General features: G+C 40.3%; 4 protein-coding genes across 17 annotated transcripts; 2 read left to right on the top strand and 2 right to left on the bottom strand.

Moving 5' to 3' along the window:
• Window positions 1-2295: 2295 nt before the first annotated feature.
• On the bottom strand, window positions 2296-3816 carry LOC133717160 (GATA transcription factor 4-like). The gene is made up of 2 exons (XM_062143820.1): window positions 3342-3816; window positions 2296-3243 (listed from the first exon to the last, which is right to left on the bottom strand). The coding sequence occupies exons 1-2, from the start codon at window positions 3579-3581 to the stop codon at window positions 2782-2784; spliced, it is 702 nt and encodes a 233-aa protein (XP_061999804.1). The 5' UTR covers window positions 3582-3816; the 3' UTR covers window positions 2296-2781.
• A 24961-nt stretch (window positions 3817-28777) lies between these two features.
• Window positions 28778-34577, top strand: LOC133717775 (probable plastid-lipid-associated protein 11, chloroplastic). Of its 14 annotated transcripts, XR_009849934.1 has the most exons (7): window positions 28778-29372; window positions 29621-29686; window positions 30996-31141; window positions 31222-31409; window positions 32357-32507; window positions 33423-33519; window positions 34275-34577. XR_009849934.1 is itself a non-coding variant. In XM_062144505.1 (4 exons), exons 1-3 carry the CDS (start codon window positions 28828-28830, stop codon window positions 31093-31095), a joined length of 711 nt encoding a protein of 236 aa, XP_062000489.1. In that variant the 5' UTR covers window positions 28780-28827; the 3' UTR covers window positions 31096-31141; window positions 32357-32781. The 14 variants fall into 14 exon arrangements, 3 of the variants coding, with proteins under 3 accessions (XP_062000489.1, XP_062000490.1, XP_062000492.1); XR_009849935.1 differs by lacking the exons at window positions 30996-31141; window positions 31222-31409 and adding an exon at window positions 33214-33236 and having other exon boundaries at window positions 28780-29372; window positions 33435-33519; XR_009849931.1 differs by lacking the exons at window positions 30996-31141; window positions 31222-31409 and adding an exon at window positions 33214-33236 and having other exon boundaries at window positions 28780-29372.
• A 14539-nt stretch (window positions 34578-49116) lies between these two features.
• LOC133715824 (uncharacterized) lies at window positions 49117-50961 on the top strand. The gene is made up of 3 exons (XM_062142487.1): window positions 49117-49427; window positions 49908-50180; window positions 50620-50961. The coding sequence occupies exons 1-3, from the start codon at window positions 49327-49329 to the stop codon at window positions 50672-50674; spliced, it is 429 nt and encodes a 142-aa protein (XP_061998471.1). The 5' UTR covers window positions 49117-49326; the 3' UTR covers window positions 50675-50961.
• Window positions 50962-60415: 9454 nt separating this feature from the next.
• On the bottom strand, window positions 60416-62682 carry LOC133718899 (protein WUSCHEL-like). The gene is made up of 2 exons (XM_062145775.1): window positions 61684-62682; window positions 60416-61594 (listed from the first exon to the last, which is right to left on the bottom strand). Exons 1-2 carry the CDS (start codon window positions 62270-62272, stop codon window positions 61377-61379), a joined length of 807 nt encoding a protein of 268 aa, XP_062001759.1. The 5' UTR covers window positions 62273-62682; the 3' UTR covers window positions 60416-61376.
• Between the last annotated feature and the right edge of the window lie 9407 nt (window positions 62683-72089).

Raw genomic sequence — 72089 nt, 5'->3', positions numbered from 1 at the left:
TTGCTTAATCAGATGTGAGAGGTTTTGAATCTCCTTTAGTTTAGGTGATATGTTTATATCTTTTTTTGGTTTTGTGTAGCAGTCATGATGACATACCTAAATCCCCAAACTCAATTATATCGTGATTTTTATCTAAGCCCTAAACTTTGTCACACTAATTGCAGAACTTTTGACAGATTGCATTTCGTCCTGCCCATCAGTTTTTTTTTTTCTAATCAGCAATGACATTCACGAGAAAAAATTGGTTTATTATATAATAATGTTTAATTCATGATTGACTTGCCAAATAGAAAAAAGAAAAAGAAACATAATTACAAGAGAGGGTAGTTAGGGTAATTTGTAAAAAAAAATTATATTAAAGTAATGAAAAAATAGAGGGGGTGTGTGAATAGAGAAAATAAGTGTGCGAATAGCACCACCCTAAAAAAAGGGTAACCAAAACAATTGTAAAAGATTCTAAAAATAAAATAAATTCTATGCCTTTTTTCATTCACCTGAAATAATTATCTATTTACATCACATATATTTCAATTTTACAATAAATAAATTAATAAAAATTTCAATAAACAATAACTGACCGGTCAAGAAAAAGAACGGGTGGAAACACATGTCCAGTGGCACTGACTTGACCCAGTGACTCAGTGACCTTGACATTTTCACCCAACGGGTGAACTTGCTCTGATGTAGGAAACTGCAAACCTCACACTAGCTATGGAGTCATTCAAATTCAAAAACCAGATTACCCAATACTTCCCCCAACAAATGAAATGAAATGCGGGAAGGGAATGTGTAACTCAAATCCATTGCAACTCAAACCCAACCCACACCGTCTTCACTATATTGTGACTTTAGGTTGATATCCTTATACTTACCAACAAAAAGCCACATGTGGCAGAAGGGATCCCGTCCACTAAAGACCTAGAACTCCATAAAATTTAGCATTGTTGCCCCAATATAGGAGATTCCTGATAAAGTAATATGGGGTTCACATCCAAAATCAATTAGCAATGGATGGAGTGGCCCAAAACCTTATAAACCTGTAAGCAAAGTTATAATTTTTCAATGTGGGATTTATATTTTTTCACATTCTCATCACGCCTCCGCACGTGTGGTGATTTCTCAAGCCATACGAGTGGACAAGTTATATTGGGTGGCGGTGAGCACGTGTGGCTATCGTTGAAAGTTGAAACCATACACGTGGGTAACCCGCTCTGATACCATGATAAAGTAATTTGGAGTTCACATCTAAAACCAATTGACAATGGATCGAGTTAGGGGTGTAAATGAGCCGAGTCAGAGCGAATACCAAAGTGATCATGTTCAGCTCATTTACTTTTTATCGAGCTCGAGCCGGGCTAAAGCTTTAATTTTTTTTCCATGCTCAAGCTCGGCTTATCTTAATACAACTTTATTTTGTGGATTGTTTGCAATATCTCCCTTCAATGAGTATGGAGCTATGTTTGAGATTGCTTATGTAAAAGTGTTTTTGTTACGGTGGCGATTTTGTTAAGAGCACAAAGTTTTTTATTATTATTATTAAAAAAACTTAAGTGTTTTTGTAAAAGTACCTAAAGTGTTTCTTGAAAAAATGACAAAAAAAAAAATGCTTTTATATTTCCGAAAGCACTTCTAATTTTTTTTTTATGGCAAACACTACCGAAAACACTTTTGATAGTCCAAAAGTGCTTTTGTCAACTCTAAAAGCAATCTCAAACGGAGCTAAAATTACGTTCAAAAATAAATACACAACAAAGAGTGTAAATTAACTTTTATGATGTGCTGTGCAATTTTATCTAACACAAGATAATTTTTGTCAAGTAGAAAGATGAGTACAAAATTGTTATATATTAACACTCCATTTTAAGTACATTTTTCACACTCGGACTTTCATATTATGTAGTTTTTATGAGTGTGAAGTGCGGTGAATGAGTTTTAAGTCACTCCTCATTCCAATTTTCACCATACATGGAACCTTGTTCTCCAAGAAACCAATACCTTGACATATTGTTATGGGCTAGGCCTTTACTTTCAAAAGACACGATCCAAATCTGTCATATTGACATATCTGTTTGGTGAATCATGGTTTAATGGTTTATAAGCATCAACATTCACTAACAGAGCATTTTCATTCACCCAGAAATTGACCCCAAAGAGATTTTGGACCCCAAAGAGCCCAATTTGTGCTCTAATCCATGATCAACCCTCAAATTTGCCTCATCTTCGCTCCATTGATCAATCCCCAAAACCAGTCAAAAGCTTCCATCCATCTATCTCATCCAAAAATCCTAATTCCATAACACTTTCATTCTTAATAAAAGTTGTAACACCCCAATTTACCACTCTTTAAAACGGTTATGTTACAGTGCCGCTAACCATTACATCGGGGTGATACAACTTACAAGAACAACGTGAACTTTGGCAAACGTTAAAAAAAAAAAGAGAGAATAATGTGTCAGCCTAATCTGGCACTTTATCACGTGCGATTCCACCCCCATCACGCCCGCTCTGGTTTTCAATATAATAAAAAGGAGCGCATTGGTAGTTGAAAATCTGAACCCCATTGAATCCCTCCACCGGCCCACCCCATATTCATTTATTATTTTCCCATGCATATTAATTTTTTTTTTTTTAAATGGCCCAAGCATTTATTTATTTATCCGCAAAAATAATAAAACCTGGAAAATAAATTAAAAACCTTTCGAAATTTTGATAAAATAAGCACAAAGGTGTCGGAAACCACATTACTATCCCAAATTTCACATTTCACCACACGCCGACACGTCAGCACACTCGAAACCCATTCGGGTGAAGATAGAATCGCCTCTGCTGCTCCTCCTCCTCCTCCGACTCCTGCTGCGACGACACCTCCTTCTGCCGACGGAGCTCCATCACCTTCCGGTGCGAGTTCGAATGCTGAGTCAGCACGAACGTCGGGCTCGCCGCGGGCCGGTACTCGGGCACGAGCCGACCCGACTTGTACCGCACGCCGCAGGCATTGCACAGCGTCTTCGGGCCCAATGGGCCCGTCCGCCACTGCGGCGTCTTCTCCGAGGCGCAGTGGGTGCACCTCCGGATGGACCCGGAGCCTTCCGCTTGGCGAATGGGCTTGGCGTGGCCGCGGTTGGAGAACGACTTGTCGTTGGGGAGGGACATGGATCCTGAGAGCTCCGGCGGCCCCGGGAAGTCGGTGAAGGAGTCGTCCACGAAGCGCGACAGCCACTCCAGCTCCGCCACATCCTCGCTCTGTTCATAAACATAAAAATGTTAGACAATCAAGTTCGAAAAAAATTTAGTTGAAAAATGCATGGAGAATGAAATAAAGGGGAATGTAGGGGGAGTACCGGGAGGCAGAGGGCGTTGGTGAAGTCGGTGGTGGAGGGGGGGTGGAAGACAGCTGGGGGAGGAGGAGGAGGTGGAGTGTAGTGGTGGTGGTGGTTGGGGTGGGAGTCGGTGGAGGAAGTAGTGGAGGAGGAGTTGGAGAAGATTTCGTCGTTGGATAAATCGAGGAGGTCGTCGATGGGGAAGTAGTCATGGGGTTGGGCTGATGATGATGAGGAGGGGAGACCGTACATGTCCTCCATTGTTTATTTCTGATCGAGTTACAGAGAAGTGGGTCTCTCTCTCTCTCTCTGGCGGCTCTGTATCACAGTAAGCGAAGAGCTCCCTCAGAGAGAGCGAGGGAGAGAGAGAGAGAGTGAGGGAAGGGGAAGTGGGGAGTGATATATTGATGGGGAAGGGGAGCAGAGGAACGTGCAGAGAGAGAGAGAAAGGGGCTTGCTCTGCTCTACTGCAACACACTAGTGCTGCTACTGCTACTGCTACAGTCCAAACAGGAGGAGAGTGTGGATAATATATCAAGGTTCGAAAAAACGCTAGGCGCTAGTCAGGCGGTGGATAGGGGACTAGCGCCCACACGCCTAGGCGGGTGCCTAGGCGGCGCCTAGGCGGTTTTGTATTATTTTTATTTTTATTTATTTTTATAATATATATACATAAAGAAAAATAAAATAAGAAGAGGAAAAATATATATTTAGTTAAATTATTAAATTTTTGTTTAACATAAACATTTGTTTAATTGAATATTTGTTTAATTAAATAAGGAAAACACATCAGTATTTAAAAGATTATACAACATTTAATTTCAAATTTCTCGAAATTATTTTGGTTGTTGCTCGTAATTAATTACATATTGATATTAATTATATTGTACCTTTTTTTTTTTTTTTTGAGTAAAATGATCGGTGGAATGTTTAACAATAAAACCTATAAAACTATTTGTACTTCTTGAAAAAAGAAAATTGAAAACTGGTTCATCGAGATGATTGAAGAGCAAAGGACGATGCATGGGATTTCCCTCAAATGAAGCTGGACACATAATTCTAAGCTTATTCTCATTTCCTTATATTGATGCATGATGCGATGAATGATCAATCTTGGTAATGCAAAACCCTATCACGTTTTAATAAAATGATAATTTCTTCTTGCAATGAGCATTAATATTGAGGATCCCAAACTTACATGTAATAAGAGTCCACGCTTGTTCATAAATTATACATATAGTGTGCATTCACTAGTAACATGTCTAGGTCAACTTTTGAATTTATTCTATGTTTTTCATGAGCCTTGTTTACTCCAATATAATTCCGGGTTTATTATCAAATCAAATCAAGTGATTGAATTTTCTAATACGACGTGGTATACATATATGACTTGCCCCAAACTTTTTTTGTACCAAAAGTATACTAAAGTATTCTCTGAGATTTTGGGATTGGTAGTAGTAAGTATTCTAAGTTCTAATCCCCCAATCCAATGAATTGATGATGATTCTATATATTAATTTTTCCGCAAGCATTTCATAATATTTGTTAGGCAAATTATCTTAGGGATTATATTTAGATTGCTTTTCAATTACTTAGACAAGTAATGAGTTATATTTGATTACGGGGGTTCGAAATCTAACAAAATAGAGGCCTACTAATTGATATATATATATATATGATGTGCTTTATATAGATTTTTTCAGATGTAATTATATTTCTCAAATACATAGCCTGCAGTACAAGTCGCTCAAAAATTTGTTATAAAATATTCGTAATATCAAATGTATGTAGTATATTACTATATTTCATATTTTATAGAGGAGGTGAGTTGCATGTCAATTAATCACATATTTCACTCTTTAAACATGATCAAATAACAGATAGTATGTAGTTTATAAATTAATAAACACATGCATGCGAATGCTGTTACGTACCCTCTTTTCTTTGTGAATGTTGGACAAAGAAAAGAGGGTAACGCTTTCCCACTCATTCTTATTTAACGTCACACTTGAGCTATTAACCCATGGTGAATAGCTATCAATTAGGTCATTAAACTTTACGATCAATTACAGAAACCTAGCCCTACCAATTAACTTGAAGAAGAAGGAGAACCAGTCTACCAGATGGTACCATCTAACTTTTGAGCACGTGAGATAGATGCTAAAAGAACTGGTTCCCAAGTAGGAACGTAGACCAGACTTCGATAATAACACCAAGAGAAAGGATAGGTGACAGTAATAAGTGATCGATCACGTGGAAACCAAACTGGCAAAGAAGGATATCATGAGCACATAAATGTGAAGATGGACACTGAATGGCGTAGAATGTGAAAGAAAGAAGAGTATTTAATTGACTTCAAAAGTATTATAATATAATAATGTTCAGAATATCAAAAATTCAGAGTTTAAGATTAGTCGTTGTTTACTGTGTGTCATACGTAATAAATTAATTTAAATTTTTTAATACACTCAATTCTTAAATATTAATACTCAAAAACATCATAGAATACTTCATTAGCTTCGAAGCTAAACATAGATAATGGTCATGGCCTCGTCTGCTTGGAGTCTGAATCGTGAGATTAATTATTATTCGATGTATATCACACATAATAAACTAACTCGATACACCTGATTCCGATATATCAATCCTTTCTTCTTCTGACGCCATCCCACTAGTCCCTTGTTAATTTGTCTCTGGTATAGTCATATGCTCGCTATTACTTCACCACCTTGGACGTTAATTACCACCGACAGCTACTCCAGGTCTCCAGCTGTCCAAACAGTTTTTCTATTCTGAAAAGCATACAATGCATGCAACCAGCTGGAAATAACTAAGATAAACATGCATCGATCTTAAATGCGAAATGTAATTTGGTTCGACGATGAAGGACCACAATGATTTTCTCATCTAATAATTAGTCATGCAATAGAGGATGCTTAATTTATAGCCCCAACAACATGATCAATTATGATTATGAGCATGATCTCATAGATCGATTTCATCCAAGTAAGTATCAGAATTATTCATATACTATAGTATGTACGTGTCGTTTACATGCACGAATAATTCGTTAGTTATGAAAATTTTGTTCGATAGACTGCAATCGATCACATGATTTGACTCTTAGCTCAGACAACGTTCTAGGCATTTAAATGTAAAATTTAACGCTTGTAAATTTAACTAAAATTTTGCAAAGATAACATAATGAACTGTACATATTGTCAAACTAAATGAAATGGTTCTTCGAGATTCTTCTCTTCAAAACGGGGGTATCTAATCCATCACTATTTTTCCATAATATCGAACTAGTCCATCACTGCATTAATGAATTAACATTTATAACTTCCATCCGTGAATGAATTTTCCACAATATAAAGGAAAACGATGTGCTGCATATGAAGCGGCACGTGTAGGGAGCAGAAGGTGGCGGTGGTAGTGGCCCATTTGGATTGTTATCAAATTTTTAGGTATTATACTATGGGAAAAATTCACCAACGGTGTCTGGACACTTAGGGGACTTTCAGAATGATACCTGAACTTACAAAGTTATCAATGTGATACCTGGACTCATTTTTTCGTATCAATGTGATACCTACGACCAATTTCCGTCACGGAGCCGTTACGGAAATTGGTCATAGGTACGATGTTGATACGAAAAAATGAGTCCAGGTATCACATTGATAACTTTGTAAGTTCAGGTATCATTCTGAAAGTCCCCTAAGTGTCTAGATACCGTTGGTGAATTTTTCCCTTATACTATTATTATTGTACTGTACGTGCTTGGGTGCATTGCACAAAAGGTTAGCTCAGCTAGGGGAGAGTACCAGGCCGTACGCTGCGCCACCTGGTCATGCACGAAGAAAGTATAATGTACCTCTCTGCCTTTTCAGATTTTTGTTTTGTTTTCGTTCTGTGATTATGATTTGACGATCCTTGATTTTGATACATGCATGCATATCTGACCAGAGGAAAATTATGCCTTTGGATTTCATGTACGTCTTGCTTGATTACACGTTTGTTTGTTTAGTCACACTCATGCATTTGTGTCGAACAAATAAAGGATTTTGGTAACTCTTTAAGATGAGATGAATCGTATGTTGTTGATGAGTCGTCATATTTTGTTGGGTATTTAATTGAATTATATATGAATATTAGGAGAAAAGAAACACAAACGGGCTTTGATTACTTGTTGGTATTTTTGCCGAGTACGTACTATAGTGAGTTCGACTCGTGAAACAACCTGTTGTTGTATTTCTCAATTATTGATGTAATAAAAGAAATAACTAATTTGTGTTTCTTGGAGTCTTAGCAATGACTTCTTGTAATGTCCACCCTCTTTGATCTTTAGCTTTAGATTGACTTATTTTATTGTCAACCGTCTCATTATCCAGTGCGACTTCAAAACAAAATCGTTAGGTTCATAAGCAATTAAGCATCATGGATTTTTCATTACCAAAAAAAAAAAAAAAGCATCATGGATTGTTTCTCCCAGAAGTGTTAAAATTAGGCCTATCTAGTGGATGGCTTGTTTTCTCCTTCACCAACCTGATTGACTACTTATGGTCTCTTCTTCTTCGAATTTCAATCAAATGCGTTCATCTGATTTTCTTATTTAAAACAGAAGAAAATATTTCGTGATGCACGACTTTAAACTAATTAAGATTTATAATTAGAGGAAAAATGTGTTCTCTCACGTACAAGAAATTAATGAGACAATAAAATGTGCACGGTAATAACTTTTTAGGTCAAGATGATTAGTAGTTTTTCATGTCAATAACTCAATACGTCTTTGTTCGGGTCAATAAATTTTGGACTTCTAGAATGAAGCAATGCGGCATCGATATTTCTATAGCGAGGTTACATTCTCGTAAATAATGTCATTTTCAACATTTGGTCACATACTTATGAAGATCGGCCAATAAAAAATAAAAAAGAAAAAAGAAAATACTTGTAAGAGAAATTGTTATATATTACTTAATCATCACTAGCCTCCTTTGCTAATGACTCATGTATCATTTAATAGTTAGCTAGTTGCAAACTTGCTAATGGCCAAAGAGAATACAGATAACAGACTCATGAAAACTCAAAATTTAATATGCATATCAAATCCTCGTTTCCCTTCTATCTTTTTTATTCCATGAACGGATGAACCTTTGTCGAGTGATACCTCGAGGCACGTGACATGACAGAAAAATGGTGGTGATCCCCAGGTTACACTATACAGTGCATCATCACGTGCTCGTTAAACATGATCAACTAAAAAGATGAACCAATCAAATTGGGCAAATTGATCATTTAATATAATTATACCATGAACTGATTCTGATTCTCTGAAGTTCGAAATGGAATCATGCATAGTTTACATGGGCTATGTCGGTAGGGGATCTGGGTGCAAAGAACTATTTGACAATTTGAAGACTCTTTTAAGTGGTTCTGTTTTTAATATATATTTGTTTAATTTGTTGAAGGATATCAGGATTATGTGTGTCTCTTACTAAACTATGGTTACTTTCTACAATTGTAATAGCAAAAAATGTTCTAAATTCCTAGTTCTGTTTAGAATATGATTATCTGTACTAAAAGATTATGTACTTATACTCCCTATATATAGGGACTCCTATTATCTATGAAAGAAACAATTATCCTCCTAATTCTCTCTATAATTCTTTTTTCCTTAAACACGTTATCAGCACGAGCCCTAATCCTGAATCAGAAGCCAAAAATCATTCTTTCTTCTTCTCTAAACTGTGAAACCCTAGAACCCTACCTTAGGATTACCTAGTGCGCCACCCATGCCTACATGTGCACCTCTTGCACGCCTATGCAAAACTGGATCAACCTTGCATACTTGCATCAACACGCGCAGCCTTGCTAAGCAAGATTAGGTAACAAGAAAACACCATGTAAGTTTTTATAAAAGTTCTTGCTTCTTTTAATTTTTGTTTTCTTGTACTCGGGGATTTCCAAAATCTTTTATCCTACATCCCACCTTTCTTGTAACGTGGGTTCGATTCATAAAAGCGGAACCGTGGGGAGTTCACACTAAACTACGAACTAAGAGCGTTTGTGAGCATCGAAAATTGACCATTTAAACAGCATTGTTTCGATCTAATCCAAATTTCTTGGAAAAACGATTTCTTGGTAGCTAAGAGGCTCATAAATCCTTAATTAGTTGTCGTGGAAGTATTAGACTCCGAAACTAATTTATTCTCCTTCATTTTTGAATGTCGAATGCAAACCTACAAAAACTCGATTTCACTAAACTAGATTCGAACAACATTGGTTATCACTGATGGGTGAATAACGTCAAGAATCACCTCACTACTAATGTGATTCTGTGGAGTAGAGCTCACAGAACATGAATTAATTGTGAAAAACTCTCTCAACCTTCCCTGTTTCAGCATTAATGGTTGCAAAGCAATATAGGCTTGAGTGCAATGCTAGACGGATCACAAAGTTTCATCAGCTTACCATTACTATGTCAGTTGTTGAGAAACATGACAATATACTCGTGAAAAACTATAATTTAAGGCCCGTTGGAACTAAGAGCGTTCACGAGGCAAATTATAATAGCGCACCTAAAGGATGGCGCAAGGAGCGGAACCCTAAAGTTAAGGGACAACAAAATAAACGTGTGGGTCCATACAACCACCCTACAAAGGAAGGAAAACCGCCAGATTAATGCGCGGACACGTGGCAACGTTGGCTAGCGTGGGAGACGCAAAACCGGCGCAGCCTACCTTAGTGGTACGGTGCCGCCACCAATGTCCCTAGGGGACATTTAAATGCATAAGGTGCGTCTCAATTAATGGGTGAGGTATGCTATAAGATGTGGATCTTCAATGCATTGGTTTAAGTGATGTAGTGCGAGTGAAAAACAAGCTGCACAATACAATGTGTATAAAGATATGAGAGAGCATGCATGAGGCTCATCTTGCAGCTGAAGGAGATGACAATGACATTAATCTCACTATTGCAGACTTCAAATCTGGCGAGGGAAATAACAATGTTGATGCCCCAGATTTTGATTAAATAGTCTTCTTTTTCCAAGAATATATGTAATGGCAATTTGCCTAAGACATTATCAATAAATGTCAATAGTTCTAACTCTTTCTCAACTAGACTCATCCAATTAATTGTGATGTCTAGGAAATGTTTGATTTGAGAGAACGATTTTACAAGTGAGCAATGCTCCACCAAAATCTCGCCTTACCTTACATGGTCACGATCAAATTGGAGTTACCAAAAGAATTGAGTAACTACTATTTGTCTACATTTGATTATAGTTATTTTGGATTAGATTTTGGTCAGAAACTTTGATGTAATCGTTAGCTATTATTAATAAAGTGTCAATTCTTTCAATTCGAACTTTATTATTTTAAAGATATTAGAGCCAATGGTTTTCATGTGTAAACACATAGTAAGAATGGACATAAGTTCCTTTGCATTGCCTCTAATGACTACGGATGAAAACGAGTATTAGTGAAGCTTATGTGTTACTTTAGTGAGTTATATGTACCAACAACATCATAAGAAATGACCTTTGGGATTCCGACACATATAGGCTTTGGCATGACCGTTTCGGACACCCAGGTCGTGACATGATGATTCGTATATTAAAGACTTCACACGGACAACCTTTCTTCAGAACGAAGAGAAGTACGAATCAGAGATCGATTCAAGGAGAGAAACGGACCGCCGCCGTGCTTCACATCACAGCCACCGTCCACCACCAGCCGGCTAACGCCGGCATCCCCCTACGGCGTAAAGATGACATTGACACCATACATGTTGATTTGTCTCCTCTCTCCACTTCTCAAGTCAATTATGACTTTGTGGCTCAATCAAAATCCTCATTGGTTGCTTCTAAGGCCCATCTTTTGTTTTGCAAAGCTTATTTTTCAGCTAAATTAGGATCGAGACCATCCTATGGAAAGGACACATGCGTTCCCATAGAATTCAAGGGGATTGTGTGGACCGATTCAACCAACTTGCAGACCATTTAGATGTTTGATGGTGTTGGTTGACGCGTAGACACGCTGGTCATATGTCGTGCTATCGTCAACTCATAATGCTGCTTATGATAAACTCTTGGCCCAGATCATATGGCTATATGCTCACTACCCGGATCATCCCATTCAGTCAGTTTGACTTGATAATGTTGGAGAGTTTTACATCAAAGACTTTCGATGACTATTGCATATCATTGAGGATTGATGTTGGGCATCGTATTCCTATGTACACACCCAAATGGTCTCGCGGAAAGCCACCATTAAACGACTACGATGGTAGCCCGGATATTGGTAATGCACACCAATATTTTCGCTTGAGGTTATGCAATATCGCATGCAGCCATGACTAATTCGTCTACGACTCACCGCCACTCACCTTTCTTTGCATTACAGCTAGTGATTGTGTGTGAGACTGGTATCCCGTACTTACGCATATTTGAGTGCGCGGTTTATGTCCCAATCGCACCGCCACAGAGCATCAAAATGGGTCATTAGCAACGAATGCATACATATTTGTGTTAGATATAAATCTCCAACTATAACTCTGCTATGTAGAACCCTTGACAAGCGATATTTTTACCTCTAGATTTACGGATTGTCATTTTGATGAGACAACCTTCTCGTCGTTAGGAGGAGACTAGAATGTCAACGTTCAATAGGAACGACAGAAATTGTCGTGGTCTCACTACAAGAAAAGTAATCATTTACGACGCGAGATTTACGGCGTGCATTAAATACGCGCCGTGAATGAGTATTATTTACGACGAATAATAAAAGAACGCTATGAATGATAGTTTTTGACTGACATTTTTTTCGACGTGCAGTATATGCACGCCATTAAAGTTATAATTTTGTTTTCATTAAAGGCGTGCTCCGGTGGTGTGCCATGATTGTGCGAAATGCGCCAAAAAATTCAGCGAAATATACTGCCCTCTCGAATGGAAAAAAATAAAAAAATAGAAAGAGATATAAAGGCTGGTCAAAATCTCCTCACTCTCTCTCTTTCCCTCTCAAAATCTGCTCACTCTCTCCCTCTCCCTCTCAAAAACTCAGCGACAGTCTGAACTAGTGAACCCTAACCATGGCCGCTGCTCCTCCTCCGCCGCCAACCTTCCATCCTCGTCTTCTCCGACGGGACTGCCTTCAACGGCGTCGTCGAGGAGCTCAAGAATTTCACCACTCGCTTCACTCACGTGCTTCTCGTTTCTGACGACGAAGGAACCACCGCCTAGATTGACCGCTCCTCGGTAATTTCTAGTGTTTCATTTCAAAATTGAATATGTTTCCGTTTGGAGATTATTGTTTATAGGTGTTTATTGTGGATTAGGTGGTCCGGCTTGAGGTTGGCCGATAAAAGCACCTCCGAGGCAGTTGCCGTCCGGCAATTGCTTGGTCATTGTTTACCACTTGATGCACGGCAAGCCAGATCTGAATGGTGAAACTTTGTTGTTGTATTAGGAATCATGTTATTTAGGGATTGCATTTGAAATTATGAGCATATTGAGGTTTTTGTGAAGTGTGATGGAAATGTATGGTTGGTTAACTTGGTTTCTTGTCTACTTTGATTTACAATAATGGTTTCTGATTCTGGAATAAAGGTGAAATATTTTGATTAGATAATTGGCTAAATTGTATTTTTCTATTTTGATATGGAATATTTATACATGTTATTGGGAAATAGTATTCTGCATTATTGTTTTCACTTTTCCCAAAAATGTAAGGTAAGGCGAGATTTTGGTGGAGCAATGCTCGCTTGTAAAACCATTCTCTCAAATCAAACGTTTCCTAGACATAGCAATTAATTGGATGGGCCTAATTGTGAAAGAGTTATAACTATTGTCATTTATTGATTTAAGGCACAATGCCATTGCATTGGAAAAAGAAGACAATTTAATCAAAATATGGGGCATCAACATTGTTGTTTCCCTCGACAGATTTGAAGTCTGCAATAATGAAATTGACGTCATTGTCATCTCCATCTTCTCCTTAGCTACAAGATAAGCCTCATGCTCTCTCATATATTTATACACCTTGTATTGTGAAGCTTGTTTTTCACTTGCATTACAGCGCTTAAACCACTGCTCTGAAGATCCACATCTTATAGCATAACTCACCCATTAATTAAGATGCACTCTGTGCATTTGGATGTCCCTTAGGGACATTGGTGGTGGCACCACCACGGCCGGCGGCGCCGACTTTGCCTCTCCCACTCTGGCCAACATTGCCACATGTCCGCGCATCAATCTAGAAATTTCCTTCCTTTGTAGGTCAGTTGTATGGACCCACACGTTCATTTTGTTGTCCCTTAATTTTAGGGTTCCGCTCCTTGCGCCCTCCTTTAGGTGCGCTATTATAATTCACCTCGTGAACGCTATTAGTTCCAACATGCCTTGAATTATAGTTTTTCACGAGTATATTGTCATGTTTCTCAGCAATTGACATAGCAGTGATAAACTGATGAAACCTCGTGATCCGTCTAGCATTGCAGTTAAGTCTGTATTGATTTGCAACCATTAATGCTAAAACGAGGAAGGTTGAGAGGGTTTTCTTAATTAATTCCGATTATGTGAGCTCTACTCCACAGAATTCCATTAGTAGTGAGGTGATTCTTGAGTTATTCACCCATCGGTGATAACCAATGTCATTTGAATCTAGTTTAGTGAAGTCAAGTTTTTGCAGGTTTGCATTCGATGTTCAAAAACGAAGGAGAATAAATTAGTTTCGGAGTATAATACTTCCACGACAACTAATTAAGGATTTCTGAGCCTCTTTGCTACCAAGAAATCGTTTTTCCAAGAAATTTGGATTAGACCGAAACAATGATGTTTGAATGGTCAATTTTTTATGCTTACGAACGCTCTTAGTTCGTAGTTTACGAATACTCTTAGTTGGTAGTTTAGCGTGAACTCCCACGGTTCCGCTTTTATAATTCGAAATCACATTACAAGAAAGGTGGGATGTAGGAGAAGAGATTTTGGAAGTCCCCGAGTACAAGAAAACAAAAATTCAAGGAAAGCAAGAACTTTTATAAAAACTTACTTGGTGTTTTCTTGTTACCTGATCTTGTCTAGCAAGGCTGACGCACGCGCGTGTTGATGCAGGCATGCGAGGCTGATCCGATTTTGTGTAAGCGTGCAAGAGGTGCGCAAGTAGGCACGGGCGGCGGGGCAGGGAGGCGCACTAAGTAATCCTAGGGTAGGGTTCTAGGGTTTCACAACTTAGAGAAGAAGAAACAATGATAATTTGACTTCTGATTCAGGGTTAGGGCTCGTGCTGATAACATGTTTAAGGAAAAGAGAATTGTAGAGAAAATTGGGAGAATAGTTGTGTCTTTCATTGATCATAGGAGCCCCTATATATAGGAATACAAGTACATAATCTTTGAGTACAGGGAATTCTATTCTAATTAGAACTAGGAATCTAGAACATTCTCTCCTATTACAACTATAGAAAGTACTCTTAGTTTGATAAGGCACACAAAAGTCAAATATCCTTCAACAGTTTGGTGAATTTTATACCAAAGAGGAAATGAAAAAATTAAGAAATTAAGACGAGATTAATTGAGATTAATTTTATTTCTTGATACGTAGTAACGACATTTGAGATTTTTTTCAGAAAATTCTATTGAAGTGAATCTTCAATTTATTGACTCGAGAAGTATGCGTCACAACAATCCGTGGTAATTTCCGTGAAATCTTTCGGATGTCAAATCGATTTATTACGAATTTCGGACGTCAGGGAATTAAGAAATTTATTTTGAATTAAAGAAATAATTGTGGTGCAATCTTGATCGTTTGTTTCATCACTGCTCCACCTTGGCCGCTGATCTGGCCCTTTAAGTACCTTAGGATCTGATCAAATGGTCCAGAAGATCCCATAAGAGTTTAGATCACGCGACCCGTTTCGTAGCACAGACCTGCCCCGGTCGTAACTCCTGACTTCGACCCAAGGTTGAAAAAAACGCTAGGCGCTAGTCGGGCGGTGGGCAGGGGACTAGCGCCCAGGCGGCGCCTAGGCAGTTTTGTATTATTTTAATTTTATTTTGATAGCATATAATTATATAAATAAGAAACTATAAAGAATTGCAAGAGTAATAAAATAAAAATATACCATTTTCACACAAACTAAATAATAAAAGTTAAAACAAAATAAAAAAAATAAAAAGCTAGCTAGGCAGAGGCGCAGAGCCCATTATCTAGCTACTGTCCAAACAAAAGAAATAAAAAAAAGTAGAGCACGTCATCCCCATTTTGAAATCCAATCTTTATCCTCATAAAAAAAATTCCCAATCTCTATCTTCTTCTCTATATCTTTGCGTGGATATACTGAACCCACCATGTTCCTCTTCTCCTCTTCTCGTTCTTCTTCTTCTTCTTAATCAACCCCAAACCCATCTATCTCTCTCACATTTCTTTCCGTTTAAGACCCAAAAAGCTCTGGCCATTGAAACAAGAAAGCTCCCATCTTTGAAACCCCTCAAACCTCTTAAAAGCTGTTATGCCATCCACCCTCCTCTCATAGATACCCATCTCAGCATCTTCACTCCCAAACCTCCTCTCTGCTCGTGTATCCATATCTGACCTCTTGGGTCTACCCGGAATCCGACCACCGCACCCTAAACCCAACCACCTAGCATATTCCGCCCAACCGCCTAGAGCCTAATCACCTGCCTAGGCCGCCTACTTGCCCGCCCAGGCCGCCTACTCGGCCGCCCAACATTAACACCTAGCCATTAATCGAGGCGGTCACTTGCCGCCCAGCGCCTAGGCGGCCGAGTTTTAGAACACTGCTCCGACCACATACCAGCGTCGGAGTGACGACATTCCATTTGTCTTGAAAGCGTCTATGTCTTCCTATATTTGGTTTCTCCAAAAGAAGAAAGGTGGAGTCGATTCAAAACCCGGAAATTTTTGGTACTTTCGGCGGTTTTCTTCAGTGGAGTCGCTGATGATGACAAATGAGGTAAGAAAGTTAATCTACTCGTGAAGCTCTTCATCCTGCTATAATTGGAATTCAGTTTTGGCTGAGTTTTGAAGATGGGTGATTTGGGTAGAATTGAAAATGTTGTTCGTAGTGGTAGCTTTAATTGGTTTCTCTGGGTAACTTTCAATCTATAATTCATGTCTTTGAATGCAACTTGACATCTGATTGAATTGTGAAGTTGATTGTACTTACATAAGCATTTGCCAAGCATAATTAGCTATAATGAGCCACGCTCGCTCATACCACCGCCAGCGGTGCCAACAACCACCAACGGTGTGACTTACTTAAACATAGCCAAGTAGGCTATCACCTGAGCCCCGGGTCACCCCCAGATCACTGCTGAGGAGTCGCCACGCGCCGCGCCAAGATCGCCTAGCTGAAGCATCAGAAGCTGGGAACTGAAGCATATCAATCCGACATCAAAAACAAGGAAGAGGTCAGCCTCTTCCCCACCCATAAAAGGTCCACTCCTCTCTCCTCATTAATTACGCATTTATTACTTACCTACTGTTATTCTGTCAACATAAATACATTGACTAACTTAGGCATCGGAGAAGAGAAGACCGCTAACCGCGGTCTCCTTCTGACGCCCTTTGTATTTCATTTGACAGGCAGCAGGAACATTAGCAACAATATCACAAGTAGCGGTTCGTCCTTCGAACCAGCGTTAACCGAGATTTAGCTACTGCTGAATATTAGACATTAACATTGGCGCCATCTGTGGGAACCCTTGAGCAAAAGGCCATCGCACCACAACAATCACCATGACTAACGATAGCGGGGGAAACGCCGAAGAGCAGGCGGCTCAATCCGCCAACCCCCATCCCACCAACCCAGCGACTAACGTTAACCCAGCGGCCAACGTTAACCGCTCACTATTCAACACTCCGATCAACCCCAGCGTAGAGCCACAGGCTACTCCCCAGATCCCGCTAACTCAAACTACAGCGGAGGCTCAACCAGGCAGCAGTCGCCCACCGGGCCGGGACCTTGCCGCTATGTATGAGCTGGCATTGGCGGACCTTCACAAGGCAAACAAGGAGCGCAGGGAAAAGGCCGAGGCCCAAAAGCAAGTAGCCACGCTGATGTCAAGGTTCGACGAACTAAAGAAGGCTCTGGAAGTAAACGCTAACCCAGCGCAGAGAGAGCAATTGCAGAGTATCAGGCGTAGTCGACCCAATGCCGGAAGATTGGTACCCGCACCAATCATACAGATGCAGGTACCGTTGAACCCATCAGAGCTATTGGGAATGGGCCAACCTCCCCCGCCCCGACTAATGTTAGAACAAGAAGCGGAATCACAACCACACACCAACCGCTCCGCAGCCAGGGCTAGAACTGAAGGTAATCCGCCTGCCCCCAAGCGGGAGCTGGTGCAGCGGAACCTCCAAGCTGGGCCCGCTGGCGACGCAATCGCCCTAATCCTGGAAAGAATGCAGCAATTAGAACAAAGGCTAATCCGGGCAGAGGTAGGCGCCCCAGCGCCAATTCCAAATCCGCTCTTTGCGTCCAGGCAAGGGCCATTCACTGCTAGGATCCTGTAAGCCGTCCGTCCAGCACATGCAAAGACGCCAAAGATGCCACAATACAGTGGTATGACTGACCCTTTCGTCCATATGGACACCTTTAACAAAGTCACTAATAACAAGGGGTTCGATGACGCCACCCTCTGCTATTTGTTCAGCGAAGCGTTAGACAGTGAGGCCATGAGTTGGTTCTTTGAGTGTCCACCGGGATCCATCGACTCGTTCCACGCACTGTCAAACGCTTTCCTGTCGCGGTTCATCCTGTTGGTCGTCGGACATCACAACACAAGCCAGTTGTTCAGGGTCAAACAAGGCACAGAAGAAACATTGAAGGCATTTGTCACCAGGTGGAGAGCAGCGACATCTAAGTGCCGCGATCTTGATAAAACAATGGCACTGGCAGCCTTTAAGCAAGGACCCCTAAAAGGACCATTTCTCTATCATCTCAATTACAATCATTCAAATGCCGCGTATGACCACGACATGAGCGAGGCGGTCATCCACGCGCAGGCGGAGTTTATCACATACGGAGAAACCCCACCACCACCGCCAACGCCAGCAAAGTCCACTCAGCTCCAGCCAGTAGGAGACAGCTAACAAAACCTCTGCTACGCCACCAACTGATAAGAAGAGAGAATGGCAACAAGGCAACTACCAGAGCAAGCGATAAAAGGACCAGCATTACCACAAGGGCAACCGTTCATCCCACGGGGATAACCGTAACAAGCAGACGGAGTCCTCCCAGAGGTACGTAATGTTTACAGTCCTCACAGCCTCGTATGAAGAGATATACGATAAGTGCAAAGACCAGATCCCACTGCCACCACCAAGAAAATACCCAAGAGTGGGCAAACCAAGAAACACCGGCAAGTGGTGCAAATACCACGAGGATAGCGGTCACAACACCAACAACTGCAACGCTCTCAAAACGACAATTGAGACTTTGTATCGTGACGGCAAGTTGGACCAGTTCAAAGTGCGTCAGTCGCCTCCTGTGGTCGCTAACATCGAACTCATCAACACCATCGACGGCGGTGCTCCGATCACCAACATGTCTCATAGGGCAAGAAAGGGCTATGCACGAGCTAACCACCCCAAAGAAATTTGCAACATCCGCTATGAGAGTTCCGCTAAACTACCAAGGTCTGGGTGGGAGCCCATTATCTTTTCTGAGGAAGAAGTGCGCGGAGTACACCTCCCCCACGACGATCCATTCTTGATCGACACCATGCTCGATGAATGGTCCGTGGGAAGGGTCCTCGTTGACAGTGGATCCGCTATCAATGTCGTCTTCAATGGCTGCTACAACCAACTCCAGCGGAATAGGAAATTACTCCAAGATCACGAGCCCTTGCTCAGTTTCTCCGGTGACGTCACACAACCACTAGGTTCGGACTACATGCGCCTAGTCATCGGCGCTAGCCCATGTACAGCGAAGATACATACAGAGTTCATCATTTTCGACTGCTTCAGTTCATATAATGCCATCATAGGTCGACCGGCGCTCAACAAACTAAAATGCATCATAACCGGGTATATGCTTCTCATGAAATTCCCTACACCCAACGGGACATGCTGTGTGAAGGGAGGCCAACAGCTAGCACGAGAGTGCTACTCAACTATTGTGGCTCGATCATCAACGCGCCGCCATGAGATCCTAACGGTGGGAAACCATGTGCCGTTGACAGATGCAATTGAAGATCCTAGGGACGACGAGGAGAAATATGTAAAAAAGGAACCTGTCAACCCAAAAACATCCTTGCGGGTTATCAGCATCTCCGACGAGCACCCTCAGCGGACGGTCGGCATCGGCGCTCAGCTAGCCCCAGAGATAGCCGCAGAACTCACTCAATTTTTGTGAGATAACGCCGCCGTCTTTGCATGGTATTAAGCTGATATGCTGAGCATCTCACCCGAGATCATCACGCACAAATTGAGCATCAAACCGTCTTTGTATCCTGTGAAGCAGAGGCGAAGGGCCTTTGACGAAGAAAGATATCGTGCAATAGAGGAAGAGGTCGCCAAACTCCAGGGCATCGGGTTCATCCGCCAAGTCAATTATCCCCAGTGGATTTCCAACTTGGTCATGGTTAAGAAACCTAGCGGAAAGTGGCGGATGTGTGTAGACTTCAAGGGTCTCAACAAGGCATGCCCCAAAGATAGTTTCCCGTTACCCCGCATTGACCAACTGGTGGATGCCACAGCGGGACATGAATTACTCAGCATGATGGACGCCTTCTCTGGATACAATCAAATCAAGATGACCCCGGCGACCAAGAGTGCACCACATTCACAACCGACAAGGGCCTATACTGCTACAATGTCATGCCTTTCAGATTGAAGAATGTTGGGGCAACATACCAGCGGTTGATGAACGCCATGTTCGCTGAACATCTCGGTAAAATAATAGAAGTCTACGTGGAAGATATGCTGGTCAAGAGCATCAAGGCCAGCGGACACGTGGCAAACTTCCGCATCATATTTGCCATTCTCTTGGCCTACGGTATGCGCCTTAACCCGGAAAAGTGTTTCTTTGGCGTCACCGCTAGCAAGTTCTTGGGATACATCGTCAGTGAACGAGGCATAGAGGCTAACCCTAACAAGATGCAAGCCATCCTCAACATGAAGTCTCCGGTGTGGAAAGTGCACGTTCAAAGCCTCCAGGGCAAGCTAACCGCCCTTTCTCGGTTCATCTCCAGGCTCATCGATAGATGTCTCCCATTCTTCAAGGTTATGAAGAGGACCCACAAGACGGTAATTGACTGGACCCCAAACTGTGAGGCGGCATTCCAGAGCTTGAAGGAGTACTTAGTGGCAGTCCCACTTCTCTCAATTCCTGTACAAGGGGAGATACTCTACATCTACCTAGCGGTATCGCCATCAGCGGTAAGCTGCGCCATTGTACCGTGAGAAGGACTGGATGAGCTCCCAGTATTCTACGCTGGCAGAGGCATGAACGGGGCGGAAACAAGATATACCCATCTGGAGCAGCTCGCTCTCGCACTAATTGTCGCCGCTAGACGCCTTCGCCAATACTTCCAGGCCCACACAATTCATGTCTTGACGAATCAACCACTGAAGCAAGTAATGCAGAACCCTGAACACTCTGGGCACCTCAGCAAGTGGGCCATCGAGCTTAGCGAGTTCGACATTGACTACAAGCCAAGAACCGCTATTAAAGGCCAGGCGGTGGCGGACTTCATCCCTAAGCTCACTGAGCGTCAGGATGAACCCAACCTCAAGGCAGAAGAGGCCAACACGGCAACGATAACCGCTGAGGAACCAGCGCCCAAGCAACAGTCCGACTGGAACCTCCATGTGGATGTCTGCGTCTGCGCCAAGGCATGCAGCGCCGACGTTATCCTGACAAGGCCAGGAGGACTGAACGTGGAATACGCGTTGAAATTCAATTTCACAGCCTTAAAAAACATGGCGGAATATGAACCGCTCATTGCAGGCCTACTCCTCGCCATCGACTCAGGTGCTGACAACGTCAACATATTCAGCGACTCCCAGCTAGTTGTCAACTAGGTCAACGACAGCTTCCAGGCCAAAGACCAACAGTTAGCGGCATACTTGGGATACGTCAAAACGCTCCTCAGGAAATTCAAATTCCACACCATCACACATATCCCCAGAGAAAAGAACGCCAAGGCTGATTCAGTGGCAAGACTAGCAACTGCTCAACCACACCAAAGTCCAACGGACACAAGGGTGGAGTACCTTGACAAGCCAAGCATCACCAAAACCCTAGCGGAAATCTTCAACATTGAGGTGAACCCCAGTTGGATGGATGAAATAATCGAATACAAGCGCAATGGAACACTGCCAACCGACAAGGTCGAAGCAAGGCAACTTAAGCAGAGGGCAACCCGCTATAACATCCAGAATGGCAAGCTTTACCGCCAAGGGTTCACCCATCCCAACCTCCGGTGCCTGACCCTAGAAGAAGGAAAAGTCGTTCTTGCAATGATACACGCCGGAGAATGTGGAAACCACTCAGGCGCCAGGTCTCTGGCCAATCGCACCATGCGACAAGGCTACTTCTGGCCCAAGCTCGGCGACGACGCCAGAAAGGTTTCCAAGTCTTGCCACAAGTGTTAACAGTACGCTAACCTCCCCATGCCCCGGTAGAGCCCCTTTCGATAATTATCGGCCCATGGATTCATTGTACTTGGGGCCTAGACCTACTTGGCAAATTCCCAACTGCTAGGGGTCAGTTCAAATACATCATTGTCGCCATAGACTACAACAGCAAATGGATAGAGGCGGAGCCGCTGACAGCAATAACTACCGCCAAGGTAACTCACTTCCTCTGCAAGAACATCTATTGCCGCTACGGCGTCCCCCATACAATCATCACAGACAACGGAACACAGTTCAACAACAAAGAGATCATATGTTTTACCGCCAACCTAGGCACCAAGTTGAGCTTTGCATCTGTCACTCACCCCCAAACCAACGTACAGGTTGAAGCGGCAAACAAGATAATCAAGAAACTGCTCAAAAAGAAACTCGATGATGCCAAGGGTTTATGAGCGGAGAAGCTACCAGAGGTTCTGTGGGCCATCAGGACAACCCCAACATTCGCTAACGGTGAAACACCGTTTTGTATGATGTTCGGGACTGAGGCCGTCCTACCCATCGAGGTCACCCAACCCACCGCTAGGGTCGAGGGCTACTGCTCCGAGACCAACAACGAGGGCATCAGCCTCGACAAGGATCTCCTCGAGGAAAGGCGGCACAAGGCCCATTTGCACAATTTGCAAAACAAGCAACGAGTATCGCGTTTCTATAACGCCAGAGTCAAAGCCCAGAACCTCCAACTTGGGGACTGAGTTATGAAGGAAGTCATTCCACCGCCAACGGCACTCCGTCCCACTTGGGAAGGACCATACAAAATAGTGGAAGTCGTCAGCCCCGGCACCTTCTACTTAATGGACAAGAATGGCGTCACAACGACCCACCCTTGGAATACCGAACACCTTCGGTATTATTACAAATAGTCATGCCTCTACCCAAGAGCATCTTGACGTAGCTAAATTTTTGTTCAATATTTAGCTAAGGGAAGCTACCTAACGGGTACAACCCCTATTTTGTAAACGCTGATCTCTCAGCTATCAGTGAAACGAGGAATTATTCAAACCATTGTTCTCCATGGCACAAGTTAACTGGCAACGCCAACAACAGTCAGCGGACAACGTCCGCTACATCGTGCACTTGGAACAATTTTAATTCTTTTAATGTTTCATTGATTAACAAAAGCACAAGTCAGAACTCTAGCGATATACTAAACATTCAAACAACACAATCATGTTATCAGCAACAATCCCACACTTAGCATAATTTCAAAGACAAATAACGATACTTCATATATTTAGGGTCGGGACTTCCTGCCCAAAAATATTGTCAAGGTTACATATGGCAAAATGCCTCAGCGGCAAAAAAAAAGAAAGAGAGGAGCAAGAGCTAAAGAGCTAGGGCAGTCCTCAGGGATTGTCTGGAGCCGCAGCAACATCTTCACCATCAACTGGCGGCTGTTAGATGACCAAGCGGCTCGTCTGATCGGAACCAGGAGCGGTAGGGCTCGGCGTCACCATGGTGCCATCCGCCAAGAAATTGGCACGAGACACATCGGAGGCAGTAGCAACTGGAGTCCGTGGGGGACATTCCACAGGACGATCACAACTTTCACCACTACCGGAACGAGCACCCTCTGGCTGCTCAGCAGTTGGCCCACTTGCAGGCGCTTCCTGCTGGCTCGCCGACCCAGTTGGCGGACCCGCTTTACTCCAATCAATGACACCCTTCTTATCCAACATGTCGAAATTGGTGGCGGCACCAGCCTTCGCCGCCTCAGTCAGGGTGTGCTTGAACTCTGGAGGCCGCTTGTGAGCCTCCACAGCGGCGACATCTGCCCGACTTCTCTCAACTCCCAGTCGGGCAACCTCTCTTTCCAGCTTCTTCAGCTCAGCGATTTTCTTGGCAAACTCCCGCTGAAGGGTCTCACAATGCCTACCCTTTGCCGCCACATGCTCTTGCAGTAAGGCCACGTCTTGCTTTAGATTGGCCACCTTGTTGTTCTGCTCCAAGTCCCGGGCGATAGCAACATTCAGCTTGCCCCGCACATCCACCAAGTCACACTCCGCCTTGGACAGTTGGCGCTCGATGTCCGCCAGGTTCTTGGATGTCTCCTCCAACTCCTTTCGGAGGCCCTCAACTTCCTCCCTCAGCTGCTGCTCAGCGGGAGATAACTTCGATGCCGCCATGAACAACTCGTGAAGCCCAACAGATAGGTGCCCGAAGGCCGAGCTAAACGACGACTGTTGGAGGGCCGTCAGGCATACCATCCCGCCGAACCCGAGCCGTTCTCAGAGATGGAACAGAAACTCCCACTCGGGATCGGTCAGAAACTCCGCATAAGCAGCAAACGAGTCCAGGCCGCTCAGCGGCACCTCCCCGGCGACGGCCACAGTCACTGGCTGCGATGCCTGTTTTGCCCTCTTCTGTTGGCGGGCCCCGATGGTCTCCGCGTCATCCTCCTCATCACCTTCAACAACATCATTTTGCAGTCATTTCCTCTGAAGAGGCCCATGTGTGATAACTGTAGTGGTAGGCCTTGGAGGCGTCTGCGGAAGATATTAGGGGAAATTGTCGCTAGAGTGAGTTGAGCGCCATCAACAATCTCCACATATTAGGGCAAATTTTCCCAAAGGCAAGGTCGAACTCGCAAACCAAAATCTAGAGGTTTGGCAGTAACAGAAACGTTACTCCCTAGCGGAAGATGGCCTCATGAACGGCTGGGTACCCCGCCTGCAGAATTGACGCCTTCTCGTCCCTCGTTGGCGGATGCAACTTCACTACGCCAGGAAGATGAAACATCCGCTTTAGCCGATTCATGGCCGACATAGTCATCAGACCCCCCGCCTCATCAACAGGGGTACTGTCACGAAGAACCCAGGCTGACTCTATCTCTTCCCCGCCAGCCTCTCCCCCGTCAGCCTCTCCCCCGTCACCGCTAGCCGCACTATTGCTAGCTAGCCTCTCCTCGCGCCGCTTATGGGCGGCAGTTTCCTCCCTTGCCGTCGAACTTTCTGGACGCCCACCTTGAGCCATGGTTACTTCCCAGGGTATGGTTTGTAATGGCTCAATGTCTAGCAGTTCGGACAGTGAGGTTCCTGCAGGGGCAGACGAACGCAACGAGTCAATAAATATCCTATTTGAACCGCTGAGCGACACGTCAGACCCGGAATCCTCACTGCTCGAGATCTCTATGTCGCTAGCCATCGCAAACACCCTAAAACCCAAGTCAGTCAATTCCAAAACGATCTAAACTATCCCTATATCAGATTTTAGCCAAGAACACCAAGAACAACCATACCCAGAAAACCCAGAAAATATATACACTCAAAACCCAGATTTGACCATCTAGCAAGTCCATAACAGTCAACCTTGTGGCACAAACACCTAAATCACTCCTCAAAACCCTCCTAGACCCTCAGATACGCAACAACATGGCAGCAATTACTTCGAATAACAAAAGTATCAACTGACAGAAACAAGAAGCAACCAAATAAACACGGGGCTCGGATCACCAACCTGAAATATGGGAACTCTGGTGCGCTTAGGGATGTCTGTCTTCACTTTGACGAATCTTTTTCTTTAGAGGACAACGCTCTCACTCGATCTGCAGAACGTACTCCTAAACTCTCAGAGAACAAAGCTCGAAGACGACGAGTTAGGTTTTGAAGTGCAGAAGATGTCAAAACCCCCTCGGTTTCCCTCTCTTTTATGTCAACATCAAACAAATCCAGGTCGTCCGCTGAAAAACGACATCACACGAGAACCGTACACGTGCCCCACAATCGCACCCACTATCCGGATTAACCGAGGCGTCGCCTCGGTTACAAAATCAATAATTACTCGCATTAATGGTAAAGAGATGGGCGTGCTGAGGAGACGTAAGCCCACACACCAACCCAATGCATGATAGCCACGTGTCGGGCGCTGTCAGACAAAGCGTCTATCCGAAGTAACCGTAAAAAAAGCAGGCATACCAATCGGCAAGCGAGACAGTCTCCGCTAAGCGCAACACCGCTAGCGGACCTTCTCAACTTTCATCTTGCAAGCGACAGTTTCCGCTAAGCGCAGCACCGCTAGCGAAACTTCTCCCTTTCATCTTGCAAGTGAGACAGTCTCCGCTAAGCGCAACACCGCTAGCGGAGCTTCTCAACTTTCAACTTACAAGCGAGACGGTCTCTGCTATGCACAACACCGCTAGCGGCACTTCAACTTTCATCTTGCAAGCGAGACGGTCTCCGCTAAGCGCAACACCGCTAGCGGACCTTCTCAACTTTTATATTGCAAGCGACAGTCTCCGCTAAGCGCAACACCGCTAGCGGAACTTCTCCCTTTCATCTTGAAGGCGAGAAACTCCGCTCAGCACCACCTTGCAGGTAAGGTTCCCGCAACGCGTCATACCACTGACCTTCAGCAGAGGGACTTCCTCCAACGGCGACTCCCGAGGCAACGCCTCATAATGTCAATGACTGCCACGCGGGGTTGCAGTCAAGCCCTGTTCCTCCGTGACGAGTAAGGGGACACGTCAACACAGTCTTTGACTGCCCTGATCAGGCACATTGACCCCCGCCACTCGGGTATCCAAAATTGGGCTCGCTACCCAACACCCGCTGCTCAGCGCAGCTCCCCTTACCAGACAATATACCGGCCAAACGAAAGTCTATCTTAGCCAAGGAGAGGGGGACTCCCTGGGGGGTCTAGCAAGGGACCACCCGAAAGAGTATAAAGCGTTTACTAAGAACAAGTCCATGGTTGACAACGCACTGACGCTAATTATGTCTTTGCAAGTGTAGCAGAAGTAACGCTTCAAACCGCTAGGTAACTCCCCAACCAAGATTGCCCTCCTTGACTGGGGACTTGGGGGACTTGTACTTACATAACCATTTGCCAAGCATAATTAGTTATAATGAGCCACGCACATACCACCGCCAGTGGTGCCAACAACCACCAACGGTGTGACCTACGGAAACACAGCCAAGCAAGCTATCACTTGAGTCCCGGCTCACCGCTGACGCGCCGCCTCGCGCCGCGCCAAGATCGCCTCGCTGAAGCATCAGAAACTGGGAAGTGAAGCATATCAGTCCCACATCGAAAACAAGGAAGATGTCAGCCTCTTCCCTACCCATAAAAGGTTCACTCCTCTCTCCTCATTAATTACGCATTTACTACTTACCTATTGTTATTCTGTCAACATAAATACATTGACTAACTAGGCATCGGAGAAGAGAAGACCGCCAACCGCAGTCTCCCTCTGACGCCCTTTGTATTTCATTTGACAGGCAGCAGGAACATTAGCAACAATATCACAAGTAGCGGTTCGCCCTTCGAACCAGCGTTAACCGAGATTTAGCTACAGCTGAATCTTAGACATTAACGTTGATGGAATTGGATGAGGCAATATAGATAAAGCTAATAACTGATCTCAACTTCTGAAATCTCTTAATCTAGAAGCAGCAATATAGCAGATTGTGAATTATATATTGGGAAGTGGAAGATTGAATTATAATCAGCAACCTATTGTTTTACCAAACACTCAATCTGACTTAAATTAATAAATAAGCAGCTTAAGCTGCCTAAATCTCGGGGCCAAACTGGGCCTTAATAATAAGCTAAAGTGATTTCTAGATGATACCTAAACAGCTAATTCATCTAGTATTATTTTTAAATTATTACGCGTGAAAAGAAGCTTGTATAAGTATCTAACTTGCTCGTGAATTTTCGTGTAGCAACAGAGATAGTTGCATTGTTCTAATACTGATCATTTACTTGATTGGTGTCAAAGGGCTTCACAAAATTTTAAAGTGCCTATAATACCCTTCAATAACATAATTATTAAAGGCACGTTTACTTACTTGGAATGGGAGGGAATGATTACGAGGTAAAACTATTCCTACGTTTACTAACACATAAAGGAATCGGAATGATTCCAGGTAAAAGTATTCATGCATTTACTAACACATGAAGGAATCAGAATGAGTGTAGGTCTCACCTCCTTATAAGGAATCGATTCCTGAATACTCAGGAATTTGATTATGAATGGGGGGAGATGACTTTAGGAATCAACTCCTCTGGAATCAATACCGATTCCGTTCTTCTCCCATTCCAATTGTCTCCAATTTATGATTATTTTTCATTCCAAGTAAGTAAACGTGTCATAAATTAAGTTAATAAAATATAAATAGATAAAAGTGTAAATTGAAAAAATAGCCAAACCACCACCACCACTTTTTTATGTCCAAAAAATAAATAACCACTGTTCTTTTTAGTCGATCTATTTTCTATTATATCACCCGTGAGAAACGCGGGCACATTGCTAGTGAACAATAATGCTGGGTTTCGCACATTCTAACAAAGAGATGGGGAGTATGGATGATGTATATGCATGAACAAAATTCTTGTGAATGCTGTCTCTCTCAACTCTTTCCAATAATAAGATCGCATCATTGTGATCATACGTATTACGTAAAGTAGGAGGATGGGCGTCTATGTCACAAAACTCGCAATATTTGTCTTAACTCATTGCCGGAGAAACCCTAAATGCGGATATACCAGACTTAAGCAAGAGCAAGTGAGTGATAGCGTTTTCACCTTCTTCTTCTTCTTTTTTTTTTTTTTTTTTTTTTTTGGGGAGAATGGATATCGTTTTCACCTCAATATGTTCATTTTCAAATGTTGCTGATATAAGTGATATTGACATGATAATTTTATATTTTTCAATCCGATTCAAGTTTAGTCGAGGCAACATTAAACCCATGTTGTTATCCATTGGGCTTTCTCAAGAGCCCAGATTGCATGGGATTCATCATTCGTCATCCGTACACAAAGGCCCCAATAATCTTCAACCTTTCAAAGTTTGATTTTCAACCGCCAATTATCCAGTTCCTTCTCAAAACCACACTACTAGCCATGAAGGAGTCTCCGAACCTCAAACCTCTCCATCACCATCACTCTCTCCTCCTCTCCTTAATCCATTCCCTCCACATGGCCACGTGTCTCCCCTTCCGCTCCATCCCCTTCAAACCCAACACCACCTCCTCCTCCTCCCGCCCCGCTAAAATCACCTGCTCCTCCGTCACCGCCCAATCCCGCCTCGCCAAGCAAGACCTCCTCGCCCTCATCGCCGACCAGGACCGCGGCCTCAAGACCCAGACCGACCCCACCAAACGCGCCTCCATCATCAAGGCCATCGACGCCCTGGCCGATCTCGGCAACGGTACCGTCACCACCGGCGGCGACCTCTCCGCCACGTGGAGGCTGCTGTGGACGACGGAGAAGGAGCAGCTCTTCATCATCCAGAACGCGTCCGTGTTCGGCACGCGCGCCGGCGACGTTTTGCAGGTCATCGATGTTGACCGGAAGGTCCTCAACAATGTCATCACTTTCCCTCCCGATGGAGTCTTCTTTGTTCGCTCCACCATCGAAGTCGCTTCGCCGCAGAGAGTGAATTTTAGGTAGACTCGAAATTGATGAAGTTTTCACTCTAATTCCGATTGATTAAGTTTAACTATGAATTTGTTATGTGCAATTGGAATTGGAATTTGGATTTGTAATGCAATTTTGGATGCATCATATAGTGTAATTTTGAAGAAGCAAACTTGTTTGGAAATTTAGGAACTCCTTTTTTTTTTTTTTTTTTTTGCTCTGTAGTAATGTGTATGGTGTTTCTTAATATATAAATCAACAATGCTGGTTGTTTTAGGTTTACGAGTGCGGTTCTAAGAGGGAAGAGCTGGGAGTTTCCATTGCCGCCGTTCGGCCAGGGCTGGTTAGTGCTTTCTTTTGTGAAATTAGCTAAGAACAACTGATTTCTGTGTAGGTAGAGATTTTAGAATAGAAGTCACTCATGATTGGATTATTTTGTCACTGATATTCATGGTTGTCTCCACTTGTTTTAATTAACTTTTGTATATTTTGAACATGGTTTATGATGTTACAAAGGTTTGTTTTCAATCTAGACTAAGTTATCTTATGTTGCCAGTTATGTTTAGTGTTGCTTGTCGTTTTATCCAGACTCTCTGAGTTCATTAACAAGGTCGCATTCTGTGAGAGTAGAGATATAGGTACATTCTGCTACTTTTATCTCATAATATAACAAATGGAAACAGAACAACAGGTGCCAATAATAGGCCATAGAGCTGGAATGGCTTACTACCTCTTTACCTGTAACTAGCTGACTTCACTTTTTCATTCCGGCTTTTTCCAAATCATTTGTAATTACTCTGAAATGAAACTGCTGGTTCAACTTTAGCACCAAAAAAAAAGAACTGAAAATACATTGGCGACCTTGCTTGAGAGTTAGAAAAGAAACAGTTTTAATAGGCAATATTTATATGCCAGCACATCAAAAATACATGTTGCCATTTACACATCACATGTTTCAGTTCAAGGTGCCATTTAACATGTTTTGAGACTTCAAATATACCGAGTCGTTTCCTCAACGCTACTGGAGCTGAATTTGCTATATTGGCAGAAAATTTACATTTTATAACTCAAGTTTATGTTTATATGAGGGCATTAGATTCCTGTATTATTAACCATCTCAGCCTACAGTCTTTGCTCTAATAATTCTCAACTGCTATCATCCCATCTTATGTTCAGTTGATTTTGTCTCCAAGCGCTAAGGAATGGGATCATTGGACTTCCATTTATGATTCAGTTGGTCATTTCTGTGTGTGGCAAAGTTATTTTTGGATAATTATTCTTAGGAGCAAAGGTGCTGGTTTTTTGATTAATTTTCACGTGCTATGCTATGTTCTGAGACTTCGTGATGTTTATCTTTGATAATTTAAGATCAAATGAATCATCATTTGTTAAGGAACTGGTTTTGAGATGTATTCTGTAATTTACGTTGATGACTTTCTTATTTGTATAAATCTTCCTCATGATCTTTATTATGCTCTTTTCCTGTCAAACATTTTACAAACAACCCTCTGCACACTTGGGCCTGCATGCATCCTCTTTTTTATTATTTTTAATTTTTTTATTTTGATGCTATGGCAGGGGCTGCTTCATTTTTCTGTCTCTGTTTTAGACTTTTAGTCTCGATGCTATCAAGGGAATCTTGTTTTATATAGGTTTGAGTCTGTGTACCTTGATGATGAGATTCGAGTTGCAAAGGATATCAGAGGAGACTATTTGGTTGTAGACCGTGCTCCCTATACTTGGAAAGAATGAAGATGAGGAAGTTTGCTAGACTTCTGTTGGTGGGATACCAATTAATGTGAGTACGCATCTCATATAGTCATACCCTTTTGATATCTTCTTATTTTAGTTCTCATTCGCTATATCTTCTTATTTTAGTTCTCATTCGCTAGTTTTATGGTGCGGCTTGGAGTTCCTTTGGAAAAGATGTGGGCTTCCTTTTTAATTGGAGATATAGTGTTAGAGGACTTTTATGGGCATCCATTTTACTGAAATGGGTCTGCTTATTCCTCTAGGCAACATCTTTGACAAGTGCTGGAAACCTGACTGTAGAGCCTTCTTAAGTGGTGCTGTACTTTGTGAATCCCATTGTTATTCACAAGCACTTTCCAAAACTATTTTTTTTTTTTTTCATCTTAAATTTCTCAAATCCCTTGTTTTAAGTTCCGTGATTAATTTATGGAGTTCACCTATAAACAAAATTGCCTCCAATTGGGTTGCGGAGAAAGAGAGTAGTACTGAAGCCTCGAGATGGTTAAATGATACCTTGAATTAAAACATCATATTTAATAAATGCTAGATATATTTATGTGTCAGTAGATAATATTGCCAATCCCAGGCGTTGCTTTTTAAGATTTCAATGGGTAAATAGAAAGAAGCAAGGTTGCAAGGTATTGTTATTTCTGTATGAGTTGAATCTGCAGCTCTCTTGCAGAAGCAATCATAAATCTGCTGAATAACCAGGTTTGTATAAGGCAACCAACACATAACGGCCTCATAACAGGAAATTAAGTCCATCATATGAGGAGATTAAGTACAATCAATTAGGAATAAATCATTACCAACCACCGAGGGCCTCAAATACTGACAGCTTACAGATTCCTGCTGTACCATAGGAATGTTTGTTCCCCCTCTCTTTTGGATGGTTATCGTAGATAGCGAAGATGCTTGTTTGAGATTAATTCTTGTGTGCAGATTTATTAGGTTATTCTCTTGACAATTTTGAGTAACTTAAAGCAAACGGAAGGATCTTCAATAAGAGAACTGGTTTTTGAGATGTATTCTTACATTTATTTTAGTAACATACGTTTTGGATTTAGAATATAAATCTTGTTTGTCATCTCTGTCTCCCTCTCAAACACATGTGCAGCAGTATTGAGCATACACATGTTGATCCCGCTGCCACCCTCTTGTTTCTTTCTCGTGATATGCTGCTATTAGGGTAGATGCTTCTTTATTTCAACTTCTCCTTTTGAATTTTATATGGTCTCAACGGAATCTTGTTTTACTATAGGTTTGAAACTGTATACCTTGATGACGAGATTCGGGTTGTGAAGGATATCAGAGAAGACTATTTGGTTGTAGACCGTGCTCCCTATGCTTGGACAGAATGAAGACGATAATGTTCGCCACTGACTTCAATGTTACTCTTAGATGGACGTAATGTAAGTTCGCTTACTCAAAGCCAATTATTTGGTACCCTTTTCATAATATTCCAGTCTTCCAGATCTGATCTATTTGCATAGCTCTGGTTTGTAATTCGTGCAAAATAGTGTGGTTCATCAAAGCAATTGCTGCTTAGTACTTGTTTTGTATATTTTGTATATACATACATATATGCACATGTGCATGAAAATATATTAGCTATGCCTCTTTTCACTCTGATGCACCAGTATATGCATTATTTTGTTAATGAACAGTTCAATCTCTTGTTAAGCATACTGCCATTTTCTGTGAAATCTTTCTTCACATGCCTAAGCTAGAGTCATATATACTAATAGAAGTGGGGACTCATTATTGCCTTGGAAGCCAAGTTATTTGATCAAATAAAATTAGAAATGAAGCTAGAAACATACACAAGTACCCGAAAGATAAAATAATAATAATAATAATAATAAATCTGAAGATAAATAACTGTTTCAAAACATCAAAATCATGGATCCAGACCCCCTTCTTCCACCTCATTTTTGTTATATTTTTCTTAAAGAATACAGAAATTGCTTGAGATGCCTACATTATTTTTGGTAGTTCCACTCTAATTCTAGGATTATCATCTCCTAAATTTCCTGTATAATATTACCTTCCTACTAATTCAAGTAATGTCCTGGGTCTTCTCTCCACTGACTTCCTCATGTGGTGGTTCATTTGAAGGTGGAGAAAACAATCACATTTTGGTATGTCCTTCCCCTTGAGATATACCTATAATATTTGGCTTTTTCTCATGATGTTTGCCTAAGACCCTTAATTCATTCGAGACTGGCATTCTCTACATATTGTTGTTTAGGATCTTTCCCATGGTTTGAAAACCATCATTTTTGGTTATCAATTTTTTTTGACACAGAACTACTTTTGTGACATAGTGGTTGATCTAGATCCCATTATCTGCGCATTTGAATCTGTATGTCAAGATGATGATCTTAGAGTTGAAAAGAAAATTTGTGGAGATTCCTTGGTCAGGTGTGTAAGATTTGGTACTTGATCTTTTGCAAATGCTTTATGAATCAACCTATTTCTTCCATCTTTTTGTCTCCAAATGTTATTATTCCTTTGCACTGTCAATTTTCAATTGTCTCCCGTCGAGTTTTATGCTTATTTCTCGTGTTCAACACCATGTTTTTTAGTGTTCAACACAATCTTGACCAAAAAACAAAAACAAAAAGACCATGTGTTTTAAATTCTTGCATCAAAATTAAAACTATGTGAATCTTCTTGATCCCTCATCTCTTCTTTTCAATACTATCCTAAAGTCAGGCTTCTTTTTTGGGATCACAGCTTGATCAAAATTTAAACTTGATAGTGTATAAGCTATAAAGGTAAGAAGTCTTTTGCTTGCTGCTGAGATACATAACCCGAGGATGCTCTGTAAGCCTAAGCCCGAATCAATGAAAATCCTACTTCCTTTCTCAGCTTTGTGATTGGTATTGACATTTCTTTGAGGTAAACAAATCGAAATTTTATACTGAAAGTCAAATTCAAATATCTTTTCTAAATCCACAGTAAATTTGTTTGTTAAGTGCTTGAACAAAGACTTTGTAGTATAATATGTTGGATCACTTCCCCCTCTTTTCTCCTTGATTTATTGATTGATTTATTGATTAATTTTGACCTCGATCTATCTGTCTAATGCTTTTACTATCTACCATGATTACATACTTTTATGTTACTTGTTGAACTTAAGGGCTAAGATAATCTTGTTAAACATCCCACCTCAGAAGTCACACTGCCACCCAGTAAAAGTGAAGAGATGATATAAGAGGAATGAAGGATATATGGACTGGAATTGGAAGCAGAGATCAGAAAAGCATATAAAGTGGAGATCTTTGTGTCATTAAGCACCAAGTAGTAAGCGTGCAAATATTGGTTCCCATGGCTTTGGGTCATCAATTATTCACCTGCTAATGGCTTCAGATTTGCTTTTTCCTGTTTATGATTTCCCAATTCGTCTTTGGTAGCACTAGTTGTAAAAGAACATTTACCCCACATGCTTCAATCAGAGTTCAATCTTTCCATTTCCCTTTGATTTGTTCGAGTAGTGGAAGCTCACTAATGAAGGTTGTGTTTTATTATTATACCAGCACGAGGTTAAATCTCCTTCAGAGTTCAGTTCTAGGGAGTCTTTCTAAATAGATGACATCCTGTTAGAGTGTTAAGAAAATGAGGATGTTCTGATGCTGGTCACTTACGATGCAGTTGAATGATCGGAATGCGTACTTCATAGGTTCTTTTACAAGCAATATTAGCCAAATTAAAAGTAGTTTGGTAATTGCAAATACATTCCAGTTTGACAAAGTGAATCACCTAAAAGGTAGACGATAGTAAGGACATGCAAAAAGACTTCCTACAGTTGTGACATAAGGACTTACTATTCTACAGTTGTGATACATGATATAAGGACTTACTATAGTTGTGATACACAAAGGATTATGTTAGTGTAAAAATTATATGATACTCTGGAGTATGATATACTCTAAATTTTTCAAAAGATTCTCAATCTTATGAGTCATAAAGTCATCAATAAAAGGAAGAATGCAACTACAATGCTTACCTCATAGTTTAATAAATCGGCTTCCATCGTGTTTACTGTTTACCTTCTCATTTTTCTTCATCTGGATTCTTTACTTGGTTGGGGATTTTCACACTGCAAGTCGTACACGAAATCTGGGTCGTACACTGGCCTTTACCTCAGTAAAACCTAGTGGAGGGCCACCATTGGGCTGTGAATCACATGTAATGTGGACCTTTGGCCCAGTTGGTGAAACTTCATGGACCACAATACACAGTCGGGTCAAAATAATGGATGGTACCAGCAAACAGACTAGACTTGCTCTATTATCTACACACAACGTTTTTTTGAGCTTCCGGGTCCCCGCACTTTTCTTCCCTATAAATGGAAAATGTAAAAATGGTGCTGGCTCTCTGTACGGACATCCCCATCATTTTAGGACTTGAAGGTGGCCTCACAAATTTAGGGCAGTAAATAATTACCCAAAAGAAAGAATGAAGAAGAGGTTGAAATGTTTGTGGACTCAGTGATGGATGTGGACCAATGTAGGCCTTCCTTGGTGGGCCCATATTTGTTCAGAGCCTTGCCTAGTTTGGTCCATTTTGGAGGACTCCATAGTCAAGCTAACAGTAGTACTGTACTGCTAAGTGTGCATCATGCCTTGAGGCTACCAACATGTGTTTTGGATGTTAAGTAGGAGATGTTTACCGGCACCACAAATATGCATAATAATGTCCTTCAATAGTAGGGAGCCTAATATTGTGAAATCTTCATCTCTTACTGTGGTCTTGGCTTAATTTATAAGATGAAACATCTTAATTTATGCACCTCTGTCGTATCGCTTTAGTGTGAGATTGCAAATAAGTTACGTACGGATATTATTTACTACCTCATACAAGAGCGGAAGAGTTCATGAGGAGAGTGCACAGCATATCTCTAATTGTGCGAGCAACGAGCTCATATTTAAATAATAATATTATTAAATTGTCTGGCGTATTGCTAACAGACAATCAGTTAAAACGATTGTGCAAGAAGTTAGTTCTAAGAGACTATAACTATTCACAACATCAGTGTTTATAATATTTAACCAAACCTTGTTTCGTTAGTGAGTTTCAACTCCCAAATCTTAAAAGCAGCACATACAAGGGGGGAGAAAAGAAAATTTTGTCAACAAAAACGGATCTTTCCACCATTAAGTGGCCCTTCCATTTGATTTTCTTATACGATGTCTTTTCACTTGATGTTCAATATAGTGATAGATGCATAAGTGATTTTTAAATCCAAAAATGCAATGGAGCTTTGTATGTTGTTAAGTAAACATTACTTAATTGTATTGTGAAAGAACAGACGATTGAAGAGATGATAGTGACCGTGTTTCCATCACGCTTTGTATGCATCTGGCTGCTCAAGTTCACATCCAATAGCGACATTAGTATAAACTAATTGAGTGTCACGATTTTCATTCAAGTCTGTATGAAGCACTAAAATTCCTTTCACACGAATGACGGATTTCAAGTTATTATGTTATGTTTTTTCTGAAAATTAGAGACAATCAATTACCAATTAACTTCTTTGAAGCACTTCATCGTTACTTGCTTCCGTTTGAAGGAAAACATTGGTGAATAAAAGCATTTTATCGATACTTACCTCAGTTTTGTGTAGAAATTCTCATGTCTTGCATATATCTACTAGCCATGCCATATGAAGAACAGAAAATTTTAGCGTGTAAAAATGATACCTTCAATCAATGGACAAAAACCAGACCGAAAAAAAATCTCATACATATGTACGTCGTTAAGTTGGAGACAAAACTTGGTACAAGGCCAATCCCATTTGCCTTGTACAAGTATAACATTAAACCAAGCTATACAGTTTGAAGAACCCCTCCAGCTCGATTTTCATACCACCTACCTACATTTCCTTGTTGGATCTCACCTATAGGTTATTCGATCATATCTTATCGAACTTACATACTTAATGTTCATCTACTTTATCTGCTCAGTTTCACGATGTGAGACTCTTGCAACTCGATTTATAGGTTGCATGTGAGTACAATTGTTAGGAAATAGAAAAGAAAAAGAAAAGCAACATAAAAATGTACAATTTATGCTAATGATGATTCAATATATATTAGTTTAGATTTAAGAATCGAGCATATCTATAATTGATAAATTGAAGAGCAACTAAAATTGATCTACTTTTCATCATAAGAGTTTAAGTGTAAACTTTTAATAATTATAAAGATCGATCACTTTAGTAACCACCACTGCACCACATGTGGTCAAGTTGGTAAGAATCTCCAGGTGTGCAACCCCCACACTCAAGTTCGTATCCCGCCGACACTGATTGGAGTTAAATCTCAATGTATTCTTGATGGCTAGGGAGATGAAGCGTTCTGACATAATCTCCCGGCATTGATTAGTCTTTAGGCCTAGGAAGCCGTTGAGGAACTGTGTGATCTCGATAAAAAAAAAAGTTCACTTTAGTGGTCAACCAATATTAATTTGCACGGATTAGTCTCTAGGCCTAGGAAGCCATTGAGGAACCGTGTGATCTCGATAAATAATAATAATAATAATTAATAAATAAATAAATAATACAAAAAATAAAAAAAGATCACTTTAGTGGTCAACCAATATTAATTTGAAAGGTAAAATATCTCCCTTCAATAGAGTTATCAGATGTTCTAAGTTCGACTGTCGCTCTCCATAAGTTCGACTCCCTCTTAGGGCTGTCAATTCCGACACGACCCGATAACAAGACTCAAAGCCCGTATGAAATAAAGCGGGTTGAACCCGCACGATTAAAAAGCAGGTCAGCCATGGGTCAACCCGCCATGACCCATCTAATAAATGGGTCGGCCACGGGTCAACCCGCCAACACAAAGTGAACCCGTATAACCCGATTATACTATATTTTATCCTGAAATTTTAGACGTTGGGAGTATTTGATCATAGGATTAGACAATTTGAAATATTTTGCTTTATAATTATTGGATTTAATTATTTATGAATTATATATAATTATTTATATTATTCGTCTTGTGGAGTTTTTAGTGAATTTAATCAATTTATACATTTTTTTAGTTAAATGGGTCGCATTGTTAACCCTTAAATGAGACATTTTGTCAAACACGACACAACCTGTTTATTAAATGGGTTAAGCGGGTTGGAAACGGGTAACCCGTTTAATAAATAGGTTGGGTTTGGGTTTAAATTTTTGACACGATTATTAAATGGGTTGGGTTTGGGTTTGTATCTTGCGACACGACAAATACATTGACCCGACACGAATCCAACCCGACACGATCCATTGACAGCCCTACTCCCTCTCTATAAAATGGGATACATGTGGAAAACTATTGCCACCACAATAATACCATTATTGCAAGAAAGAAGACATTTCATTGGATGTGTCACTCGGGTGCCTGCGTGGCCGATTGAAATTATGTGTGGCACTGAAGAATGTCTGCGCAAATCAGACTGTAGAATTGCTTAAATATGAAAGCGAGTATGGTGCAAATATTTAGGACGGTCCCCAGTGATCTGATTCACGGTTTAATTTCTTAGGTCTCACCAAAACTCCAAAAGAATTTAAAGTAGTGCTGCCAAAGTGTCTTTCTTTTAGGAAACACTTGCGTGTGGTTAACGTACTCGCAACTTGTCCCCTTTCATTATCTCCGCCTAGCCCTCTCTTGGAACTATTTGACTTCAAATCTTTTCCATGTTCATCGATCGCAGATGAATGAAGCAGCAGACACCGAGTCACCTTCATTCTCTACCCCTATCATTTTCTATTTGAGAATTTTAATCTACTTCTCGCCATCTAGTTAGTATCTCTCTCATTTCTTGGGAAGATTAATTTAACCTTCTGTTTTAACCTCAATCTTTCGGAGAAATACTGCAGAAATTCGAAAAGCAATTCAAAAGATGTTCGCCGAATATGTATTTATATGTTTTTAGATCGAAACTCGCGATCGATAGGAATCCAGTATTACAGTACGCATGGATGGCGAAGGCATGTTTGGGGTGATCTCGTAGTTCCTACAGACTGGAGACGTAGCCCTTTTGTTGGGGCATTTGATCAAACAGTACTGCGAGTTGCCACCAAATTGTCTCGAGTCTTCCATAAGACCTAAGAACATCTTCGATCATGTTGATGAGTAACTTTGGAATCAATTTCGACTTGACCTGATTCGTAGGGTATAAGAAATGCATGTGTATGAACCACATGGATTATACTGATACTGAAACGTGGCCTAGACCCAGTCTGCCTGGGTGTCTAGGGCATTGTATGTATCGATCGTATGTTTCATAATAAGAGTGGTGCTGACGGTCGCATATGTATTGCAGGTGATGGCTCCTGGTTCAAGGACCCCATTGACGTGTGGGTGAAGCAATTAGTAATACACCACCAGATATTATTTTGTAACTTATTGAAAGAATCGAAAAGGAGGAGGCAAGTGAGGGATGAGATCGACGTACTACTTATACTATATAGTATACATTTGGCTCGTTTTTGTAGGTTTTGGTATGTAATCTTCATGCAACAGAAACATGCATGCATTTCATCGAAAAAAAAAAAAACATGCATGCATGCATGCTAGCTAGTTGTATCTGCATTGAAACATAAACATGTCATAACTGCTTGTAGATATGGTTTGAGGGTTTAAGATCGATATCTAATACTGTATGATGCAATTTTTTCGGTCGATGTTAATTAAAATACACCGCCCAACCTAAGTCTAAAACGGCAGCTTTGCCAACCCACCTACGCCTCTTCACTGCCACCATCGTCATCGCCAACATCATCAGCATCGCCATCGCCATCGCCCTCGCAACGTGTTAATTACTCGTCGTGCAATGACTTAATCCTATAAACTAGCATCAGTAGAGGCAATCTTGAAACCTCTAATGATGTGTGTGTATACACATATACACACACACAGAATGAATTAAATCTGTCAAACTTGAATCGTTCATGTTTATAATTGTAAATTACAATTTTAAATGTCTTAACGATTATCAATGTTCTAAAAAACGGCCTAGGCGGCGCCTAGGTGCTAGGCGGTAATTAAGGAACTGATCGGATTTTGGCCTAGGCATTGCCCTTAGGCGCTGGGCTACTAGGCGGGCTAGGCAGTGCTAGGCGGTGTCGCTTAGGCAGTGCTAGGCGGGGACTAGGCAGCCCTAAACCCTAATTTATTATATATTTTGACTATTTTTATATTTATAATTAATTTTTAGACTTTAAATATTTTTATTTATATTATTATAGGTCATAAAAATAATTTAAAAAATAAAAAAATAAAAACCACCTAGTCCCCGCCTAGGCCCCTAGGCGCTAGTCCCCGGGTTACCGCCCGACTAGTGCCTGGCGTTTTTTAGAACATTGACGATTATCAATTTGGCTGAAAATTTGCATAAATCTACTCATATAGACCTAACAATTGAACAGTGGAGATGTTGATAAGTGATCGAAAGGTTAGTCAAATAATCAATCCCTTAAAATGACTAAAAAAAGGATCCCTCATCGCTAGAAGGGCTATATATATAGGGCACTTCTAGTAAGGGATCCCCTTTTTTTTGTCTTTTCTGGGGATAGGGCATTAGACTAACTTTTCGATCATATTTTGGCATCTCAACCATTCAGTTTTTATATCGTAATGTGTAGATCACTTATGCAAAATTTCAGCCAAATTGATTATCGTTAAGGCATTCAAAACTGCAATTTAAGATTATAAGTATGAACGGTTTTAAGTTTGACAGATTTGGTTCCTCTATTGATTTAATCTAGTTTGATACCTTAACGATGACTGATTTGGCTGAAAATTTGCAGAAATGATCTACACATTAGGACTTAAAAACTGAAAGGTTGAGATGCCGAAATGTGATCGAAAAGTTGGTCGAATACCCCATCTCTAGAAAAGACCAAAAAAAGGGGATCCATTATATATATAGACACACACACACACACACATGCCGGATCAGAAGCGGACGTCCGCACAGATACAAAAGTGCGGACGTCCCTCCTCAGACCTCGATCAGACAGCGGTTTCAGGCGTTGTTGTTGTCGGACGAACATTCTGGACATTCCGGACGACTTCACCATCAAGGTGAAGGCTCAACTGATCGGAATCGAAGGTGTGCGCGGTGAGCTCGCTTGAAACCATGGAAACCCATCAAGGTCGACTTCGAACTCTTCATCGACGACTCCAGCGGCAAGCAGAGGCTCGATATCGAGGCTTAGTTCGACACTGGCAACCGCAGCGCAGCCTGATCGAAACCTGAGGAGGGACGTCCGCACTTTTACATCTTTGCGGACATCCTCTTCTGAAAGGCTCCATATATATATAAGTATAGGATAGTCTTTTCTCAAATTGAAAATTTGAAATTAGCTAGCGAGAAGCCTAGAATATAATGAATATCCAACACTGATCAAATAAAAATTTATGAGCAAACAAGAGGGTAGGAGTCTAATTTGATCAACCAAAGAAATCCTATGAAAGCATTTGTTGGACCCTGACGATTTCAATGCTGCCCCCCTTTTTTTCATGGTGATCGATGACGACAAAGGTAACATTTTCTAATATGGGGTGATGGCTGAAAGGAGAGCGAGAAAGAGATGGGCCGGTGACGGCATCGTTGATTCATTTTGGAGGTCATGCATGATCATGGGCATTTTTGTTTTGTTTTAGCAGAAATATCAATATTTTTAAGGGATTTTTAATTAAAGCAAAATTATACATAATGATAATTTTTTTTAGAGCAGAATAAAAATAGTCGCAACTTAAAAAGTTCTATCTATTATTTATTAATGTATAAATTTCAGAAACAACAGCAAGTAGTTCAGTGGATGCACTGGGTCCCCACGGGAACGTTAAAAATGTGGAACCCCCATGTTCTACATTCAAACGCTGGGTTTCTTTAAGTAAATACTTAATTATAAATGTGGCAAGGGGAGAGGTTGTAATGTCTTGTTGACAGTCCGGGCCCCTAGTAGATTAATCTATAGTCTATGAAGCCTTTGGTATACCGCGAACAATCCAAAAAGAGTGTCAGAAAAAAGAAAAAGAAAAAATGTACAAATTTCAGAAGATACATAACCATAAAAATGGGAACTAACAAAACTAGACAAATATATTAGTTAATATGCAAAACTTCATTGCAGAACTAACATAATTGGTTCTGCAACAAAGATACATATAACAACAAAATTACCAATGAAGAAACTTCAAACTTCAACATCAACTAATAAAGAAAAAAGATCTAGAGAATTGAAGAAGTTTGAGTTCATATTATGCCTTCTAATTAATCATTCTCTTTCATGAATTTTTGCGTTTTAGCGGTAAGCAAATTAAATAGGAGCCTAAACCATGAAAACAAGGTAGTGGGAGAACAACACAAACGTAGTGTTCCGAGGTGAAGTGGTTGAATGCTGCACCCTAAATGGCGTGAGTCAGTCCTTTTTATAATTATTTTTTATGGGAGGCTTATAACTACAAATTATTTGGTGGAAAAGGTGTATCCATTTTTATCTAATTTCTTTACGTGAGACTTTTGCTGATGAATCATTTGTTGGAAAAAGTATGTTCATTTTCATATTTTAAATGTGTAGCTTTGACGATGAAACATTTACTTAAAAAAGGTGTGTCCGTTTATATTTTAGTTATTTAATGCCAGCTTTTTCTGACAAAGAAAGCATATGTCAGTTTCAATTTTCTCATGTGAGACTTTTAACAACGAAAGATTCGTCGAAAAAAGTCCGCCCCTTTTCATTTTATTTTTTCACCGATGATTTGATGAAGACTTCGTCATCAAAGGGACGTCTCCTTTCTTTTTATTTTTTAAACGGTTCGCCGATGAAGGATTTGTTAGTAAAGGAGAATCCTTTATTTTTTTATTCAAATGGAGTAACCGTTCATTGATTATCAGCAATGTTACAACCTCTTAAGAAATTATATATATATACATCTCTCTCGAAAAAACCCTAGAAAGAGACTTTGAGAATGCCGTGGCTAATTATGCCTGTCCGGCTGCAAGTCGGCGCTGGCGCTGCCTTCTGGCCTCGCCGGCGTGCGTTGAATGCGGCCGGACGGGAGTTTGATATTTCCAGTGATCAGAGAGGGGGCCTGAGGGGATTCCATCATCCTGATTTTCCGTTCAAGGTGGTTTCTGCACATATTGGGGGTTCGCGACTGACAGTGGTGGCCGGGTTCGTGGCTGGGATGCAAACCCGACCTGGATTCTGGATATGTGATTGGATCCGTTGGGATCTTGTTGCAGGTCCACCGGTGGTGGGTTGTGGAGTGAACTCGAACCTTGAAACAAGTTGCTTGACGGCGGCGCTGGTTAGGATCGTTCCTATGGAGGGCGGTGGTGAGACTGGGGAGGGCGACAGTGGGAGAGGACTTGATCTCCTTTTTGGAATGGAGCGCTGGAGGTGTGGGATCATGGTGGTGAGGAATAATCTATGCAGGTTCCTTGTCGGCGATGTTGTCAGGGTTCGAGAGAGGCGGCGGCAATGAGCTCGGTGGTGTGCTAGTGGTGGTTGGCCTCCCTGTGCAAGGATTGTCTTGGGCTGGGTTCAGTTCTTGGGCCCTTCATGCCTTGCTCCAAGTGTGGGCCTGTTCTTGGCCTGGCAGTACTTATGCCTGGGGCCTCACCCTAGGTCCAATAAGTTTTATTTCCTTATATGTTGCTTTTTAATTTTGTTATTTAGTTTATTTGCGCTATTTGCGAGCAATAAGTCCCTACAGGTATGTAGCGCTAGTCAGGCTTTGTGCCTGTGTGTGCACTCTAAGTTTCTTGTCTGCTCTAGGTAGGCACGAGTTCCTTACTTCATCAAATAGTCGCTACCGCCTAGTGACAGGGTGAGACTAAGTGTCGTCGGATTTATTCTCCAGCGGCAACATAGTAGGAAAGTTGTGCTTATGGTAATTATGTCAGCGATGAAGTAGGGTGAAGTGAAGCACTCATATTCATTGTCAATCGATAGAAAACCCTTAGAAAATTCACAAAAACTTCAGCCTTCTCCCTTCAACATTTGGTGGCCCAACCGTCTTTCTTGATGTTCTAGACCTCTGTACAACTTCTGTTTCATCCTCCTCCTCTTCTAATTCTTGATTTTCATCAAAATAACTCAGGTACTTCACCTCTTCCTTTTTTGCCATCCTATCAAATGCCTTATTTAACTCTAAAACTATGTCCAATATAAGGTAAGTGAAATTCCACCTTGTTGGAACATCCAAAATGAAATTTTTTTTCACATTCCAGCTTCTACTTATCCACACAGTTCTTAAATGCATTTGTTCTAGCCTGTGATCTTCTCACATACCTAATAACATTTCTAATTGAAGCTATTGACCTTTCCATTATATGCAAACCAGACCTCACAATTAAATTCACAATGTGAGCTAAACATCTCACATGCATAAACCTGCCTCCACAAATTGGCTTCCTATCCCAACTTAACATTTTCTTCCTAACATACTCAATAGCGTACTTACTTGCAACTGCATTGTCTACACTAATTGTCAAAACTCTATCAATGGTCCACTCAATCAAGGCATTCTCTAAGATTTTACTTATGGCAGTGCCATGATGGTTTGAAATTACACAAAACTTTAAGACTCTTTTATGCATTTTCCAACCATAGTCTATAAAATTGGTTGTGACGACCATGTAATTGATGTTTTGATAACTAGTTCATGTGTCTGTTGTTAAACATACACAATGCGACTGCAATTCACCCTTCAACTTATTCATTTTTACTTCATACATCTTCAAAAAATTCTTCACAATAACCTTCCTACATGGCACCTTAAACCTTGGAACAACTACATCATAAAAGTGCCTAAACCCAAACTTTTCAATGGCATTGAAAGAAGCTAATCTATCACTATCATTCTAGTAGCAGCATCTACACAATCCTCCTAACTCCAAGTCTTACCAGTTAAACTTTTTTTACCATCCACCAAATCAGTACTTAAGACTTGTTGTCCCTCTTCTAAATCAAATCTACCTAGATAACCCTTACAAATGAGCTCAATTTGTTTCCTAAGTGAGCTAGTGCCATTATCTGATTATCTCTAGAATTACATGCTAGATGAGTAGGGCAATACTTAATTGAGCTTGTTTTGTGCTCCCAACAAGCTCCATCAACCACCTCAATAAGCGGTTGATCAAACTTGGTGAACTGCTCCCAAACTTCTTAACGCACTACTGCAGCTTTTTTCTCCCTCTTCCTTTTGAAACTCTTAGAGCTTTTTTTTTTTTTTAACTTTCTTCCCTCTCAGAGCAATTTCTTGCGCAGTAGTAGTTTGTTCTTCTTCTTCTTCTTCTGATGCACTTGGAGCAGCTTCAACTTCTTGCTCCTTCTTCCCTCTCAGAGTAGTTACACTTGCGGCCACTAATTCATGACCAACTAGACTTGGACTTCAATCAGAAGCCATTGATGTATAGATTAATTGAACTATAGAAGACTAGAATCAATTAAGCGAAACTATGAAGGGTTTGATTGGTTAAATGAAAAAAGTAAAACTAGAATCTCAGAAGTGAATGGTTTGAATCGAATACTAGAATCGAAGACTTGATGTTGATGGATTTAGGATTTTAGGGTGTTGTTTAGGGTTTTTCGAATAATTGGGGAAGAACTGGAGGAGAGAATTAGAAAGTTTAGGTTTTAGATCGTAAAAATGAGAGAGGGAAATCTGCATTCTATTCGTGTTTATATACCTAGTACTAATGGGTTCGGTTCCTTGATGTGTTCCACTACTGGAATTGAAACTGAACAACAATATATACTCTTTCTTTCATATTTGAGAATTCTGAAGTCTTGGAACCGCAGGTTTCGGTTCGATTCTTGCTGTTCTTCGGTTTCTCGGGTCTAAAGTCCCAGCCCTAGAAAAGTTGAGATATTATGGGCAATCGAGAGACAAATTTTAAAGAAAAAACGTATTGAAATAAACAATAAAATAATACTAGGTGAGTCAACATTTTGGATACCACATGCATCTCATTTTATGTAGCATCTGATGTAACACAAAGTGCAACCTATCAGAAAATTTTATTAAATGACTTGGTTATGCCACATTAGCTACTACATAAAGTAAGATATATGTGGTACTCAAAAAAAATGATTCACCTAATATTATTCAAAATGATATTAACTTGAAAAATATATATATTTTAAAAAAATTCTTTAAGGGAAAAAGACAGAAGTATTAAGATATAACTTGGTATAAATCATAGCAATCCTTGTCTATTTCAGAATTTTCTTAGGGTTTGATATTTTAATTTTTAAATGTGGATAGGTATAGGGAAGAATATAAGGGATATTTTAGAAACTTAAAAGAAAACAAAAATGAGAATATTTAGGTGACAATAGAATCTCCCCTAAAAATAAAATAAAATAAAAATAAAGTAGAGCCCCCCGGTAATTGGAGGCCCAAACGGGTACCCAAATCCCAAGAAAGCAAAAGCAGACCAAAAGGTGAAACCGGACCCACCCGATACTTATCAGCAACACGAGGTCCAAATGTTATATGTGCCCACACACGTCTTGCACATTCCGGTCATTCCGGACCGTCCGATTCCATTCCTGTCAATTGTAGCTTTCAGTCCTTGTTGGACCGTCCCGATCGTCGTGCTCTCCCCCCTTAATTATACCTGCGAAGCACTGTAGCACACTCTCCCTATCAAGACTTTGCTTTATGCACTTTAAACAAAGGTAACAAAAAGGCATTATTTATTGGAATTCATGAAATTATCCGGCACAATTAATATAATGACGGATAGATCCCCAGCCCTTTAAGGTTCTGAGTTGACCTTTTTATTTTTTTATTTTTTTTATTAAAGACTATATTTACCTTATTAAAAAAAAAACAAAAGACTCTATTTACCTTTTACCCCTTTTGCCACGGCTTGGAATGCCTACCCCTACCTCCAATCTAAAAGCGCGTGATACCACTCTCCACGTACAGGTTGAGTGGAGCCACATTCTACTTGTATACAAAGGAATAATATCATTCTTGCTATCTTTGTAGACTAAATAGAACAAATATGATGGCAAAATATCTCAAGGAATCAAGGCCCTGTTTGGATTTTTTTTTTCCAATAATTTCATTCGATTTTCGTCGAGCATGTTATCAGTCAAGTTAACATCTTCACTAATCGATCGTACTATTGTATTCGGATAATTTTTCTATTTATTTATTGTACGTACATACAAGAGATTGAAAAACTCAAAACAATTCTAATTATGACAATGCCACCATACTAGTTCAAGACTCGAAATAATTACTCATCGTATACATCTCACGAAAGTGAGAGGGTTTTATTATACATATATGTCTACATGTTTTAAAAATACTAACATTTAGTTATAGAGTTCGTATTTTAAAAAGTTTAAGTAGGAATGTACATTTTTCTTCGTCAAAACAAAAACAATAATAACAAAACAAATCCTCAACTACAACTGAAACCAAATTGGTTAGAGTTAAACATTTGTATGTGTATGCCTCGTTTTGATAGTTCTTATGAGGCTTAAAAGTTTGAGGTTAGCAAGTTGAGCTAATGTAAATTATGTGATTATTTTTTAATAAATATCACAAATATTCTTATAGTGTGAGTGGCTCTAACTATAATTTTTATGGTAAAACAATTTTAATAACACCACCAATCGGATGAGCACTATATCAATTCAGTCAAAATATCACAATCCGCCTAATCATGTCTACATTCGTATCTTCTACATATGAGCGCAAAAGTTATACTTTCAAGTTGAATTTTTCAATATTAGTATATTCGTCACTTAGAGCAAGTCCACCGGTGTTAGTTTGCCCGGGCTCCAGCAAGGAAAACTGATGTGGTGACCGGCCACAAGGAAAAAGGGTCTTCCACTGGTTGAAGCTTGCCCAGCCAATTGTTGGCTTTTATTGACTGAGGCAAAAAAAAAAAAGGCAACAGCATGACTAAATTTTTGACTGGGTTTGAGGGGCTGCCAGCTCGGCCCAAGCCATAATGTGGCTGACATCATCACTCCACCTTACAAGCATGAAAAAGGTGGGTAACGGTCATGAAATCCCAGCGGTCCATTTCAATTAAGCAGAAGATCCAACGGCAAACAATTAATAACCAATATATATATGAACAGTCTTGACTGGTCAAGAAAAAAAACAGGTGGCCGGAAACCTATGTCCAGTGGCAGTGAATAGTTACTTGACTGGTCGATGCCTTGACTTTTCGACCTTGACATTTCTTGACTACGGGTGCATTTGCTCTTAGAAGACAATTGTAATCAAACGCATGACTTGTATGAGAATGAGTTTATTTTTACTAGTTTTAGACTTAAACAAAAGGTTGTAAGAGTAAAATTGTGTATTACCTGGCCTTACCATAGAGATGAATCTACCTTTTGTGTTTACGATATATGGATATTATGAAAATCTGTTTGATTCATCTTCTAGATCGACCAAACAGATATCTAAAATGCATGCCACTACATATATTCAATTGAACTAGTTGTGTAGCACATAATATAAAAAACAACAGCATGCCAGCAACCACATCAAGATGTAAAGTGCAAGTAATTTATATCATTAGAAATGACAGATCTTTCCAGTCGATGTAATATAGTTGTTAGTGTACGATGAAATCTGAAACTGTGTTCTAGAGTTCTCAACTTCCTACACATGATATAACATGCATCTTGTTCTAGATCGCGTTCATCACACTCCACTGATGAGGAGCGTAGTCATAGGCATTTGTAACATGCCAATTATATAGGCAGATGTGGACAATGAATAGCAAAACGAAACGATACGAAGCAGGCTCATCCGGGGACACAAGTGTCATTTTCTCACCTCTAGTTATTTTAATTTTTAAGGTTCACCTCTCTTCTCCCTCCTGCCCTAACTGAAAACGACTGCAAGCAACCTGTGGTCTACCTGTGTATATATAAATATATATCCAAATTGCTATTATTGTACAGAAAAACTAAATTATATTAACATTTATTTCATGTATAAATATGGCATTCACAAACCGACTCATCTCAACCATTACTCCTCTCTTTGTATTTAACTCTCTCCCTTTCTTTCTCTCTCTAAGACTCTTAAGCTTTCTCTTCTCTTTGTAGTCATCTCTCTCCCACTCTGACGCTCTCTTCCTCTCTCTGCTTGGATTTGGATTCTGGGTTTCTGTTTCTTCTGCGTTTTGATCAACTGAAGCTTCAGATCGTCGTCAAGCTTGAACAAGAAGATGGTGGATCGTCTTCAAAGCGTTTGCTGCATGTGCGGTGACGTGGGTTTTCCTGACAAGCTCTTCCGCTGCAACAAATGCCGCAACCGCTTTCAACACTCGTATGGATTTCATTTCATTCATCTCCATCATTTCATTATCATCGTCGTCTTAATTAGTAATTACCTATCCATATATGGGGGTGTATATATGTCTGAGTCTGTATATAGAAGACATCGTATGCATATTTGGATCATATCATCATTATATATCATCATCGTGTTTGATAGGTACTGGTAACTGAATAGGTAGAAAACCCATCTCCATAAAACACCCACCCAAGGATCCCAACTAACCTATATTATTATGGTACCATCACCGTGCATGATGATGCTCATCATGGGGCTTATATACCACATATCATCCTAATCAACACATATATGTAGACATGTTTATAATGCTAGATATAAGCATGCTAGTGATCTTAGTGTCTAATTAATGCTAATAAAGATGAAGATAGAAACATTGACTAATTAAGCAAATACCCATGTGAATTTGTGTTACATTTTGTGCTTGAATTAATCTGTGGTCAATTTAATTAGGTATTGCAGCAACTACTATAGTGAATACGCGGAGCCGATTGAGCTATGCGACTGGTGCCAAAGTGAAGAGACGAGCACGACTAGGCACGGCGGTGGCAGCTCTTCTAAGAAATCGGCAGCTTCTGCGAGCCGGTCGGAGTATTCCGGGGACAAGATCAAGCAACACGATCATCATCAACCCCGTGATCAAGAGATGGGTGGTAGCGGAGAGAAAGCGGCCGCCGGTAAGAACAGTAGCAGCCCTGGGCCGTCCCCGAGAACCGCTACTCGCAGGTACAAGCTTCTCAAGGATGTAATGTGTTGAGTGTTAAAAGAAAGGGCTTGTGTTTTACAGAACCAATGTTTGCTTTATGTAAGTACGTACGTACTCACGTACTACTAGCTAAAGCTTGTTTAATTTCCGTGGAGAGTGGTTTGATCTTTGAGTTCTTCTCTTTCACTAATGTGCTATGTTTTTCAGTACGCTGTTAATAAAATAAGGTAACCTTTGTTGGGATCAGAATCATCATGATCGATGAACACATAGCATGCATGAACCTTTATTTTTATATCCGAAATAAGCATAAAATTAAAAACAGATTTCTGGGTTCTGTAAATTTTACCCAATTGATATCTACTTGTTTGTTCTGGGAAATTTGGAGGGGTTTGGATATAGTCTTTTTTGCGTGGGTACATATAGAAGGAGATGATGATTGATCGGTATTTTGTGTAGGGTTTGTCGCGTCTGTCTGTTACAGCAGAGACTTACACCCTCATTGCTTTGTTGAGACTCTTAAGAAAGAAGAATTGAATGCTCTACTGGGATGCCTTCTTGCCAAAGAATTCAGACTACCTAAAGCCTGCTGCTAGCTATTAACTTTTCACAGATTCATTGAAAGCCCCTTTAATAGATTTCTAGCTAGGCCCTCCACACTCCTCTCTATTATTATTCCAAGCAAAATTAAATCCAAAAAACACAAAGGAAAAAGTGAGTGCTTGGAATGAGAAGCTAGCTAGCTAGCTAGTAGGAGATGTGAATGAGATGTTTAACTGTTTAAGTGGTGGATGTTGTTGGTTTTTTTTTTTTTTTTTTGTCTTTGACAATGGATGTTGTTGGGATCTTAGCCATTCATTTCAATCAAAGGAATTATTTGATCTTTTCTTCTTCCTAGACATGCTTTTCTTTGTAGTACTGTGTTGACCCATAGTTTTATGAAATATCTGTATCGAAAGTACACGAGTTGATAAGCTCTCTTGCTCCCACTGTACCTGTTTTGGCCATTTATGAGAAACCAACAAAACTCCTTCTCATTGGGGTTATGGGGTAGACTCTTAAATTGACAATGAAGCCATCCTTCTCCAATAAATCTCTTTTGCTTCTTGCTTGCTTCTTATAATAATTGTTTCCTAATCTTGTAATGATGATCAAGAAGTTAATAATACAAAGCATGATGACTACGGGAGTGTATTCCATGCACCGTCAGTGCATGAGTACTTGCAATATGAATTGATGTAATTTTTTTGATATTAAAATATATAAAGGAGTGAATTAGATGAGTGGCTGTTATTTTTTTAGAGATTAAAATAACCGACAGAGCAAGTGCACTGTCGGTGCATACAATTGGAGAGAAGATGGGGAGTGTGGTATGTGGTATATAAAACGACTTCATACACTACTATACTTACTGACTCTAACATGCATAAAATTTGGGACTCGAAAAATTTATTGGATGATATTGTAGTAAGCTTCTCTTGTTAATCACGAATTTCACATGGTTACTGGTTAGCAAAATAATGATTGCATTGAATGACAGGTTGCTCGCTCATGAAACCACATGCATTTTAAAATGAGTTGAAACAATGCTCTTTGCCATTTAAAGGCGAAGTATATACAGTAAGCTATACTATTATGGGATTCCCCCAAATGCCCTCAAAGTTAGTTTATACAATCAAGATTATTAAGAGCATCTTTAGCAATATTGCTAGTCATTTTGTAGTTAAATTTTAGCTAAAATAGCTAAAAAATCATTTTGGCTATCTACTTTTAAAACACATATGCATTGGTTCTCTTTATTTTAACTAATTTTGAATTTATATTATTTATTAATTGAAGAAAAAAATAGTTTAAATGTATTTATAAATTACATTGAATAACTTAAAATGAATGTTTTAAATTTACAAAAATAGTAGAGAGTCTCATCTCGCTCTTTATATTTAGGAGCGATATAGATAAAAGTTAAAATGGAGAGTCACTTATGAGTCTGGTGCAGCTGCTAAAATTGATAAAAAGCTAAACATGCTCTTCAAATAGTTAAGGCTAGGTACCAAGATAGAGAGCTTGATAAAGATGCTCTAAGCTAGGTATTTAATTTAAGCTAAAAATAAGTTTAAATTATAATTTAAAAAGGGAAAATTTTAATAACAGTACACGACAAATTGCCCACTTTTTTTTTTTTTTTTTTTAGGGCTACGGAAGACTAATCCATTGATATAAAATCATAACGACCTCATTCGGTAAAGCATGAAGGGTACAAACCACCCCTCATATTATAATGCATGCTCATCAGAGAAACTGAAACCCAAAGGAAATCCAAAAAACTAAAATCCAAAACAAAGAAAACTACCAGCAAAAGCAATAAACTAAAAACAAGAACCCTACACCTTCTAACGTATGACACCTCCTTGATCCTTTTGACGCCTAAGACCCTTGTGGTGTACGTCTCTAAGACTAAAACAGGCCCCATCACACTCTAGAAGATGGATGGGAACATCTCCTACTCGGACCGGGAAACAAGCAAAGCCATGCCACCGCCCCCTCATGCCCACCATGCACACTGTCAGGACCATCCCCAATTGAAACTGAAACCATGGACTTTGAGCCTCCACAGACAGACGTTGCCGCCTTCACCTTGTTTCTCTATCACCGAGGCCTGCCCTTCTTCTTGTAGACCTTGGGAGGAGATGTCACCTTCACCTCCACCAAACCATCACCATCAGAGGAAAATTCCAGCCCTAAATTTTCTGGTTGCAGAGTAGCCGGGACAAGAGCTAAACCATGTTTAGCCCTTTTACCCTCCTCAGGGTCCTCCTCCTCCCTAGGACGACATACTCCAACCACTGGAGCCGCAGCATAATTGCCTTCGGACCCATGCGAAGACATCAGCTCCGGAGGAGGCCGAATTTGCACATGTTTCTTCTTCAGCATGCTAGGCACCTTGAAAGTCGAAAGCAGGGAAGGAGAAGGCTGGGAGTTAGCCCTAAACACGAGGGTTGGAAGAGCCGGACTCAGTGCCTACGACGAGCCCACCTCCCCCACAGTGTCGACCTCCACCTCATCCTCCCTAGGGCATCTCTGCCCTCCATGATTCAGCAGGGCGCACAACCTGCACCACCCCAGAAGCCTCTCATACCTGAACTGCAATGTGAGGACGTCAACAGGAGAAACCCTAACCCTACGATCCAGGCGTACTGGGTCGTTGATGGGCAAAGTAAGTCGGACCCGAGCTTCCCCACGACGCAGGGCCACACGGTCCACCTCCAAAACCTCTCTGATTGTTCCTCCCACCAGCCGGACCTTGGGTTCCGTCAAGATGCCCGGTGGGATGCCCTGAAGCACAACCCAGATCCAAACAAAATCAAGCTTCACCACAGGAATCTTTGAGAAGCCATCATAATCATTCAACAAGATCATAGCACGTTGAAAGCCCCACGGGCCTCCCTTCTTCACACGAGTGACATCACGTTCATGGGTGAACGTAAACAGAAAACGATCACCCCATGGCTGGACTTCCACAGTCCCCGTCAGTCGCCACATAGATCTCACCGCACTCCGGAAAAAATCCAAAACCACCGCCCTAAAGGTATTAAGTTTCTCCACCAAGTAAAAGTGACGAGCGAGAAACTCCTTCCCCATAACCCTAAGGTTCCCCAAATCCACAGGTTCTTCACCCTCTCTGAGCGACAATGTGGTCGCTAGCCTGGCAGTCATGGAGGCGATAGCAGCAGCCATGAAACGGGATGCCGCACAACTTCGAAAAAGCTCAAAACCCTAACTCTAGCAGAGCGAGAGAGAGGGGGAGTAAAAGTCACAGTATACTAATTGCCCACTTTGAATTAAGGTTAATTTAGTTTGTAAAATTTCACAATGGTACATAGCTTTCAAAATCCAACCCTAATTTGGTACATGTCGTTACATGCTCCGTTATTTAGTGTGCTTAATTTCCGTCAAATTTATAGGGGCAAATCAGTCACTCCTTAATTTTCCTCTAATCCACTATCCACACATAGCCACCTCATCACAATTCCCTTGAAATCTTGCTTCCCTCCTGAATGGTAACCAACAGTTAGAGGGGTGTATTCAATTTAGATTTTAAAAGATTTTGTTTGAGTTTTTATAATCCATGGATTTACTTAATCCACGGATTGTTTAAATTCTATATGGACTCTGATTGATTATAATGAATTGATTTACTAGTATTTGTTTAGATTTTACAAGTCCTTATGATGTTTTTGATAGGTTACTTTTTTTTCTTCATTCTTCTTCTTTAAAAGCAATGGATGTATGGATCCAACTATAATGCAATCTACCATTCTTTATGTTGTGTATTATATGAATAATAAGAGAAAACTACTCAACCAAAATGTTACACAAAAAATAAAGTAGTAAACTAATGATATAATTTATTTCATATCTAATCTACAAAAGAAACATGTGTGTATGTAACGGCATATTCTGGCTTTAGATGAATATATGTATATATGTCGGCACTCGGCTTCGGATTTGATTAAAAAAAAAGAAACATTTGTGTATGTATCATCTTAACAATACCATTCAAAGTGAGCTTAATTAGCTAGAAGGATTAAGGCTTCCAGAGCTATAGTGATAATATATATATATATATATATATATATATATATATATATATATATGTATATATATATATACATATATATATATATATATTAGATGAGAGCAGAGGCAGAGGAGGATAGTTGGAAAGACAAAAGAATGAGTGTCACCTATTGAGAACTGCTTCTTCTTCTTCTTGTTTTTGTTTTTTGGTGAAGAGTTTCTTCATTTTTTTAGTAAGAAAGAATCCATCAAAATCTTTTGGGAAGTGGTTGGATTGTTTTTGAGTTTTGATATGTATATATATATATATATATTTTTTGACTTTGTCAAGGGGAATCCAAAGGCTTCCTAGGCCCAAGATAAACCCCTTCGACGCATGTGAAATGCTCCAACTGTGCATTGCAGCATTGTGAGTTTTGATATGTATAAAAAGCACTATAAAATCCTCCAAAATCCAGCATTTAATGAAATCCTTAAAAAAATTTATACTTTTGAATATCTGCATATTTGAATGGATAATTTTAAATCTTAATTGAATACATTAAAATTTTAAAGGATTGTTTAAAATCTCAATTGAATACCCCTAGACTTTCAAAATACAAAAAAGTCTTGTAGACTCTTAAATGAATACACCCCCCTTAGTATTTTCCCTCCAAAAAACCAATGCTCTACAGCTGTTACCTAGCTATACTTCAACCGCATCAATTTACAACAAGTAAAACTGCCATTTTGGGACCAAATGAGAAAAAACCAAAACCCAAACTAGGAAAAAAACCAAAACCAAATCTGGGAATCAACATATATTCCATTCAATGAACTAGGAAACAAACCAAAACCGGTTCAGGGATGTAATACCCCCTGTTGCGGAAAAATATAATAAATAATAACATGGGTGTGCGGATAATCCTCCCAATTTGACTGGATTCCAAATTCCGTTTTTTTTTTTTGAAAAAAAAAAAAACATATATTCCATTCAATTGGTATTTGACATTGTTCACGGGCATCTCTCTGAAATTTTTCTCTCTTAGAATGTCAGTCTGCCTTACAACTCTAGGTGCTGCTGGTTTGGGTGTCCGCCGGTTGCTGGGTGGCCGCCGGTGATGATGACTAGCCAGTCTTGTTGGCCGACGGAAAGGTGAGAGAGGCCTGCAGGCAGACGCTGTATTCTTGCAGCGAAGATGATGGAAGCTGGTTTCAGCGAGGAAGAAGACATGGGTTATATTCGTTACAATATTCAAACCAGATGATACATAATTTCAACGCATGTTTTCTTTGATGAAGAAATTTTTTCCTATGCAATACAGCAGCAACGTTCACATAAGTCTACCGTGTCTACTCTAATTGAGCTCAAATTAACCTTGCTTTACTCACACTCAGGTTTGCTGGTTTCAGCAAGGAAGAAGACATGGGTTTGCTGGTTTCATTTAGGAAGAAGACATGGGTTATATTGTTACAATATGCAAACCAGATGATACATAATTTCAACGCATGTTTTCTTTGATGAAGAAATTTTTTCCTATGGAATCCAGCAAAGTTCACATAAGTCTACCGTGTCTACTCTAATTGAACTCAAATTAACCTTGCTTTACTCACACTCAGTCCACTACACAGTATCAAATTAAATGCCTATACACCAATCTTATCCCCATCAATCACATGTTCAGATCAGTTGCCCTCTACTCACTCTCACTCTAATACTAATTTAGATGCTTCTGCTCAACACAATGAATCATAGTCTCAAACATTAATACCTTTTGCTAACAATTACATAGTCATGGCACCACCATCTCCTGATGCATTTAGCACTACAAGAGAAAATAGCAAAAGCGAGGAATTTCATTGTGACAACCCAAAATTAGTCGCAAAAGCTTGGCAAATACGAGGAAATTTCAGTTGTCACACATGATCCTATCGGCGACAACCAATTTGTCGCATAAAGTAGAAATTTGCAAGAAATTGACAGTTGTCGCCCATATGACATTATGCGACACCCAATTCCTCGCAAAATATTAATTAGGCGACAATTTCTACCAATTGTGTAATACCCCGAAAAATCCAAATTAAATTCCGTGGATTTTTAGAAATGATTTCACGATAATAGGAGCGAGTACGAAGCTTGGAAAAGTTGTGGAATTAGTTCGAACGATTTTATTTCGAAAACGAACGTTATTTAGGGGCTCGCGAAAGTTGTCTTTTTATACGTTCAAAATTTGGGAAAACTTCCTTCATGGAAGTTGTAGAGCTTGTCGATACGATCTCGTGCATATGTGGAACGCAATATTCGGAGTTCGTATGAATAAGTTATGAATATTTGAAAATTGGGAATTTTCTATAAATATCAAAAAAAATGTTGACTTTTTCATTAAGGACGAAAACATGTTGAATTTGCGGAACAGTCCCCGCGTTTTCTCTCTGTCTCTCTTCAGAACCCTCGGGTCCCGACCGACCCGACCCGGCCAAACGACGGCCCTCCGACTTCCTCCGGCCTCGGACCCGGAGCTTTTCGAGGTCGCCGTCGCACGCTGAGCAGCTCCCCAGCCTCGCCTTGCTCCGCCGCTGCTCCAAAATATGGATCGAAGCCACCCAGACGCATGATTCTGACCCGGCCGGAAAACCACTTTTCCGGCGTTGCATGGGCCGATCGTCCCCAGTTTCGTGATCTCCTCCTCCCCCTGATCATCCCTATGTAAGTCTTTCATCACGATTTTGAGTGTAGACCGCTAGATCAAGGTTTGACTTTTTGGACGCCTCTGATTCAATCTAGGATCTGATCGTGCGACCGAGATTAATCCAACTTCAACGCTTGATCTAGGACGATCTAGACCTTGTCTCAGAAAAAGTCAGGTATTAAAGTGGTTCAATTCTGTATTTTGAAGAAGTTTGTAGTTGACAACTTTAGCATCTGAAGTGGTTAGCCGGCGTTGACCGCCGCGTTGACCGCCGTCTGTCCTCCGCATGTGGCGGTGCGTCGGACCATATTTTGAGTTTATATTATCTGGGCGATGATCTATGCATCCATACGAGCGTTTTGATATATTACAAGGTTATGTTAGAAAAAGTTGGTAAATAGTGGATTTACTTTTTTACGTTACTATTTACGGTTTTTACGTTTTATCTTCGGTTTACGATCTACGAAGATCAGACCATCGGTTTTACTTCAAATTTTAATATGTTGATCGTATGACTGTCCCGGTGACTTTGTGAGGTCACGGGCAAAGATCCGACCGTTGGATCTTCGTATATTTGAGGAATAGTGATTCGGAAGGCGATTCGTGAGAATCCGACCGTCGGATTTTCATATAATTTTGTGGAGATGTTAGTAAGGGCGATTCAGGAAGATATGACCGTTGGATCTTCGTGATAATTTTGGAGGATGATCCTAAGGGCGATCCGTGAGGATCCGACCGTTGGATCATCATATAAATTTGATCTGACCGTTGGATCATCATTAAATTAGAATCCGACCGTTGGATTTCTGTATGTGTGGTCTATGAATGATTTCTAAGTTAAGATCGTGTTTGACTAGGTGGTTGATGGATTGATTGGTGAACGATTTCGGATCGTTGTTTTTGAGCTGTTAAGAAGACGCAGCGGGAATTTAGAGGTGAGTAAACCTCACGTGGTTCATATTACGAACCGAATAAATTTAATTACCTTATTTTGTCGTAATTGCGTGAAAATATTTATGGAATAAATATTTGTTTTAAAATCATATGGACTTGATCAACTACGGTCCATGGGTAAGTAAAATGATTTTTACTATACAAATGAATTTCTCGGTTTTATTGCATGTGAACTATAGTTGGTATTAGTGATTATCCCTGAGCGGATAATTACGTATATATATACTTACGTGATTATATGTGAATGGTGTGACATTGAAGAGTGTGGAATTGGGATGATTAAATTATTATGAATTAACATGTGACTTACCATAATTATATGTGATGAACATGATTGATGAGTTCTTGTTAATATTCATGATTTACATTGGAGGATGTATAGAGTTAGAGAATGTAGGGTTCTGAGGATGAGGTGTCCGAAGTTCGACGGTTAAGGATAACCGGAGTGTTTGTGTGCTGAGGACGGGGATGTCCAAGGTGCGACGGTTTATTATTAACCGAAGTTGTGTGCTGAGGACGGGGATGTCCAAAGCGCGACGGTTTATTATTAACCGAAGTATATGGTGCTGAGGACGGGGATGTCCAAAGCGCGACGGTTTATTATTAACCGAAGTATGTCGCATTACTTACACCTAGGCCAAGGTGACTGGTAGCGATGTGGTTAGAGCTCTAACGTGTTATTGGGATGGACCAGAGTGGTGTTATGTGGGTTGGGTGTTTACAGGACCAGTGTGGTGTATTGTGATTTGAGGATTGTGAAAATGTATTCCTTGTGGTTTTCCATGAGTGGGTTGATGTCTCTTTGCAGACGTAATACTGTTGAATTTTACTTGAATTGTAATTTAATAAATCAACAGTTCTTTCTTGTTTACTCATACTGGCTGTAAAAAGCTTACCGGGTTTTGTGTTGTTGCAACTCCCGGTACACTATTCAAATTGTGTAGCGGGTAATCCTACAGGACAGGAGAACCAGGACGGTGATCGTGCGGTTAGAGCAATGGTTATAGTTTTACAGCAATTGTAATAGTGAGGCGAGTTAAGCTCATTTGAGCCTTACAATTTGATTTGGTGGGAGTGTGCTGTAATAAATAACTTGAGGATTTGGGTTATTGTAAATTTGAGAGTTGTGAAGTGTGGTTGTTTGTGAGAAAAAAATTCAGGATGTTAGTTGTAATTTGTTATTATTCATGTTTCGGATTTGAATTGATTATTCAAAATTCGGGGCGTGACAGTTTGGTATCAGAGCGTAAGGTACATATTTGGTGATAATCAGTACCTCCCGAGTGATGGCCCGTCTGCAGCGGATCCCCATCATATACTCTTCGGTACTGGTATAATCATTGGGTATGTCTTAGTATGGGGTCTAGACAACGTGTAAGTCCGTAGGACGGTAGAGTTGTCTACTAAGTTCGTATTAGAATAAGTTTAGTTTCCGCGAGTTGTGATCTTCGAGGAATAGGAACCTCTGGATTTAACTCTGATGAGTCGGTGAGGTAGAGATCGAGTCTGATGTAGGGACAGGATCTTTCTATGGAGACAGTTGAGGATGAGGTGGAGGCATTAGAGGTTGAGTTGCCTAGTCTACCTGTAGTTGATGTGATGGATGTTATTCTTGGGTTGAAATGGTGAAAGAGATTGAGACCCTAGGAATAGTTGAAAAGAGAATTGATCTCACCAACTCAAGATGATAGGAGTGTGAGAGATTATGAGACAGAATTCTCAAGACTATATTGGTGTACGAGTGTAGTGATGTAATTTGGGAGATACTTATGTTACCTTTAATAAGGGTAGTATGTTAAGTGATCATGGCATAGGTTGACTTTGTAAGTGAAGTGGTGGAGTTTGTGTAGCTTCTTTGAGTTATAACTTTTGAGGAATGGGAACCTTTGGATTAAACTCTGGTGGAGTTATTGAGGATGGTTTCCACGAAAAACAGTATCTTTATGTGCATTGTAGTCGTTGGTTGTTGGGGTCATGGTGTTTGACCAATGCTTGTATCTAAAGTCGTTATGAGTATTTGACTAGTAGTTGTGATACTTTCCATTAGTTGGATATGCAGATGTTTTGAGTTGAAGAATACTTAGCAGTTATTGGTTGCTTAGTGATGGAATTGTGTTATAATGGAGCATTCATTCATGCTCAGTTGTTTGGTGTTTAGGATAGCTACTATATATTAGCTAAATGTCGGGGTGTGGTTTGAGGTCTGCGGATGGTATTGGAAATTATTGTGGAGTGCTGCTTCACTGACTATTGTTGAGTAGTAATGCATAATTCGTTGTTACTATGATGGATTTTGTGTATGGTTGACTTATGGAAAGATTGATATGACCTCGTGATAGGATTGACTGTGAAGAGACATTGTGTTGATGTATGAGCTTAGGTAATAACGTTGTTTTCAACTCTAGGAGTGCTAGGGTTGTATAACTAATTTATGAGGCCAGATACTGTTGTGAGGACAGATTATGGATTATGACGTGGTTAGTGTGAAGTGCTATAATCACAGAATTTTGACCACTAGATGTTGACTTACCACCAAATGAGCAGTGAGGTGATTCGTGGGTGAGATACTGAGTGTTGTACCAGTATCGATTAGTGGATGCTAAGATGGTACATATTGCTTGTTGAAGCAATTGATAGATGGAATGATCGAGATTTTTTTTAGAGTTGTAAGTGTAACTCTAAAGATGTGGGTTTTTCCTAACTAACTCAGGAAGTGTTTAGCTTTATTAATCCCTAATTCTAGCGACGAAATTATTGTGTTTGGTTTGACTCAGAGGATACTAGCTTGACCTCTGTGTGACTTAATTGATTGCTAGGTTTTGAGTGATTGTTTTTATTGCATCATTATGAAAGATGTGTGCAGCAGAGTTCTCGATGGTTTTGAAAAGAGTATTGAGTGACCAAGGTTCGATCCTTGGTGTTGTTGTTGGTTAAACAAAAAGAAAAGAAAACATGCACACAATCTTATTGATTTTATATTACAAAAAGGGAAACGAGGACTATTCTATACTAAGCCTAGTCAGCAGCTCCGGATGGGTTGAGGCTGAGCTCAAGAGAAACGTTTGAGCCACTGTGGTAACCGCCTGAGCCACCAGAATAGTAACCAAATGCGCTACCTTCCTCGGAAGTAGTCTTCAGGTTACCAAAGACGTCCTCGCCGTGCACGGGGAACAGAGGAAGAGTTTGAACCTCCTGGTGATCTCCTCCTCGTTGTTGTAGGGATGTTTGTCCTCCTGTTGTGCCAAAAGAGTTGTACTGGTATTAGTGTTGAAGTGTGAGGAAGATTATGAAACAAAATTTAAATCAAGAAATCCTTCATTACCAGTAGAATAGGTGGAACCAAAGTTGAGATCAATGGATCTACCATCATCAGTAGAACTAGTGGACCCAAAATTGATGTCGATGGATCCACCAGCTGGCCCAAAATTGATGTCGATGGATCCACCAGCACCAGTAGAACCAGTGGACCCAAAATTGAGATCGATGGATCCACCAGTACCAAGAGAACTAGTTCCCATGGGCACTGGAGCAGCCTGATTACACCTATTCATCTGCTTCTCTCGAGCCCTGACGTTCTGGAACCAAAAGTAAATGTTCTTACCCTCAACATGTCCATACTGGTTCAGCTGGAGGCAGATCTCGTGAATGTGCTCTGTAGATGGGCACTTAAATCCCTTGACGTAGTAAAGATCCTTGAGGATTCTTATTTGTTCTGGAGTAGGAATCCATCTGGTACGGCTTCGCCAGAAATCCATGTTGGCACTACTTCCAGCTGCTTGGGTGTTTCCTCCCTCCTCTGTTGGTTGCTGTTGTTGTGGTTCCATTTGTTGCGGGGTTTGGAGCTCCATTAGTTGCAGAGTTCGTGGCTCTTGGGTCATGAGGTGAGAGGATGTGAATATCGAGGAATACATGGTTTAGTGTTTGAGGGAGATTTTGTTAGAAGGATTGGAGTTGTTGAACTGGTGATTGGAGATCTGAGATTCTCAGAGGAAAGATGAAATCGAATCTTCAAATGGGAGAGAAGATCAGAAGAGAAGGATTGAAATTGATGAAGAAAGGATTTGAGTTTCGAGAGGAAGACTGCAGAGTTTGAGAGAGAATGGCTGGGGAAAATTTCTTTTCTTTGGTGTGAACAGTTTTTCTCCAGGATGCACCTATTTATAGAACGAGGTGAGCAGATCTCCACCGTTGGATGGACGATCTCTGAGATTCAATCTACGCGTTGGATTAAAGTCATCCGAAAACCCGGAAAAGTTGTTGGCGCGTGGAGAGCGTGTAAGGGGACAGGCCGAACCTCGAGACGCTGTGGCAGACAGCTTTAGCCGAAAGTGATTTGCTTTCCGTATATCACGGAAGAGACGTGTCGTGGCACGTGGAGTGTACCGACAGTTTGTTGTTATTCTATCGCTTATGATAGAATAAATAAAAGAAGTTGCATGGATAGTAACGAGAGCAGCTGGTGCTCTAGTGGTTGAAGAGCAAGGCTCTTGTACAAGAGGTCAGAGGTTCGAACCTTGCCTCTCGTTTATTTTTATTATGTTCGCTTATGACATAATAAGTATAACATTTGTACACATTATATTAAGCACAGCTTGTGCTCCAGTGGTTGGGGGAAAAAGGTTTCGTGCGGCAGGTTGAGGTTTCGAACCTTGCCTTCCCTGTTATTTTATTTATGTCGCTTATGACATAATAAATATAACACGTGAGCATATATTAATGAAGGCAGCTCTTGCTTCAGTGGTTGGGAGCAAAACCTTCGTGTTCGAGGTCGGGAGTTCGAACCTTACCTCTTACAAATATTTTTGGATCTCGTATATGCTTGATATACATACGTATATACGGTCTGTACGGTATGCATACGTATATACGGTTGTACAGTATGCATACGTATATACAGTCTGTATGGTATGCATACGTATATACGGTATACCTACGGTATGTACAATTTCATACCGTAGCCGAGCTAAAAAGTTGTGGGCCAAATAGTAAGCCCAAATGTTAGGCCCGATTTGTAGGCCTAAATAGTGAGCCCAATTGTTCGGCCCGAATAGTAGGCCCAAATGTTAAACCCAAATTGGTTTGGGCCGGTTCGAAATGTAGATGGTTCGGTTCTTCGGCCCAATTGGCCAGCCCTAATGCTTAGCCAAGGATTGAGCAAGCCCAAGTCATCGTCACTGGGTGACATATTTTATTGGCGTGCTTTTGAGGATGATTTGTTTTGAGTGATGCTAATTGAGTAGCGAAACGCTTTGTGGGAGTGTTTACTGTGCTTGTATGCCAGTACAGGGTGAAGATCTATGTGAGGATCTATGAGATAATCTCTGTGAAGATCTAAGTGATGATCTATGTGATGATCCATGTGATGATTTTGTGTAATTGATGTGGAGTGATGTTGAGCAGTTGTGTTGTGAGTTTACGTTTGTGATGAAAGGATTTAGTGGCCATAGGAATGTATTTTTATACAAAGGGTTGAGGCTTTGTAGATTACTACAGATTTGGAAAAGATGGAGATTCTATAGTTAGGTCAACCTTAATCGAGAGGAATTGATTTACGCTTAAATTTCGGGACGAAATTTCTTTAAGGAGGGTAGATTGTAATACCCCGAAAAATCCAAATTAAATTCCGTGGATTTTTAGAAATGATTTCACGATAATAGGAGCGAGTACGAAGCTTGGAAAAGTTGTGGAATTAGTTCGAACGATTTTATTTCGAAAACGAACGTTATTTAGGGGCTCGCGAAAGTTGTCTTTTTATACGTTCAAAATTTGGGAAAACTTCCTTCATGGAAGTTGTAGAGCTTGTCGATACGATCTCATGCATATGTGGAACGCAATATTCGGAGTTCGTATGAATAAGTTATGAATATTTGAAAATTGGGAATTTTCTATAAATATCAAAAAAAATGTTGACTTTTTCATTAAGGACGAAAACATGTTGAATTTGCGGAACAGTCCCCGCGTTTTCTCTCTGTCTCTCTTCAGAACCCTCGGGTCCCGACCGACCCGACCCGGCCAAACGACGGCCCTCCGACTTCCTCCGGCCTCGGACCCGGAGCTTTTCGAGGTCGCCGCCGCACGCTGAGCAGCTCCCCAGCCTCGCCTTGCTCCGCCGCTGCTCCAAAAGATGGATCGAAGCCACCCAGACGCATGATTCTGACCCGGCCGGAAAACCACTTTTCCGGCGTTGCATGGGCCGATCGTCCCCAGTTTCGTGATCTCCTCCTCCCCCTGATCATCCCTATGTAAGTCTTTCATCACGATTTTGAGTGTAGACCGCTAGATCAAGGTTTGACTTTTTGGACGCCTCTGATTCAATCTAGGATCTGATCGTGCGACCGAGATTAATCCAACTTCAACGCTTGATCTAGGACGATCTAGACCTTGTCTCAGAAAAAGTCAGGTATTAAAGTGGTTCAATTCTGTATTTTGAAGAAGTTTGTAGTTGACAACTTTAGCATCTGAAGTGGTTAGCCGGCGTTGACCGCCGCGTTGACCGCCGTCTGTCCTCCGCATGTGGCGGTGCGTCGGACCATATTTTGAGTTTATATTATCTGGGCGATGATCTATGCATCCATACGAGCGTTTTGATATATTACAAGGTTATGTTAGAAAAAGTTGGTAAATAGTGGATTTACTTTTTTACGTTACTATTTACGGTTTTTACGTTTTATCTTCGGTTTACGATCTACGAAGATCAGACCATCGGTTTTACTTCAAATTTTAATATGTTGATCGTATGACTGTCCCGGTGACTTTGTGAGGTCACGGGCGAAGATCCGACCGTTGGATCTTCGTATATTTGAGGAATAGTGATTCGGAAGGCGATTCGTGAGAATCCGACCGTCGGATTTTCATATAATTTTGTGGAGATGTTAGTAAGGGCGATTCAGGAAGATATGACCGTTGGATCTTCGTGATAATTTTGGAGGATGATCCTAAGGGCGATCCGTGAGGATCCGACCGTTGGATCATCATATAAATTTGATCTGACCGTTGGATCATCATTAAATTAGAATCCGACCGTTGGATTTCTGTATGTGTGGTCTATGAATGATTTCTAAGTTAAGATCGTGTTTGACTAGGTGGTTGATGGATTGATTGGTGAACGATTTCGGATCGTTGTTTTTGAGCTGTTAAGAAGACGCAGCGGGAATTTAGAGGTGAGTAAACCTCACGTGGTTCATATTACGAACCGAATAAATTTAATTACCTTATTTTGTCGTAATTGCGTGAAAATATTTATGGAATAAATATTTGTTTTAAAATCATATGGACTTGATCAACTACGGTCCATGGGTAAGTAAAATGATTTTTACTATACAAATGAATTTCTCGGTTTTATTGCATGTGAACTATAGTTGGTATTAGTGATTATCCCTGAGCGGATAATTACGTATATATATACTTACGTGATTATATGTGAATGGTGTGACATTGAAGAGTGTGGAATTGGGATGATTAAATTATTATGAATTAACATGTGACTTACCATAATTATATGTGATGAACATGATTGATGAGTTCTTGTTAATATTCATGATTTACATTGGAGGATGTATAGAGTTAGAGAATGTAGGGTTCTGAGGATGAGGTGTCCGAAGTTCGACGGTTAAGGATAACCGGAGTGTTTGTGTGCTGAGGACGGGGATGTCCAAGGTGCGACGGTTTATTATTAACCGAAGTTGTGTGCTGAGGACGGGGATGTCCAAAGCGCGACGGTTTATTATTAACCGAAGTATATGGTGCTGAGGACGGGGATGTCCAAAGCGCGACGGTTTATTATTAACCGAAGTATGTCGCATTACTTACACCTAGGCCAAGGTGACTGGTAGCGATGTGGTTAGAGCTCTAACGTGTTATTGGGATGGACCAGAGTGGTGTTATGTGGGTTGGGTGTTTACAGGACCAGTGTGGTGTATTGTGATTTGAGGATTGTGAAAATGTATTCCTTGTGGTTTTCCATGAGTGGGTTGATGTCTCTTTGCAGACGTAATACTGTTGAATTTTACTTGAATTGTAATTTAATAAATCAACAGTTCTTTCTTGTTTACTCATACTGGCTGTAAAAAGCTTACCGGGTTTTGTGTTGTTGCAACTCCCGGTACACTATTCAAATTGTGTAGCGGGTAATCCTACAGGACAGGAGAACCAGGACGGTGATCGTGCGGTTAGAGCAATGGTTATAGTTTTACAGCAATTGTAATAGTGAGGCGAGTTAAGCTCATTTGAGCCTTACAATTTGATTTGGTGGGAGTGTGCTGTAATAAATAACTTGAGGATTTGGGTTATTGTAAATTTGAGAGTTGTGAAGTGTGGTTGTTTGTGAGAAAAAAATTCAGGATGTTAGTTGTAATTTGTTATTATTCATGTTTCGGATTTGAATTGATTATTCAAAATTCGGGGCGTGACAAATTGTCGGTTAATGTTTCTGTGACAACTTTAACTTTCTCGCAAAAGATTAATTAGGCGACGACTTATGTGAGTTGTTGCTTAATGTTTATGTGACAACTAGATTTCTGTCACTGAAAACTAATTTAGTGACCACTTATGTGAGTTGTCAGTTAATAATTATGTGACAACCTTACCTTCCTCGCTGAAAATGAATTTGGCGACAACTTTATCGGGTTGTCGCTTAATGTTTATGTGACAATTTGAATTTCCTCGCTGAAAATCAATTTGACGACAACTTTTTCGAGTTGTCGTTTAATGTTTATGTGACAATTAATTTCAATTTCCTCACGAAAAACTAATTAAGTGACGACTTCTACTAGTTGTTGGTTAATGTTTATGTGACAACTTCAATTTCCTTGTAAAAGACCAATTAAGCGACGACTTTTACAGGTTGTTGCTTGATGAATATGTGACAACCTGAACTACCTCATTAAAAACCAATTAGGCGACAACTTCTACGAGTTGTCGGTTAATGTTAATATGACAACTTTAATTTTCTCGCAAAAGGTCAATTAGGCGACGAGCTCAACGGGTTGTCGCTTAATGTTTATGTGACAATTTGAAATTCATCGCTAAAACCCAATTAGGCGACGACTTCTATCAGTGGTCGATTAATGTTATGTGACAACTTTAATTTTCTTGCAAACGACCAATTAAGTGACAACTTGTACAGGTTGTCGCTTAATATTTGTGTGACAACTTGAACTTCCTCGCTGAAAATCAATTAGAGAACGACTTGTATGTGTTGTCGGTTAATGCTTATGTGATAACCTCTCACAAAAAAAACAATTAGGCGACGACTTCTACAGGTTGTCACTTAATGATTATGTAGCAGATTTGGGTGAGGCGGAATTCTCTTAAGGTGAATCTGGGTGAGGTGAAACCTCTCAAAGCAGATTTAGATGAGGCAAAATCTCCTCAATGCGAATATGGGTGAAGTGAAACCTCTCAAAGAGCATTTGGGTGAGGTAAAATCTCCTCAAGGCGGATTCGCGAATCTAGGTGAGGTGAAACCTCTCAAAGCGGATTTAGGTGAGGTGAAATCTCCTAAAGACAAATCTGAGTGAGGTAAAACCTCTCAAGGCGGATTCGGGTAAGGCAAAATTTCCTCAAGGTGAATCTGTGTAAGTAGAAATCCCCGCAAGATAAACATGGGTGATGAATAATCCCCTCAAGGAAAATTTGGGTGAAGAGAATTCCCCTCGAGGCAATATCAGTAAAGAGAAATCTCTTCAAGGCAAATCTGAGTGAGGCTAATAAATTAAATATTTGAAAAGAAAATTCTTTTCCAAAATATTTTCAATATTTTCCCTCCAGCAAACTAGAAATTTTTTTACTGATATTATGCAAACTAGAAATTTTTTTCCCTCCAGCATAGTTCATTTAACCATGCACTTACCACGCGAGGCTAAACTTGCTGGCCCAGTGGGATACCGTTGGAGGTATCCAATTGAGAGGTAATGCACTTTTTTTTTCTTGAATATATATATATATATACAGTCCGGCTACACTAAGGATGTCCTTAGTTTTTCTTAGGTACGAATTTCCGGTTTTCACCCACTTTCCGATCAAATTTTCACATCTTAACCGTTCAGTTTTTAGGTCCTAATGTATAGATCACCTCTGCAAAATTTCAGCCAAATTGGTGATCATTAAGGCATCCAAAACTGCAAATTACAACAATGTAAACGAACGGTTCCGGTTCGACAGATTCGGTTCGTTCGTGTAAATTGCAGTTTTGGACGCCTTAACGATCACCAAATTGGCTGAAATTTTGCAGAGGTGATTCATACATTAGGACCTAAAAACTGAACGGTTAAGATGTAAAAATGTGATCGGAAAGTGGGTGAAAACAGTAAATCCGTTCCATAAGAAAAACTAAGGACATCCTTACCTGAGAAAAATCCTATATATATATATATATATAGGGCCCTTCCAATAAGGGATCCCTTTTTTTGGTCTTTTATAGGGATAGACATTAGACAAACTTTTTTATTATATTTCGGCATCTCAACCGTTTATTTTTTAGGTCCTAATGTGTAGATCACTTCTGCAAATTTTTAGCCAAATCGGTGATCGTTAAGGCATCGAAAACTGCAATTTACACGAACGGACCAAATCTGTTGAACCGGAACCGTCCGTATTTATAAAGGTAAATTGCAGTTTTGGAGGCCTTAACGATCATCAAATTGGTTGAAAATTTGCAGAAGTGATCTATACATTAGGACCTAAAAACTGAACGGTTGAAATGTGAAAATATGATCGAAAAGTTGGTCTAATGCCCTATCCCTAGAAAATACGAAAAGAAGGGATCCCTCACTAGAAGGGCCATGTATATATATATATATCCTATCCAGAGCGGAGCTCCGCTTTGAAATTAATCGTGTGAAGTTCGAGTTTTCGGTCACTTTTCAGTCGCATATCCACATCTCGACCGTTCAGTTTTTAGGTACTAGTGTATAGATAATTTCTGCAAATTTTCAGCCAAAATGATGATCGTTAAGGCATTGATAACTGCCTTAAAGCTAGTACGGTTCAGGTTGACAGATTCAGTCCGTCCATTGGTTTAAGCGAGTTAGATACCTTAACGATCATCAATTTGGCTGAAAATTTGCATAGATGATCTACACACTAGTACCTAAAAACTGAACGGTCGAGATGTGGATGTGCGACCGAAAAGTGACCCAAAACTCGAACTTCACACGTTAATTTCAAAGCGGAGCTCCGCTTTGGATAGGATCTGTATATATATATATATATAATGGCGTTATGACGATTGGGTCCCATAATGGTGAACCTTGCACCTTTTATGGGAGTCTAGTTAGTGTGGTTCAATTACATTTTCGAAAAAAGTACAGTACAATTCTTTTTAAATGTCAATGGTATAATTTTGATCCCAAAAAAGATGAAGTTTGACTACCATTTGACGTCATTGAACGTTAAAAACCAATGGTACCAGCATGATCCTTATGTGCTAGCAAAACAAGCCCATAAGGTGTTTTATCTTGATGACCTGAAATTGGGGCATCCTTGGAAAATTGTCCAGAAAATTCAATACAGGCACTTGTGGGATGTTCCAGAAAGAGAAGAAGATGAAGATCTTGTAGACCATGATAATGACCCTGGTGTCGAGGACGATGACGCTAATGTATGGGAGGTTCACGTAGAAGATGATGAAACTAGTACATCTTTGTGCAGACATGATGTGGAACCTGAAACTATTATCGTCAACAACACAAATAAAGAAAAGAATGCAGCAGATGACGGTGATTTTATTGACGATGATTCTACGGATGATGATCTTATGTTGGAGCATACTAGAGCTCTTGGTGAAGAAGAATTACTGGGTGATCATAGTGACACAAATAATGACTAGATTTATGATCCGAGTTATTTGAATTTTTTTTTTATACCTTAGTATTTTTTTTTTTAAAGAATGTGGCTTTCCATATTAGTAGACAAGATGAAAAAAGATATTGTTTAGTATTTTTCTTAATAACTTGCTGTTTTTTTTTTCTTTAAATAAAATCGTGTCCAGTTTTATATATTGTTACGTAGATATATATAGAAATTAATTATACTTGTTATTCCATAATTATGAAGATATCAATCTAATTATTGTTATGATTTCGATAACTACGGTTTTGGTTATATGTATTTACTTTTTTGTCAAATCATTCTTATCCTTCAAAAGAACTTGATAACATACATTCTAGAGTTGAATTTCTTCCCGTTCTTCTCTCATACAAATGTCGCCGCCCGCTCACAGAAATCTTCATCACGCTATCCTTCCTGTTCTTCTCTCTCAAACATTAATACCTTTTGCTAACAATTACATAGTCATGGCACCACCATCTCCTGATGCATTTATAGTCCAAAATCTCATAAAATGATAAAATGATACATTTTGGTATGGGTCCTTAGCAGTAGATTCACAACCTGGTAAGGGCAATATATCAGTGGTGTTAAAATGCAGTCCATCTAGACCCAGAAGTCAAATATCAGAAGCCAATATCTTGCATCCAGTAGAAGGGTTAACAAACATGGTCCAAAATACTCACCATATACTTATGAGGGAAGAAGAGGCATTTCCAAGAAAAAATGCTTTTTGTTTATCATGTCATCAACTTCAGCTGATCCAAGTCAAACTGAACCTATTAGTTATAAAAGAGCTTTGAAACTCGATACCATGAAAGTGTAACAGAAAGAGCTAAAAAAAATGAACAAGAAGAAGAAGCAGAAGGCTCTGTAACTAATTTTCTAGAATCTAGAGAATGAGGAAAAAGTTTTGGAGTTATTACAGGAAGCATAGGTGTTTATACTTTAAGATTGTCTAATCTAATGTACGTACAGACTGGTGACACTTGTCAGCCATCTGTGCTACAACTGAAAGACCTTAACTAACTTTATTTTCTTCTTTATCAAGTAATCTCTTTTTCACCAACAAACACTAGTCTGATGTTACAACTCAATATTTGACTATTTGTTATGTCCATGTAGTTCTCTCAAAATTTACGTAGTTGGCTTATCCCCTGCAAATCTAGTGACGCGAGTACGAGTTCATATTTAGATCATCACCCTTGTACCTAAAGTCTAAACGAATTTCGAGTCATTGTTTCACAAGGGCCTTTGGACAAGGCATTTCAAAGCCAGTATATTCTGTTTCCTGCCAAAAAAAAAAACCAGTATGCTAATCACCAATATCTTCTTTACAATACTACCATCTATTAAGATGCTGTAGTGACTTCCCAACCACCAACTCTACTGTCACTTCTCTCAATATCAAAACTGTGATCCTACTTTCGCCGAAAAAAAAACAAAAAACATAAATAAATAATATATAAAAACTTTGTGGCATTGTTAATCTTCTCAATAATAAAGTAATCTGGGGTTCTCATCCAAAACCAATTGGCAATGGATGGAGTAGCCCAAACCCTTATAAACCCATAGGCAATGTCTCATTTTTCTCATGTGGGATGTATATATTCTCAACACGCCCCCGCACGTGTGGCGAATTTTCAAGCCATACACGTGGACAACTTTGGGTGACGTGGAGCCCGTGTGGCCGTTAGGCATGCACACGTGGGTAACCCGCTCTGATACCATGATAAAGTAATCTGGGGTTCTCATCCAAAACCAATTGGCAATGGATGGAGTGGCCCAAACCCTTATAAACCCATATGCAATGTCCCATTTTTCCCATGTGGGATGTATATATTCTCAACACTCCATAGATGCTAATCGTTGTTGTTCAAGTCAAAAGAGTCCAAACAATTA

Source organism: Rosa rugosa, chromosome 6, assembly GCF_958449725.1.
Source record: "Rosa rugosa chromosome 6, drRosRugo1.1, whole genome shotgun sequence".
Taxonomy (NCBI): domain Eukaryota; kingdom Viridiplantae; phylum Streptophyta; class Magnoliopsida; order Rosales; family Rosaceae; genus Rosa; species Rosa rugosa.
The sequence above is the reverse complement of the archived record's forward strand: the minus strand, read 5'-3'. Positions and strand labels throughout refer to the sequence as shown.

What these genes read in the sequence shown, in the direction of transcription:
- LOC133717160 (XM_062143820.1), bottom strand. Translation starts at nt 3,581, where the DNA reads ATGGAGGACATGTACGGTCTCCCCTCCTCATCATCATCAGCCCAACCC. An exon ending in CCAACGCCCTCTGCCTCCCG is followed by an intron (nt 3,244 to 3,341) that starts GTACTCCCCCTA and finishes GTTTATGAACAG; the next exon opens with AGCGAGGATGTGGCGGAGCT.
- LOC133717775 (XM_062144506.1), top strand. Translation starts at nt 28,828, where the DNA reads ATGAAGGAGTCTCCGAACCTCAAACCTCTCCATCACCATCACTCTCTC. An exon ending in CCGCAGAGAGTGAATTTTAG is followed by an intron (nt 29,373 to 29,620) that starts GTAGACTCGAAA and finishes TGGTTGTTTTAG; the next exon opens with GTTTACGAGTGCGGTTCTAA. An exon ending in CCGCCGTTCGGCCAGGGCTG is followed by an intron (nt 29,687 to 32,356) that starts GTTAGTGCTTTC and finishes GTTTTACTATAG; the next exon opens with GTTTGAAACTGTATACCTTG.
- LOC133715824 (XM_062142487.1), top strand. Translation starts at nt 49,327, where the DNA reads ATGGTGGATCGTCTTCAAAGCGTTTGCTGCATGTGCGGTGACGTGGGT. An exon ending in CGCAACCGCTTTCAACACTC is followed by an intron (nt 49,428 to 49,907) that starts GTATGGATTTCA and finishes CAATTTAATTAG; the next exon opens with GTATTGCAGCAACTACTATA. An exon ending in CCGAGAACCGCTACTCGCAG is followed by an intron (nt 50,181 to 50,619) that starts GTACAAGCTTCT and finishes TATTTTGTGTAG; the next exon opens with GGTTTGTCGCGTCTGTCTGT.
- LOC133718899 (XM_062145775.1), bottom strand. Translation starts at nt 62,272, where the DNA reads ATGTATTCCTCGATATTCACATCCTCTCACCTCATGACCCAAGAGCCA. An exon ending in TGGTTCCACCTATTCTACTG is followed by an intron (nt 61,595 to 61,683) that starts GTAATGAAGGAT and finishes TTGGCACAACAG; the next exon opens with GAGGACAAACATCCCTACAA.